The sequence below is a fragment of the Chenopodium quinoa genome, unplaced genomic scaffold (genome assembly GCF_001683475.1).
Source record: "Chenopodium quinoa cultivar QQ74 unplaced genomic scaffold, ASM168347v1, whole genome shotgun sequence".
Lineage (NCBI taxonomy): Eukaryota > Viridiplantae > Streptophyta > Magnoliopsida > Caryophyllales > Amaranthaceae > Chenopodium > Chenopodium quinoa.
The window spans coordinates 726,772-798,860 of NW_018742552.1; the positions used below are offsets into that span (position 1 = coordinate 726,772).

The 72,089-nt window shown below is 36.6% G+C and overlaps 2 long non-coding RNA genes across 2 annotated transcripts; both read left to right on the forward strand.

Annotated features, from left to right (window-relative positions):
• The first annotated feature begins 19,914 nt into the window (after positions 1-19,914).
• Positions 19,915-26,063, forward strand: LOC110720269. The gene is made up of 2 exons (XR_002511300.1): positions 19,915-20,231; positions 21,554-26,063. It is a non-coding gene; the product is annotated as an uncharacterized LOC110720269 (long non-coding RNA).
• Positions 26,064-30,450: 4,387 nt separating this feature from the next.
• Positions 30,451-39,423, forward strand: LOC110720270. The gene is made up of 2 exons (XR_002511301.1): positions 30,451-34,861; positions 34,959-39,423. It is a non-coding gene; the product is annotated as an uncharacterized LOC110720270 (long non-coding RNA).
• Positions 39,424-72,089: the final 32,666 nt, after the last annotated feature.

Sequence of the window (72,089 nt, forward strand, 5' to 3'; positions counted from 1 at the left end):
TACATTTTTTTTATTTAACTTGAATTTCATAAATTTATTTTTTTATTTTTTTTTTTGCAAAAAGGGGATGCAAGTGCTCTCCTTCATGGCCTTATAGATCCGCCCATGGCTTAGAAAATGATTTAATTGGACTAAATTAAATTATATTTATTGATAAAACTTATTTTTACTTATACATGTCTCTCAATTAAAATTAGTTCAATTTGATAAGGTTTTTAAAAGGAAGTGAATGAAGTAAGGTCTTAATGCATGCATGCCACGTGTGAAAACTGTAATTAATACAATATGTTGCCATAATTGTTTCTCATGTTTAAGTCTGAGACTACTATAGAATAAGTCAACTCATCCCACGTATTCTCAACTTCTTTACATTATTGCTCAAAGAAATCCATTACCAAAAACTACCAACAACAATGTTGAAACAATTAATAGCCATATTGGTAACTTTAGGAGCATAAATCAACCATTTGTGAAGTCTTACTATATTTTTCCATCAAAATTTTACGTGAAATTAGAAAATGCATTGAGCGAGGATATTCTTGATGTACAATGTCGTGGAGGTAGTCGAGATTTTGGGCTTCAACATATTCTGAAGAATGGTGATTTTAGCTTTTCATTAAAAACCGAGTTTATTAGACAAGTCGTATATCTTTGTAATGTCACAAGCTCTAGCCAGGGTCATATAACTAATTACATCGCATTTAATGATAACAAAATTTTTGTTGATAATTTATTTGTGTGTGTGTGTGTGGGGGGGGGGGGGGGGGGTTGGGAGCATCATTGTAATTGGAAAGCAACTGTTGATGGGTTATAGTTGTACAACCTTAAGACAGGGGAAGGTATAGTTCTTTGGCGGTGACAGTTACCATTCTAGTGGTTAAACCATCTTTGTCTACTCAATGAGTAATTTACAAGACATTAATTTTTTGATTTATGAGTCTTAAATTGTTAATTATCATAGCATCTTTTGGCATAGATATTAATCAAATCTTATCACATCGATCAATGTGGCTTATATATATACATAAATATATATACGTACATATATATATATATATATATATATATAAGGTTGAGAGTTTGACACCTTAACATTAGTATCTTATTATGTTAAGGACTTTGAACAAATTGTTTACAAAATTAATTAGTTTTAAAGCATTATTTTAAACGAATTTTGTGATATCAAAATGTCATAGTACAATTCTAGTAGATACTTATTGAAATATATAAATTAATCTAAGAGTTTGAAAGATAAGAATTACATCATATATAAACTCTAATGACATCTATATCCTAATAAATTTACCCGAATTAAGCTTAATAGGTATTATACGTGGGGTGTCTACGCTTAGTTGCCAATAAGCAAAACAACACTTAGCTAAAAATTAGAATATCAAGTGTTATTGTCCCATGGCCTGATTTCAATGCAATGTTGTAATTAAAATATCTCAATCTACGTATTGTATATTGAAAATAATTATAATCAATTGCAATATTGAAATAAATTTGAATTCATACTATTTAGAACTTGATTTATACACTAAATTTGCAATGTATTCAAACAAAGTTGATTTCCTACCATTCAGAACCTCGCTAGTATAGACCCCGTGCAATTGCACGGTTTTAAAAGTTCAAATACTACACTCGCGAGTAAATCTTATAAATTAAACTATATGTTAATTTAATCTGCAATAGTGAACCCCTATATTATTCATTATTTTGTAACAATCACTATCACAATAATGTGTATCAATTTATATTCATGTGTATGTTTGTCTTAATTATGCGGGTCAAACCCGACCCGTCGACCCGTTTTAATGGTTCATTGAGTTTATTGATTGAATTTGATCATTTTTCTACACTTATTTGAAAATTAATATTAAGGTTATTGATTGAGTTTGATCATTTATCTACTATCCGACATTATTTCCTTATCTCATTTATCCATCTCATATATATTTCTTACACAAATCCATAACAACAACCTCCTACACCAACTACCGATCCACACTAATTGCATGCATTCACATAACCCACATTATCATCATGCATGCCACGTTGGCATAGCCTAGCTTCCTCCTTTAATTTTGTAATGTTTACAAGTATTTTTTATTATCATTTTTGATTAGTTCGGAATTGAGGCGCTTTGTGGCGATTTAAAATATCTAGTAGGCATATAATGGCTAAAAATAATATTATTGTGAATATTCAATTAAAAAATTGAAAAAAAAAATAATAGCAAAGTAAACTTGAAAATCATAAATTTCTAAACATTAACAAAAAATAAATTATACAACAACATTGTTCTACACCGTTGGGTTGACCTAAAATTTTGTGTTAGAGTTGAACATATCTCGACCCGTTAAATGAAGTGACCCGACCTAAAATGACCCGTGTTCTGGAATGATCCGACCCGAACTTGACCTGATTGACAAGTTAACAAAATTGTTCTAAATCGTTGGATTGACCCAAAACTTTGGGTTAGAGTTGAACATTTCTTGACCCGTGAAATGAAATGACCCGACCTGAAAAGACCCGTGGTCCGGAATGACCCGACCCGACCCCGACCTGATTGACAGATCTATGTCCATCTTTTTATCAAACTTATTTAGGATATTATTTTATGTATATGTAAATTCTTATTTATAATTTTGCGTGAAATTTGACAATTGTAAAACAGTATAAGTTACATTTTTTTTTTTGCAACAATTTGACATGAAATCAATATTTTGACAAATTATCGAATACATTACAAAGTATATTTACAATGTATATTAACATGATATAATGCAATTTTGTAAAACATTATAAAGTTTAGGAATTTTTTCAATATGTATGAGTTGTTAATAATAGTACGTTTTAAACTTATTTAGTTGATATTTTGTTAAGTATGTGTAAATTAATACTATTTGATCAAATATTTTCGTTGATAAATTGTAACTTACTAAAAATCTAAAATTATAGGATGTCAAAAATATTTACTAAAAAGTATCCATATGTAAGATTTATAGAAGACATATATAAGGTTTAAAAAATATTTTGGTATTGAAAATTAAACTCTTTAATTTATTTAGAATAGCGGAAATGGACGGGATTGGAGAGTACCAAATTCTAATAATTCTAACTTTGATCTTCTAATTTTCTTTGAGAGAGGTGAAATTGTTAATCATGTCATATGCCATTTATAAATAAATTATAAAGCTGCAAATTTTAGTTATTGTGTCTTAGGGTGATAATATTATGTCACTATGTGTATGTAAATAGGTAATAAGATCAATTTTTTTTAACTGGCTTAGTCACTATTAATTGAATCACTATTATAGAAATATTATATCATAATTTAATTTATAAGAGATTTTGTGCAATCAATAATTGAAATTGTAATATATTTAGTGCAATCAATATATATTGTGATAATATATTTTGTTATACTAATTGATCTTATTAGTATAAGAATATTTTTTTAATTGTATGATTGTATGAATATACATATATATCGTGATTTACAATATCACAATAAGATTTAGTTAATATTTTTAAGGTAAGAAAAATAAGCAGGAAAATTTTTAACCACAGAGTGACATGTGTTTAGTTGTAGATTGAGCGTCCTCTGTTTTAGTACATATATAGATAGATTTGATACTATTTATTTGCGACTGATGTAGTTGGTGTTGTTTGGGTGTTCAGTAAAGTTGTTAGATGTTCGCAGGCTCCATTGTAGTAGTCGGTGGTGTCGTTGGAGTGGTCATTGGTTCTGTTGGGGTGGTCATCGGTGTTGTGGTGGAAGCCTTTGCTTATTTAATTATCCACACTCTATCTTAATCATATGTCGCTTTTTTATTAATCCCCACTTATATATTTTTGCCTGAAAGTCCGCAATTCCTCCTTTTTTGCACATAATGTGAAAACAAAGGTAGTATTTTGATAATAATTTCGTACCTTTTACTTGCAATAACAACTATTACTTGTATATAATAGAAGATATAGATGGTCAGAGTAATTTTAGAAATGTTGTAGCGTAAAAAGTCAAAATGGATGCATTTAATAAGAAACTTGTAAATATATGAATAGCGAAAATAGTCAAACGTGTCAATTATTCTATCTAATTAGTTTATTTTGCTTATGTGGCGATTAAATTTATAAAAAAATAAAAGAAATTGCAATTTTCTTTTTCATTTGGTAAAATATATCATTTTACTATGTTGCGCTCTAAATCATCTTTAAAAAGTCGCCTATATATAATATAGTATTAGATTTCCCTCAAAAAAAAACAAAAAAAAACAAACTAGTATTAGATTTTAGCTGATTGTGGTCGTGGCAAAGGAACTAAATCATCATCCAATGCAAGAGCGCAATAGCAATTCTTGCCTTTTTCTGCTGTGGTGTGCATGCAATATGCTAATCACAAACCTCAACCTTTTTTTTTTTTTTACAAAAATTTAACGTGAATAATTTAACCTTTTTGACATAATCACGCCTACTAATTTAAATTGACATTTATGTAGTTTCACAAAATGCAATAATAGTCAATATAATGAAACACTTCAAATATGCATTATTTCTTGTGACTTATGAGTCATAAACATATTGATCTTGCTCTTTTATTAGGTAAAAACCAAAAGTAAGCGTGTACGTCTAATGTATAGACGAGGAAGGAAGGAAAATATCTTTTCTTATATTGTTATACTAGCTAAAGTCCCGTTTAATGCACGGATTTTACTAAATTATATACGAACTACAACATTAATTTAGCAATTATTTACTAAAAAATAATCACATCTATAAACTAAACAAAATAAATTGATCGAATATTATTTCATTTACCTATATAGACATCAAGGTTATTTATTTATTTAATTATTTTTTTTATTTTTTTACTTTTGACAATGGTGTAAAGACTAGTGATGCATTTGACTTTATAAATATGAAAGAAATTTAGGGACTGTTAATTTTTTTAGAACCCATGCTATATACACTCTCCTATCTCTATTTTGTTGACACAATATGACAAACACATTGTTTAATGCAAAATTAATTATATAAAATCAAACTTTTAAATATGAGTGAGTAGAAGGTTTTTATTGTATTTTAGAAGGTTTTTATTATATTTTAGAAAGTTGTTGTTCGAGATACCCTGGTTGATATTTGCTACTGGATGGTATTTCAGCAAGGAAGGAGGTTGATATTGGATTGTCTAGGGGAACGACGGGGCCTTTAGACCTGCAATTGTGTTACTTTACTCTTGAGAGCGGGGTCGTGATGTGTGTGTTGACTTGATGGAGTGTTCTCCTTTGACTCAGTCTGGGTTGTCTGACTTTGCTCTTGGGCGGGTTGTGGCAGATACTAATACTCTTTGAAAGTGGGTTAAGTATGAAGCTAAATGTCGGGCGATTGGGTACGATTTTTCTCCTTCTCTTCGTTTGGGAATTAGAGAAGGAGGTTATTGCATTACTGAAGTGGGTTTAGAAGTTCTCGAAAACGTAAGACATTAGGGCAAGTGCTACAGCCCATATCTTCATTAGGATTGGATTTGCTATAGGTAGAGGAGTGGGATCCCATATTGTATGTCGGCTTCCCACTAATTTTTTGTAGGTTGTAATAATAATAATAATAATAATAATAATAATAATAATAATATAGCATTATAATACTATAGATATTTTGAATAGTAATAGTATCCTAATATACTACTTATCTATGCTTTTTTTTTACAACATTTATACTCATTTTTATAACAAATATTACTTAATATATATACACATAAAAATATTCCATTGAGTGTGTATGGAAAAAACATATATAATTGCCAAGATGGAAGGAAAATTTTATAGAATATATATACCTTTTCATAAATTATTGATAAACAAAAAAAAAAAAAAAAAAAAAGACAAATTGTAGGGAAAATTTTCAATTAGTGAATGTCATGTATCATCACTGGTCTCTCTTTTTATATTAAGTTATTGATTCATTAATGATAAACAAATTGTATTTTTTACAATCAAAATGCATGCATCTTCTATCTAAAAACTATATTTAGAAATTGAAAAATCTTTGTTCAATAATGTATTAATTCCCGTGACTTTCTTTTTGGGTCAGTTCTACATTTTTGGCAGCATTATTTATTATATTGATCCTTTGGTTTGCTCTCCTCAACTATGAGCATGGTGCTGATAACATTTACTATTGCCATGTTGTCCATCTCGAATTCTTTGCAGGGGATACTGTGTTATGCTTAGTTAGTACTATCTTCGGTATCCAATACTACCTAAGCCTTTTAGAAAGGGGACAATTAAAATATTTATTATGTATATGTTTTTCTCTTTTGCTATTTTGAATAAATGTGCACAATTAAAATAATGGATTGGATAGATAAGGTAAACAGTCAATTTAGAGCCTTATGGTTTCACGTTCTTTTTAACAGATAAGTAATATTTTTAATCTATAGATTAATGAGAATCTATGGTTATAGTTAGCACTTTGCCTCTTCGCAATCCAGTTTCACCTCAAGCCTCAATTATTGGATTTTATTTTTATTTTTTTTATTTTTTTGCAAGCTTTATGCTCTAAAAAAATTAAAAGTAATCTTATGTCATACTTAAGCTACTCATAATATTACGTGTTTCTTTATTTGTGGCTTTAGCTTGTTGGCAAATTGATTTATATCTACATGCATGTATATTGCCAAAGATAAATGTTGTTTAAAGATACACTTCATGCATTACATAAATAGAAAGTAGAATGATTGAAATCACAAACACAGTGCATTACATATATCATCTTTTTCAATTTGAGAATCTAATTAAGAGAGAGAGAGAGAGAGCTAGAAAAACACAAAAAAAAAAAAAAAAAAAAAAATGGAGTGTGAGATTATGGTATGCGTTAATGTCGGTCTACTAGGAGCTCTAGTAACCACTCTTGCCTTTGAGATATTAAAATAGAATAGGCGAAGTATTTGTAATTAAGATAGTAATGCAACAAATAATATCAATTATAGAATATTTTTGGAAATTGGAATGATAAAGGTCCATAATAAGTGCAATATATGTACAATAGTTTGATAATATAAATTATATATATATTATATATGAATAAAAGTTAAGATTTGTATGAGTTATGAAATAATCTTGTAGTGTTTGGATGAATTTTAATGATTGATAAAAAAAATTAAATTTAATTTGGACTAAATTTTAATTATTGTTTGTTGTTTTTCTCTAATTGATGATTATTTTATTTTTAATGATTGATTTTTTTAATTATCACAATTTTATATTTAAAGGAAGTAAGGTATCGTATTTTATTCTTCATATAGGGGACACCACAACCTAATGCCTATGACTTTTAAATAAAATAGAGATATTTTTTCTTCACTATTTAAGGTAAGGGCATGTTACCTCACCATACAAAGATAAGGATATGTTTTTTTTTTATCTTATTTTCAAATATTTCAAGTCTAATAATCATATAAGTTCAGTTCAAGAAAGATTAGTTTTGATAAGGGTTACCTAATTCCATATAACTGAAATGAGGGTTAATTAGTTCAAATCCACATATTAAATTTTAAAACTAAAATGAGTTAGATAATGAAAATGTACTACCTGTCTCTTACCAAAAAAATTGTTTTCTTTAATTACGAGTAACTTTTGGTAAAATAGTCAAATTGCTTATTTAATTTATAAATTTAAGCCATTGTATTTGTTTCCATTCATCTTAGCTTCCATTCATCTTCCCATCAAGGAAGAAAAATAAAAATAACTAAACTAAAACTACAAATGTACTACTTCCTCACTCCATATTTCCGTAAGTATGAAATTGCAAGCTAAAAATTTATAAACAAAAAAACCCCTTAATTTATCTAATTAATATCAACACAAGTGTTGATTGTATCACATTAATCTATCACATTGTTCTTTCTAAAGCAAAAATCTATCATATTGTCGAACACAAACCTTTTAAAATTAAGATTGGCAGCTTGTAGAACATAATTTATCAATTATTTTTTTAAAAAAAAAGAAGAATTAAGATTTAAAAATTCAAAATGAAAGGAAGATAGAAGATTTAACACAAACCTTGCCATATTAGACAACATCACAACGAGATCGATTTGGTGAAATAGTGAAGATTGAGAAAGTTTGGTCTAAAGTTCAAACTGTTGGACGAAATCACTCAAAAATCAAGTAATTAAGTAGATTATGTAAAAAAAAAAAAAAAAAAAAAAAAAAAAAAAAAAAAAAAAAAGATGAAACAAATTGTAATGGTGAGTTATGGACTCCCAATGATGTTAGATATAATTGATAATATGCCTGGCGTTGAAAATTGAAGCTAATTTTCACTAAACTTAAAATTTAAGAGTTATATCTGTATTTAAAATAATTTTCATCTTTAATTGATTTTATTAGGAAAATAGGATCTACAATTGATAAAATTTGGAAAGGTTGAAAAAGGTAATTGAATATTTAGAAATAAAAGGGCTTAATTTAGGAGAAAACTGAATATTAGAAGAGAAAATCAAGGGATTTAAACGTTTAAATTAATTTGCTTAGGAAACTGGTCGAATGAGCCTCTTAATTGGACTAGCACGCTCATCAGAAATGTACAGCTTATGAAGTAATTTTAAATTTTAATTTTTTATTTTTTGGTATTTTGAGGTCCTGTTTAAACAAAAATTAGGCTTTACATCATTGGACCTTGGGTGGTTTCCCCACCTGCCCCGCCCCAGCTACGGCCTACAAGTAGGAACCATAAAGTCTTGAGTAAAAATTATAACTAGAGTTATAATACAACTAGTTGACTAAAGAAAAATTTTATTTGCTCCGGATCAATGAATAGCAAAGGTTCTCTTAAGAGCTTGAAGATAAGGCATATCAAGCTGCATACAAGAGTGTATTAATATGTATATACTTCTACAATAATAAGCTAAATACATAGCTATTCTAAACAGCTTAAAAAAGCACTCTTACATACCTATATTACTCCACTTTAGATCTCTTTTTGGCACAAGTCCTAGAGTTGTGTCCTACACCTTTACACGTTGAACATTGATTTGGCACACCTTTATCTTTGATGTCCATCTCATTTTTGAGACAACTGGATTGGGGTCTACTAGCTTTGTTCCACTTTAAACTTGGAATCGGACTGAAATCATCACCCATATATGATTGCCTATAACGCTTAAATTACTGGTATATATAGGGTGAAATTTTGGATTATAAACCTTCTCCAATGTAGAAACTTTATACCATGACTTCACAAAAGGCTTTAAATCAATGTTACAAGATCCACATGCGGTAAAAGCATGTGAGCAAGAAATACCATAAAGTTGCCATTTTTTACATGAACAAGTTTTTTTTTAAGGGTTCACTACCTGAGTATGACCACCTTTACACACATCTAGGGCACGAACGATGTCCAGTTTGTACCAAAATTATACCCTTTGGGTGATCAAATGTCTCAACATGATGCATATTTGCACTATCGACATTGTGATTCAACTTTTGATTTGCAACATCATACCATTTTTGCTAATTACCAAGCATTCTCTCATAAGATCTTCTGTTAAGTCGATAGAAAGTGTGTTGCACAAGGACAGTGATTATTAAACTACGAGTCCCTTTTAAAATAGTGTTACAAGGGCAGTGACGATCCCTTATTGTTTTCCCTCATCATGGCATAGAGCCCGCCTTTCTAGTGGTATTGAATCCCACCATTGCCTAGCTCTTTGATTAACAATTCCAATGAAATCATATCCATATGCTCATTAGACTAACAAATTTGGTTTTGTAAAGCAGCATTGTGTAAAACACTTTCTAAGTGCTTATCATGGAACTTATAGCATGTATAACAATATCGGTGAAACACATTCGGTTCGGCTTAACCATCTGACTTCATAGCATATTGAGGACATATATGTCAATCAAATATAACACATTATTTTCCTCGAGGACAAACCTTTTGACGAAAGCATGCCATGAACTAAATGAAATTCACTGTAGCTTATGAACAGTCACAATTAAGTGATGCGTTTTGTTCTTTGTACTCTTTTCCGCTTTTTCTTCGGCTTTTGGCTTGCTTCTTTATCATCGTCATTTGCCTTTTCCTCCACGCCATACACTCTTCCTCTCTTCTCAAATCATCTAATTTCTACCCTTCATCAATCAAATTAGCTAATGAAGCAATTTTTATACTTAATTGCCGGAATTTAGGAAGTTGAAACAAGCTGATGAATTAAAGTTGCAATTAAAGCAATTATTGAAATTATAGTTTCAGATTTTGGATTCTTTGGGACCATCATCTCATAAACAACGGGCCAGAGGAGGAGGAGGGATTTGGTTTTGAGGTACTCTGAAAAGTACTTTAATGGTCTTATGAATTCAGATATGAATATATGTTTTAGAATTTAAATTAGGAAATTTTGACTTTTGGTACCACAAAAACACATCGTTTTCAATTTTGCTACCCCTCAAATTTTTTATTTAATTTTACTACCACTAAAAATCACATATTTTAAAATTTGATACCACTTGATAGAATCTGTTACATTTGCCGTTTGTGGTTAACTGTTCCCACGCAGTAAACTAACCAACCTCCCTTTCTTCTTCTCTCTCCTCGAAGCTTTTGCTCTGCCTAACTGTTCCTTGTCTCTCCATTGAATACTCTCAACCCCCACCCACATTGTACTCCATTGAAGGCAGACATTAAATTTTTCTTTCCTTCAATTCTTCTCTCTCCCCTGTCACCATTTCCATCTCTCTGTATCTCTAATTTCTGCAAATTGAAGCGCGTGGAAGGTCAAAGAAAATCTGCTGCGGGGAAGCGTCATCTCCATTGTTGGAAGCTGAAGATTCGCCTGACAACGACGTATTGGAAGGTACGAAAACCTATCTATTTATAGTGGTCCAACAATGGTGGTAATTTCGCAATAATGCATTGTAGTTGGGGTATTTTTGGGAGAATCTGCAGTGAACGCTAGGTTAGTGAGCTTTGATTATTTTAAGCGTTGTTTGACTAATTAAAAATTGATGCTTGCGCAGTCATGTGGTAGGGTATGGGGGTATATTGAGAATGCCTTTTTTTGTTAATCAATTGAATTGATTTAGTTACAGTTAAGAATAAAATAGTGTTTGATGTATTTGTTTATTGCTATTTAATTGTATAAAAACAAATGGCTGATGGTGATCATGAGGTTGATATTAAGCTAAGAATATATGGGGGTTTTGTGTTTAAGAGTCGTAGGGGAGTCCAGTACCAAGTGTATGAAGCTGGGTTCACTTATTGGAAAAGGAATGTATCTCTAACTTACTTAACAGTGGGATATTTAAGAAATTTATGTACTGAAGGGATTAGGGACATGGAATGGGATGTACCTAACATATTTGTTCTATGGTACAAAGAAAAGGGTAAGACTTAGATGACTGGTAAAAGGAAGATAGAAACTGATGAGGATGTGGCAGGGTTATTAGAAGCCAAGCACAGGGATGGGTATTTAGAGGTGTTTTGTACAGTTTCTGATGGCCCTACCCCCAGTGAGAACCCCTTAAGCATTGTAGCTGAAGATAATAACCCCAACTCAATCTCACAACAGTCCAACTTGAATGAAAGTGCATCCAACTAGACTGCCCATGTGTCTGGCCAGACTAATACTGGATCCAATCCAACCCAACCACAGCCAACCCAAACACAACAATGCTCTACCTCACCTCAAACCCATGTGTCTACCCATACTGTTACTGGATCCAACCCAACCCAAACACAGCCATCCCAAACACAACAAAGCTCACTTCCACCTCAAACCCAAAACACAGCACATGAACCTACTGAACTTGTCTTGAGAAAGAGCCCTAGACTTTCTAAAGTACCTGAAACAGAACCTGGTGTGAGCAAAGTGAGGAGAAGCCCTAGGTTTTCTAGATCTGTTGATGAGGGGAAGGGTAAGGTTGTAGAAAAAGTTGGTGATGGTGGTGTGAGCCTGCAAAAGGGTAAAGGGAAGGGAAGTGGGAAAATAAAAGCAAAGAGGGCTCTTAAATTGGGTGAAGAGGATGAATCAGGTTCTGGATCATTAAGCTCATATGCAACTGATCTAGAAATTGATTGGGAGCTTGGGGAAAAAGAGGCAAACAGTGATTATGATGATTGGCATAGGCAGACTAGAGAAGGCATCTTATCTGCAGTAGAAAATAGCTTGTAGGTTGTTAAATATAGGGGTGAAACTTCACAGGGTGTAGGTGTGGAAAGGGAGGAAGAACTGAAACAATTGATTAAGGACATTGGTTGGGAGGAAGTGGATGTCCATGATGAAGGTTCTGAATCAGAAGAGCTTAGAAGTTTACATGGGTCAGATGAGGAAGAAGATGATAGTCCCTGGTTTTATAAAGAAACTGATTTCAAAAAACCAGTTATGCTAGTGAAGAAGTTGTAGTTCTCCAACAGCACCATTCTAAGGAAAGCCTTAAGGATACATGCAATAGAGAACAGATATGAGTATTACTATTTGCACAATGTTGGTAAAAGGATAACCACATTCTGTAAGAGGAGGTGTAAGTGTGTGTGGAATTACAAGAGAAGCAAAGTGATGACAGGGAGCTACAACTGTAGTGCTAGGGTTAAGAAGTGCAAGTTTAAGGTGGCTGCTAGAAGATTGTACAACAGTAATGCTTGGCAAATCAAAGATTTTAGGCCTAAGCATATGTGTATGAGGAGTAAAATGAATTCAATGGTGAATACTGAGTATCTTGCTGAGAAGTATGTTGAGGAATGGAGGCACAACCCAAGTTGGGATCTAAAAAGTTTCAGAGCTAGGGTGTTGAGTGACTTGGGCATAACAGTAAAGTATTCCAAAGCATGGCTTGCTAGAGCTAGGGCAAAGCTGATGATTTATGCGTCAACTTCTGAGCTATATGCCAGGGTTTGGGATTATGGGAAAGCTTTAATTAAGTACAATCCTGGTTCTGGGGTGTGCATAGTGGTAGATGGAGAAGATAGCAGACCAGAACCACCACTTTTTATGAGGATGTACATCTGTCTTCAACCCTGAGAAGTGGTTTCATAAAAGGATGCAGACCTCTAATAGGTCTTGATGGTTGTCACCTAAAGGGAGCCTACCCAGGACAAGTACTTGTGGCTGTTGGAAAAGATGGAAACAATAACATATATCCACTTGCCTGGGCTATAGTTGAAGTGGAGAATAAGGAGACATGGTGCTGGTTCTTGGGGTGTTTGAAAAAGGACCTTCGTGATGTGTGTGAAGGTGGTGGTTGGACATTCATGTCTGACAGACAAAAGGTGAGCCATCATATACCTAATTAGACTATTTATAGTACCTAATATGATATGAGTAGTTATGCACTAATGTGTTGATTTTTAATATGCCAGGGTCTCCTTGAAGCCCTCGAATTGCAAGTCCCTTTTGCTGAGAAGAGGTTCTGTGTCAGGCATATCTGGGCTAATTTCAAGCATCAATTCAGTGGATCAACCTTCAAAGACCTCTTCTGGAATGCTGCTAGGGCTACAACATTGGTGAGTCACTGAACTTGAGTTGAATGTAGGAGATGCCAATCTGTTTAAACTAAGTTGGTTAATAGCTTGCAAATCTGTTGAATGTCAATCTTGTCACCTGAGTTCAATGTGCTTTGATTCATGTTGCTAACTTTTGCTGAATTAGGACACATTGGTCAGTTTTGGTACAGGAAACATTAATTTTTGTTCTGCTTTTTTGGTATGATGTGGTAGGCTGACTTTGAGGTGGCAATGGAATTTATACATTTCCTGTCTGAAGATGCATATGTGTATTTAGATAACATTCCTGCAAAGCACTAGTCTAGGCATGCATTTTCTTCTGATTGCAAATCAAATATGCTATTGAACAATGTCTGTGAGACATTCAATGCTGTTATAAGAGATGCAAGGGACAAGCCAATACTCACTCAGATGGAGTGGATGAGAAGGTATATGATGAAGAGGCATAATGAGAAATAGGAGGCAGCCAAGAAAATGGATGGGAAGCTGATGCCCTATGTGACTAAGCTTTTTGGGAGGATTGAGAGGGCTGCAAGGCACTGCATAGTGCATGTTTCAAGAGAAGACTCCTATGAGTTGAGCTCAATGGTGATACAGTGCTAGTTGACTTAGGTAACATGACTTGCACATGTTACCATTGGCAGTTAACTGGTATTCCATGTGTACATGGGTATGCATGCATAGTGGCCAAGAGGGTGGACCCAGAAGACTTTGTGGATGTGTATTACACAAGGCAGAAATATCTGTATGCATATGAGGAAGCTGTGAAGCCTATGCCTGGACCCAAGCATTGGGAGAAGCATCATCTCAGAGAGCCCCTGCCTCCAGCAGTAAGAGTTATGCCTGGGAGGCCAAAGTCAAAGAAAAGAAAGCTGGAGAGAGGAGAGGGAGCACCTGATAGCGTGGCAGACAACCAAAACAACAGAAAAGACAAAACAGGTGTGGAAAGTGTGGACAACTTGGTCATTATGCCAAGACTTGTGGGAATGCACCAATGCAAGCTCCTGCAGCTCCACCAGAGGCCAACAAAGCATGCAAACCAGTTTTGCAATATGCTTGGACGAAGGAACAAAGAAGGAAGAAGGAGGCAAGGGCTGCTATGAAGGTGTGTACATTATCTTGCCCAAATTATTACACATTTAAGGTTTTCTTTCTTATTTGTTTATTTGGTTGGACATTTATTGTATTTTTCCATTACAGACTGGTGGAACTCCTGGTCCATGGAGCATAGCTAACAAAACATTCCCTTAAGAGATACCATCCCAACAACCTGTGCCCTGCACCCAAGCATCCCAGGCATCAACAACAACAACAACAGCAGCAAAACAGACAACAACAAAGCAAGGGAGAGGGAAAAGGTAAGAAGAATTAGGGTGTACTTGTTTTTTTTAGTACCTAGACTTTTATCCTGTTGGTTAATGTACCCAGCAACAATGATACTCTGGTTTTTAAGACAACTTTAGTTTGGCAGTAATTGTCTGTAACAACTAAGTATCAGGAATTTAACTTTGATGTTTGCCATGCACTTTAGTGCTTAAACTGCTATGAAAAGGAAGACTATTTTATTGCTACAGAAAAACATTGCAACTTTCATTCATAATAATTCAAAGTCTTACATATGGAAGTTGTTGTCTTAAACCAACATCATCTAAATACACAGTCATTACCTCTGACCCACTTGCACTACTCTAATCTCATTTGAATACAACTAAAACAATTACAATCAGAAATACACAACAAATGGTAATTGCTAGGATAGTTGTGCATCCACCAACATAGATTTGTTGCCCTTGCTTGTATTTCTTCCTCTCAGAACTTAGAGCTTTGCAGTTCACTAGCAAGTTGTCATTCTCACTTAGCTAACACCTTCTTTGCCCACTTAAATCTTCAACTTCTCTCTGCAGTGATTTGATTTCTCCCTTCATCAATTTTTTGTCAAGTAAAAGTTGATTAATGACATCCCTTTGCCAGTCAATGCCTTCTTCCTCATCCACCCACTCAAAGCACTTGCAATCCCTACTTTCTGTTTTAGGATCATAGAATTTGCAGGCTTTGAACTTCCTTCCAGGGTTCTCTCTTGTCCATGATGTCAGTCTAGCCATAGGAATCCCACAGTCACACTTCCTCTGTTTGGAGGGAGAAAACCTAATCAACGACATTCTAGCCTGCAATTCAACCAAATTTAGCAACAACTACAATGACACATTCATTATTAAACAAACATCACCATCAATTTCATCCACGAATATCCCAACTAAAAACCCCTAATTTCAATTAGGATAAGAACCCTAACTCGATTGACTGAAATTAACTACCAATTAAACCATTTGAAAATCAAATTTAGATTCTGCATCATTCCTAAACAACCGCAAATACAATTAACCAGCAATAATTTGAATGAAATTTGCAATTTCATCTTCCAATTGGTTCGCATTAAAAAAAAAAAATTGCCTTCAACAACTGTGCTCTCCTTAGCCCAAATGTACGAACGCAAATTAACATTCACACCTAAAATTCTTCGCAATTGCTTGAATTTGTCAAAATCTCCAACAAATTTCGTCTTTCATCAACTTTGGAGAAGATGGGTTCTTGAAAGAAATTACTTATACACAAGAAACTGACAAAAGAATCGTTGCAGTGGGGCCCACAAACGACAAATGTAACAGATTCTGTCAAGTGGTATCAAATTTTAAAATATATGATTTTTAGTGGTAGTAAAATAAAATAAAAAATTTGAGGGGTAGCAAAATTGAAAACCATGTGTTTTTGTGGTACGTACCAAAAGTCAATATTTCCTTTAAATTAAATTCACTAAATTTGCTTATTATCAGTGTGTTTTTCTTTTTTTGACAAATATTATCAGTGTATTTAAGATCCAAAAGCTTCCGTTCTTTTGCATAATCTATCATCTTACTACTGTAAATCCGAATTTTGATCTTTTTGAAAATTTTCCTTTGCACCCTCTTGTTCTGATTCACGATTTCTCAACTGGATTTTGCTCAATTTCTTTTTAATTAATGGAATTTTTATGGGTTTTGCTTAAATTGTTAGGGTTGGAAGTGTGAATTATTTTGAAGGATTAAATTTAAATTGAGGGTGAAGTAATTATATGGCTGAATTGGCAGACCAAGAGTGTATAGCTGCTATAATTGTCGAAATCAAGATTTTCTTCATGATGATATCATCTCCAAGGCTTTCCAGGTAAATTATCCTCAAATTTCAAACATTAATTTTAATTATATATTGCCAATTCAGTGTTGCTTGTTTGGATTATCATGTTGTATGTTTTTAATTATTGTTACTAATTATTTTTTTTAATTGACAAATGGATTGGTTTGCTTTAGTTGTTGATAAACCTTATTTAATACAAAATCTTGTAGTAGACAATTAGTTAGTAAATAAGGGGCCAATTTGCCAACTAGGGTTTGGGTTTTTTTTTTTTTTTTAATTTATTATCATTGCTATTATTACTTTTTTATCTGAGGATTTTTGATATTTTGAGTTTTGATGAATGTATTGATTTTGAGATATAATGTGGTAGTGATTGTTGTGTAAAAGTTAGGATTCAATGGAATTTGAAGTGAGTTGCCAATGTTTTCTATAATTTGTTTAGGTGAAATTTCATTGTTTGTTATCAGCCGATTAAGCTACATGTTGTTTATATGGGATTTTTATTTGTGAATTGAGTTCCGAGATTTTTAAAATGAAAATTGGATTTCTTGGGACTAATGTTTACAGAAGGACCTTTTCTGTTTTCGTTTACTACGAGTAAATAGAGATCTAAGGTTATGTATTAAGTCATCTCTTACATCTCAATGGATTTTTAAAGAAAGAGATTAGGAGCATGTGACATCCTCTATAATATTTATAATCATTCTAATCTATGGAAATAACTGAGCTATTTCCTATGGTTTTATGTTCTACAATCATCAAATTTCAATCATGAAGAAGCAATTGTTGGGGGCAAAGTTGGACTTATTAGAGACTCAATTATAGCTAGGATTATCAAGAAGTGATCTAATGTAGTAATCGACGAATCATTCTTATTAGTTTTTTCTGTTTTTTATTAAATTTTTTTAAGTGTGCTGTATGTAGTAGTTTATTGATTCTTTGAATTTCCCCTGTATACCATTTAATTATTTGTGTATAAGGCCCAATGTAGATGAATTTTAGATGTCTTTGTATTGAAAAATTATAATTTGTATATGATAATCTTCTTTTACATTGGCTATTTAAAGTAATTTTATTTCAAATGAGCCCAATGTAAAATAAGCTTAATCTTAATTTTAATATTTGAAAATTTTATTTCATCCATACTTCAAAATTCATCTACATTAGGTTTTATACTTTTTTTTAATTGTCTTCAAATCTCATATTTTAGATGGAAAATTACTTTAAGATGGCTATTCAAAATAAAATTAAGATGAAAAAAATAATTAAAAGAGCTTACTAAATAAGATAAATCAGGGGTACGGATAATTAAGATTACTAAATTATTCAAATCAAGGAAGGAAGAGGGAACAGTAAGGTGGGAGTAAGAATGATACGAATGAGGATAAGATAGGAAATAGGAGAGAGAGAGAGAAAGAGAGAGAGAGAGAGAGCGCACTCATGAAGATCTGACGTCATAGCATGATAAGCACTTAGAACTCAATATCGATGAAAACCATTTGGTTCAGCCCAACCATCTGACTTCATAGCGTGTTGAGGACATATATGTCAATCAAATATAACACATTATTTTCCTCGAGGACAAATCTTTTCATGAAAGCATGGCATAAACCAAGTCCAGCCATCTGCGCTCTAATTCTCAACAACAACAAAAGCAATTGGACATATTTTATTATCTCCATCAACATCAACAGCTATCAGTAATACTCCTTTATAGTTTCCATAAAAGTGTGTTCCATCAACACTAATTATTGGCCTACAATGCTTAAATGCATGAATTAATGGAGCAAAGTCCCAAAAAACACTTTTACACATTTTTTTTCTTAACCAGTTGCTGCCTCTTTTCTCCAAAGTATGTACTATTGTTTCAGGATTTTCTCTAACAACCTCATTCATCCATTGACGGAGAATCTTGTATGATTCATCCCAATCACCAAACACGTTACTTATAACCTTTTGTTTTGATAATCCCCTATTTTTTTCTTATTTTTGGGGGTTACTAAACGCAGCCTATATTTTCTTGACGTAACCCTTTTTTTCTTATTTTTTCAACCCTAAAAGAACTCTAAAGTATAAATTCCCTCCCCTTTCACTTCAATATAAAATTTTAATAAAATTTTAATTTTTTGTCATAACAGTACCAAATCATTTTAAAATAAATATGGTGATTGCAATTGATGATAATTTTGACTTGGAAGACTGTAAAATGGATGTAAGTGTTCTTTTGTTTCATGTAATACGAGTGAAGCAGACTAGTCTTTTTTGGCTGTAATGAACAATATTTATGTGTCAATTTCCTGCAAGTTGAACAAAATAGTATACTTCATTCCTCACTCACAAATGGAACAAAATTATATACTTTGTTTCGCACAAATTGAACAAAATCCTACATTATATTTCCCCGAACAAAACAATGTACTATATTTCACACAAATTGAACAAAATATTCTTGTTGGTTTCATATAGCAATTCCAAAATAATAGTCCATCACTACTTTTGAATAAAAAAATATTTAAAATTATTTATTGTGAAAATCAATTATTGTGCTTGTTGAATTTGTGTTTGATCTCAGTCATGGCTATGAAATATGAATATTCTCAAACTTTTGCACAACATCTATTACATGATTAAAATGATGATATTGATCCTCCAAGCTTATTTAAGATTGCTTATTAGGTTATATCACCCGCAGATTGTGAGTAATCAAAAGAAGTTGCTATGAAATTAACAGAAAAAAATTATATTAAAATCTAATTAACATAAATATGTCAAAAACTTTACCATGAAAGTTAAATCTATAGAGAAAAGAGCCCTAAGAGGAAAATGAAACCCCATGACTTGAAGAACCCTAAAACATCTCGCCCGCCATCACTTGTCTCTCTTAGCCACCATGAATTATTCAACTAGCCACTAGTACATAATTGAGTTTATGTAACACGCTTTGGTAACACTTTTTGAAATACAAAATTAATAGATTCATAAGTAATACTTTGTTAACATTTTTTTTTATAATGTAACACTTAATGTAACACTTTTAATATAATTAACATTATAAAGTAACACTTTTAAAATAGGTAACATTTTATGACAAGAGGTGTTAACTTATTTCTATACATCCCTAACTTCTAAAAGACCCAACATGGCATTACTCTATCTTACCGTGTTTGGACTATTTTACCCCTAAAAATTACATCTTTGCCCATGCTTTTTATCTTCTAGGTCCGCAAATTGATTAACTAATCTTTTTTCCTCTACTTCCTTTCACATCAATCCCTTATTTTCTCTCTCCTATTTTCGGAGGCATGTCAGGAACCTTCTCGGTTCTTTATCTCTATTACAGTTACTCGTTCGCCTCCATTTCTTCTCTCTTTCTCGGCTCTCTACTTCCAGATTAGGGGAAAATGTATTCTTGCTTCACCTATCTTAATTCATTCGCCATCCCGACAAATTTCCCCCGGCACACCTCAGGAGCAACCTGCGCCTGTACCACGAACAACTTTAGGGGGAATTTCAAAGGCAGAAAATACGCCATTTTTTAACAATCGAAAGCTGTAAGTTTTTTTTATATTTGATTTCGCCAGTTTTAAAAGTCAATATTTTCAATCTAGGGTTTATTTTTGGTGCTGATCCAAGGCAAGGGGTAACAATTTTGGGTTTCTAAAGATTAATCAAGTAATGTTTATTGTTTATCGATTAGAATTTGTTATTCATTCTGATTTCCGTAGTCGAATTTCACCCTTTTTCTTTGATTTTTCTTGTTTTTTTTACAATTCCGTATATTGTTGTTATATTCTTGGGTATATGATGGTTTTGATGAAAGTAGTTGCTGTAAATAGACGTTTATTTGAGTTGATTTATATTCTAGCTTCAATTATGTTAATATTTGATGATGTTTGTTGATGTATTTGATATGTCACTACAACATTTTTTTGTTGAATTTCAACTTTGATTTACTGAATTTTTATTCTAAAAATTAGAGAAGAATTGCTCAGATTTATATGATTATTGTTTTATATTATACAATATATTAAGAATATATGATGCTCTATATCATCATAAAGGTTTTGTTCATTGGGCCTTGTATCTTATTGAAACTGCATGCTGGTAGAATCCCTCAAGGATAAGAGTATTATTAACTGTGGCCGACATGATCAAAGGCAAGCTCCTAAGGAAGACCTTTAACCATCAACAGCCAGTAGGGCTTTGAATAAACTTCATGGATGGGGGAGTCTATTGACATCAAGATTCGCCCTTTTGTTTTGGTAAAAAACTATCTAGAAACTAATTTTAAACCTGGTCGTCCATTCAACTCATTAGCAATACTTTTATTTGTGCTATTTACAATGGAAGTAAAGCATAACTACTGAATTACTAATTTAAGTTTTTCCTATCGTTATCCTAAACATTTGTAGCGTAAGCACAAATCTCAGATGGTATGAAATTAATCTGTTGATACTGGACATCATTATTTATTATGTGCCAGAAAATGTACAACATCTATGTTGACAAATTAAGGTTCTTGTTCTGTTGACGTGCTTCCATTGTTGATAAAACATAGTAGAACGAGATGTTTAACCCTTAAAAATGTTCAGGTCCCACTCGCATATCATGAAATTCTATTTTAAAATGAATTATTCATCTGATAAAGAACCCATTTCTTTGACATTGTTTTCCTCTTTATTACATCAATTTATGACTTTTTTCTTTATTAATTTCTCTAACATTGTATTTTTTTTCTTTTCATTTTTTGTCGATTAAATTGCTTTGCATTTCACAATAGTGGTACTATCCTCATTCTTCTCTCTACATCTAAACTTGTATTACACCTGATTTATAAAGTTACTTAAGTGAATTATGTCTATTTCATTTCTAGGAAAATGGGATTCATATCAGAATGTGAAGTACTTGTGTGGACACCGTTTCCTCAAAGGTAAACTACGGGATATTGATCATGTTCTTGCTGGTTTGCCTTTTGCTCTTGGTAATTTACTTGCCATTGTTGATATTATAATTTAAAATTTAATTGTTATATATATGAATGGTTGTGCACTGTGATTGTTTGCTTTTAAACAAAATACCATTTGTTTATTATAAAACATGATTGGAGATGTGTAGATGTTTCTTAAGCTAATGATAGTCAAGTCTGGTATCTATACACACTTCATAGCAAGCACATTTTTAGGATAAATGGTTATACCAACTCATTTTTACATGTATGCCTAATAATCATTTTGAGGATCTGGTGACTTTCTTCTTTTGGACTAGAATATTCAATTATATCATCTATGAATATGGCCTTGAACACATTATTATAATTGACATTGACTATGTGTGATCAGGTGTGGGTAGTTTAGTAGACTTATGTCTTGAGTTAAATTAGGGTTTGATATGAATAAGGTCCTTTTATGCTCTCTTGCCTACCATTTTAGTATGTTTCTAAATGTTGAATTTGTCTAGTAACTGAAGAACAAGGATAACTCCTATTTGCATAGCGCACCAACTAATATTCAGGGTTCCCTTGGTTCTGTTAGCCAACTTTTTATATGCATCCGGATTCTTGTTGACTATAGCATCCAAACAGGTACAATTGTTGATGATTTTCAAATGTTTTTTAGTCGATTTATTTCCTTGGTTTGTTTTATTGGTAATTTATTTATTGGGTTTTATGATATTTGTTATTATAGACAATAGCTTCAGTCTTACCTAATTTGCAAACCCAATTAAAGAGAGAAATAGGCAATTTAAGAACCCCACCACTACAAAAACAGGCAAAGAAACCCGTCCAAATCTACGTTAGAGACCACTATTGGAAGGGTCTTTATCGTTGGAGTTTGTTTGATAATGAGACTCGTCCAAATGAAGTGGTATGTTTGAAAAAAGAAGATACTCGTTAATTCAGAGACGGGGTATGTTATGTTGATAAAATGAATTAAAACTAAATATTGAAAAAGACCCATGTTTGTTAAATGAAAAAGACCCGTCATTAGAGAAATTTGGTCTGTATGTAAAATATAAGAGACACCTAATCAAAGAAAGGGAGTCTCTACGTACGTATTTGGATTTTAAAAAACAAAATTGGTTTGGAGCGTATTTTTTTGTTATTTCGAATTTAAGTTTTAAATTTTATGCTCGATTAAAATTGGCAGAATTATAAATAAATTAAACTCAACCGATGTGAGAATTTCATAAAAAAAATAAAAATTATACGAATCATTAACGAATTAAAACTTCAATTACAAACTAATTGAAATTTACAAGTATAAACTAACTCATATCAAAATTAAAAAGTAAAGCATGGACTAATAATTTTTTTGTGGAGTTTAATATGTCGGTTTGTAATCCTCATTCCTCAAAGCTCGATAAATCCAAACTTATCATTGTAATCTATAATGTAAGTTTATTTAAATGTCTGTACATGCATACAGTGAAAAAAATGCAACCGGATTCTACAGTACATGCATACCAAATTCATCTTACAGAACATTTTTATTTCCAAGGTGTGTACATCATAAAATAAAAAGAATCACTCAATTATGAAAATAACTAAGCAAAAAAATGTAAATTAAAATGCATAATCACTTCACGCTATCAAATTGAGCCCCATTCTCACTTTTTCCCATCTTAATTAATCTTGATGTATCAATAATTCAACCAAAGAAATTCAATTAAAAAAAATTCCTAAATTCCTAAAAGGGCAAGAGAGAAAAATTAAATCATAGAATAGGGTTATTAGTGAAACAAATCACACAAATCTGGTGAAAAAACGATTTAAACTAATAATTTATTAAAGAAAATTAAAATCAAACTCTAGATTTCCTATAACCAAATTCCTCTTCACCATTAAAAGCTTAATCTAAAATTTTACTTTAACAAAAAAATTGTAATTAACCAAAAAAAAGTATGAATTTCAGTGAATGAACTAGCAATTAAATTAAAAAAAAATAATAAAATTAAAGAGTAGTTGTGCAGTCTACTGGTCGTCTGTTAAATCGGTGTTGACATAATCGATTTAGATCTAAGTCAACTCAAATTTTCTAGACTAGATGCTGCTATTGCCGGGATGACAGCAACAACCAAACCGCGTTTTCCCTTTCTTAAATGTTCGGACCTTTTCTCAAAAAATTCCGGATCTCGATTCATTTCGGGAGTTGAGGGGAAACACTCTCCAGCAAAAGTAGGTTACAATGATAAAGAAATTGAAATGTTTTTAGTTGAAATTGGTAATGTGATCGAATAATGAAGATGATTAATATATGGACTTTAAAGAAGAGGGGTGTTGATAACTAGGAAATCATCTAGAAAATGGAAGATACAAATGGCTAAGGGAGTTGAGGAAATAAAGTCTCGAAATAAAGCTATGATATACATGAATTAAAGATGGTATGTAAGAGACTTGTTTAGTCTGGAAACGAGTCTCTTATCTGTCTATTGTTTTTTCTTAAAGAAAGTACTAGACCCTTGTGCATTTTAGAGACCCATTAGGTTTAGTAACAGGTCTCTTATATCTCCTCTAATTAGGTCTTATTGCACATAAGAGACCCGTTATCTCTAATATTTAATCTCGTACATCTAACAGACCTATTGTTAAGATAATGGGTCTTTTATTAGGGGTTCTTTTTCCAGATTTTGTAGTATTGTCCATTAGTGTACGTGTTTGAACTTTTTGTGGAATTGAAAGCGGATTTAATGGCAGAAAGTTTTATGCGACTACCATGGTTGAAAATCTTCATCGTTGGCTCCACTCAGGCCTCAAGATGCAGCGAGATGTTGAAGATATGTGTGAGGGTGATTGGGTTTTTCACCAATTAATTGTAAGGATACCCAATCCTTGGTATAAACCTTCATTGAGTTTGACGAATATTATGAAGCAGTCCAGGTAAGTTCTTTATCCTCCTTTTCAATGAATTCATGGCTTCCTTTAAAATTTGTACTTGTAGTTTCACCTATTACTCACGACATAAATAAATCCTATTATAGTCTGCGGTTGATTTTTATCAATTACTCTTCTATTATAAGATTATGGTTTAATATAAAGTTTCATCCTTTCTTTAGATTTTCTTTCATGGCTTCAACTTGTGCTTCCCATATGTTTAATTATATGGGTCATTTTTCCAGGGGGTTATCCTTGGCTCCGTTTTTCATATTAAATGTCTCTTTTTGTTGGGAAAAGACTTTGTGCTCTGCATTTATATGGCTTAACTTGAGATTTGTTCATGCTGTCATTTTGTGGATGTACTATTGTTTTTGTTATTTATTGAGAAAAAGTGGTTTCACTGATAATCTCAATTTCTTGATGGACTATATTTGGTGTTCGTTCTATGGGTTATTTTTGTTTCTAATCTTGTGTTACATGAAAAGCTATTGTCTCCTTATTCATAGTAGTTACACTATGTCCATGAAGTTTTGTATCCTTGTTTATTGGGATATGTTTACTCTTGGTTTTTGCTACTACCTTACGCATCTTTTAGCTAGTTATAGTCCATTGCATAGTTTATGTGAAATTCCTACTGAAAATCCTTTTATCTATTGTTGTATTAGAGAATTATATTACACATGTGGGTGGATTTGTCTTTGTTCTCGTACCTCCTTAATTTTAAGTCAGTGCTTTTGTTTGTACTTGGTGTTGATTCACAACTTGTGGATATGCTTATTATTAATCTCCTAGAGTCTTTATAGTTTAGCCAATATTGGACTCTTTCTTCATTGTTACCTTGTTAGCTATTCTAATGTTTTTCAATGTTTGTGACTATACTTAATCCTTTATTTTAGACATTTACACATTCTAAAGTTAGTTTGGTGTACTGTGTGTTTTTCATTTTTTCTTATTAATCTATTTGTTTTGCTTATTTTTCTTCTTTTGAGCCGGATGGTTTGTCATCCGCGATGGAATCCGGATGTTTGATATCCTCTATGAAAATATTTTTATGATCTTAGTAGCTCGATTTTTTTACTGGCTACCTAGATTTTGAGTCTTATTTAGTCTATAAAATGGATTTCGAATATAATTCTTTGGTTTATATTTTCATTTGCTCAATTGGCTCTTGCTCTTGGATTGGGGTTTTTAGTTACTCTATTGAACACCACTCTTTTAAAGACTTTGCACCAGATACTTATAGCTATACAAATTGGGAGAATTCATGTCCTTTGTTGCTTTCAAAGAAACTTTGGTGGATAATGCTCATTATTGTAAAATCATTCCATCTAATCTCGAGCTCAATAGTAGAAACTATTTTCAACCTACAAATTTCTACTTTCTCATTTATGTATATTTCTTCATGTATTGACATTTATATGTTGTATATTTGTATCAACTCTCTAAAAGATATTAACAGGGTCCTTAGACCTTGCTTGAACCGGGTGCTTGACACTCGCTATGACCATCATATGACATTGTCACATCATATGGATACAACATAAGATGAGGATTCTATGCTAGAATATCCAAGGGGAAAAAAGGCTCGAGGTTGTAGCTTAGTTGATTCACTTATAAAATAAGCATAATCATGATTAATTTTGTTTTGGAAACTATGACTAATACATCTAATATATAGCAAAAAATTCTCAAGGCCTTACACTTTGAGAATAAATACAAAAGAACTTATGAATCACTCGGGTGGATTATGGGTTTGTTGGAATAACCATATTAACATAGACCTCAAAGATATGTATGCTCATCTATTACTGAACTTTAAACCTTTAAACAAAGAAATGGTCATTACCGGTGTACATTGTCCAGCATAAGAGATAGATAAAGACGTGTTTTGAGATTATTTAATCTCGTTTAGCAAAAATATTCAATTATCATGGATCATTATAGGGGACTTTAATGAAATGTTATTCTAATAAAATTAGAGGAAGACCAATTTCTAATAACCAACTATATCGTCTTCCAAAACTCCTTGCGGAAATAGATTCCATAAATGTTCCTTGTGTGCAAAATGCTATCTCTTGAAAACTATGTCATAACAATAGTGTAACTTATGAAAGATTATATAGAGCCATAAGTAGTCAATCGTTCAATCAAATATTTCCTCAAAACTTTTCATCCTATGGTACTTTACAATTTTGGATCATGCACCTCTTTTATTTGATTCTCGCTATAAGAACACTATATTTGTACCACAACCATTTCGATTTCAAAAATTACTGGGATTTAGAGGAAGATTCCTACTCAATAGTTAGAAAATTATGGCCTCATCCTATTCAAGGTTCATGCTTTTATCGTATTCAACAAAAGCTTTCTTGAATAAAGACCACGCTAAATACTTGGTGCTAGAAACAAGTATGGTAACAACAATAATAAATTGTGGGCAAACGAAGGAAAAATTAAACAACTAAAACATGTTCTTCGATCACAACCTTATAATCAGATCCTCATCAGTCATATTAATAGAATGATTCATCAACGTGAGAAACTCCTATTTGGGCAACGACATTGGGGCTCGTTGAGCCGCAAAAACTGGCTAACTCAAGGTGATAGAAATTAAACTCTATTTTCTTCCATCATAGGTTGAGGGAAAAATAGCCTCCATGACCATTCATAGAAGAAAGAATAATTGGATTGATGACCATGATAAGGTTAAAAGCCTTCTTTTGGATTCTCTTAGCTCGCGTTTTAATAAGACTCACAATGTTTCAAGGTTGCAGTACTCTTCTAGCTCCCATAACTACAATTGAAGATTGCAATACTCTTCTAGCTCCGGTTTCTCAAAAAGAAATTAAAGATGCTTTCTTAAATATGCACACAAAGTTTTAGGCTCCGATGGTTTTGGGGCTAATTTTTTTTCAATCAAAAAGATATTACGTTGGCAATCCAAAGTTTCTTTTCTCATGGATGTTTCCCTCTGTCGCTCAACCCACGCTTGAACACAATTAGGGATTGTGTTATGCTAGAGAACCCTAACCACTTTTGACCAATTAGCCTCGTTAACACAGTTTACAAGCATTTCTAGAATATTGGTTAATTGTCTTTGCCCAATTCTCTAAAAATCAACTAGTCCAATTTAAAATGCATTTACACCGGACCATTCTATCCACGATAACATCTTTATTGTCTAGGAAATCCTAAATACCTTCAAGAAATCTAAAAACAAAACAGGTTGGTGTGCTATAAAGCTTGAAATGGAAAAGGCATACATTAGAGTAGTGATGAGTGTCATTTATGGCACTCATTTAATGACTTTTTAGTTTGTTTTTTGTTTCTTTTTATAGCTTTCTTTCTTAATAATTGCTTGGTTTTGTTCATTTGTTCATTACTTTCTTCATTCTTGCTTATTTTGTGTTTTCGTCCACTTTTGTGGATTTTCTAGTGTTTTTCCCTTTGATTTGTTCTTTTCCTTTGTTTGTAGGTTCACTAGTAGTAAAAATGAAATAGGCACCGCACAATCCGCACCGATTTTTGAAAACCGGTGCAAAAAGAATAGGCGGGATTAGGAAATAGAGTTTTTGCACCGGTTCCAACCAAACCGGTGTGAAATTATAGTTTCCGCACCGGTTTGAACTAGTGCGAATTAAAAACGAAAAAAAACCAAAAAAAAAAGGAATTGGCACTGGTTAACTGATGCCCTTTTAATCTTATAAATCCCTAACCTACCCCCCTTTCTCTCTCATCCGCCTTTATTTCTTTCATGCTCTCCTTCTCTCTCTGTTCTTCTCTTCTCTCTTATCTCTGTTCTTCTTCTGTGATCTTTTAATCTTCTCTATCATCTCTTTTCTGATCTCTCTCTTCTATTCCTTCTGATCTCTCGTTTTTCTCTTCCTTCTGATCTCTTGTTCATCTCTCGTTTTTTTTTATTTCTCTTGTTTTTCTTACTCTTGCCAACAACCAACGGCACCAAGCATAACAACCGTTGTCGCCGCCATAGATAATCAAGATTTGAGGTTAGGGTTTCTGGGTTCTTTGAGGTTAAGCTTTCGATTTCTGGGTTTTTTCTGGGTTTCTGGGTCATGGGTTTTTGTTGGTTTTTTCTCCCATTTTTTTGGGTTTATTGGTATTTGGATTTTTGTTGTTTTTTTTTTTCATAGTTTCTGGGTTTTGGGTTTGAAATTTATAGGTTTTTTTGGGTTTTTTTGTGTTCGAAATTCCTGGGTTTTTTTTTTTGGGTTTTTTCTCTGTTTTTTCAGGGTTTATCGGTTTCTGGGTTTTGGTTGGTTTTTCTTGGTTTTTTTTATTGGTTTTATTTTCTTTCAAAATTTCTGGGTTCTACATTTCTAGTTTTTTTTGGGTTTTTCTGGGTTTGAAATTTTTGGTTTTTTCTGGTTTTGAAATTTCTAGGTTTTTGTGGGTTCGATTTTTCAAGGTTTTTCTAAGTTTGAAGTTTTTGGGTTGTGATTTTTGGTGTTTTAATTGATGCAGGTAGTATTCGTACAAAAAAAAAAAAAATAATTACAACTGCAGCGATTTTACATAGAAGAAGGATTGAAGATTCAAGGGATTTTGGTGTTTTTTTTTTTTTTTTTTTTTTTTATTATTTTTTTATAAATTGTAAAATAACAATATATTTGATGAATATATATATATATATATATTCATGTATGTTACGATTTTGTTGTTCATTGGTGATTAATGTATATTACGATTCTGATGATTTTTTTTTTGTGAGAAACGTGTTTTGTTTCAGTGTGTTGATTTTGAAGTGAAAAAATTGGATTTTTTTTTATTTTTTGAAGGCATAATTGGCACCGGTTAACCGGTGAACCGGTGCCAATTGTAATGAAAACCATTTTTTGAAGGCATAATTAACCGGTGCCAATTGTAATGAAAACCAAAAAAAAAAAAAAAAAAAAAAAAATTGGCACTCACTTTTATTACCACTTAACCGGTGAGAAATATCTTGGTTTTTGGCATCCCTCAAATCAGAATCGGTTCAAAACCGGTGCTAAATGGGGGTTTTGAACCGGTGTTGATTACCATTTTTCGCCTAGTGGTTTAAGGTGAAGCTCGAGACCCGTCACGATTATTTTTCGGGTTGGAAGAGGCTCAAGATGCAAAGTAGAAGCTTACTTATGGCTCATAAAGCAAGATATGACTTACTCCAAGACTTGATGCTTGCGTTCTCATGCTGTGCTCTCATTAATTCATGGGTTCGAACCCATCGTAAACTTCATTTCAAATCTGGCATGCCTATTGACGATTATGAGGAGCGCACCATGTACATCACACACGCATCGAAGGAAAGTCCTCTCCTGCAACTGCAAGGGCGCGGACGATAGTTGCGCAGGCGCATAGGAATTGGATTACTGCGCCACGGGACATGCCGCATCAATTAATGCCACGCCACGATAAGGATGACACGCCGCGTCCACTACGGCCGCGACACGACAGTCTTGGTTTGCGTGGGCGCGTAGGTTTTCTTCGCGGGCGCGCCACCTGAGTTCTCTGCTTCCGTACCCTGATTGTCACGGGCGCGCAAGCTCCTGTGAGATGGCGCTTCCGGTTGGGTCTATTTCGGGATATTTTCCTTATTTCCTTTGTAGTTAGTTATACTATAAATAGCTTTTCTCTTTTATTTCTTAATTACGCAATTAAGCAATTCATAATGCAATTTTAGATTTCATTTTAGCTTAGTTGAGAGTTTCTCTCTCTAGTTTAGGGTTAGTTTTAGTAAGAGAGAGAAAGTGACGGATTTCAATGATGATTTGAGAGATTGAAGATGCAAGGGTGACAATTGTATTGAAGATCTTTTCAATTATCAATGAGCATTTCTTACTCTATCTCATCTTATTGTTTTCTTTAACTTCATGTTTGTTTGATTTAGTTTGTTGCTTGATTCTTGATTAGATTAGTTTGTTCTTCATATTTGGTTGATTCTTGATTGCAATTACTTGTTTGATTTGATCATGATTTTTAGTGAGTAGTTGTTTTGCTAGGGTTTGGGTAAAACTTATATGATTGATTGTGATTAATTTGGGAATTATGCTAATCATCCCCTTTGCTCATACGCTCTCTATTTTTTTGAATTTCTGGGTGGGATGCTTTTTCGGGTGAGTGTTGGGTTTTCGAGGGTGAATGGAGTGAGTTTCGGTGGTTATGGTTTTATTTCGGGGTAGATACGGTGATGTTTTGGTGGTTACAGTGGGGAATCGAGGTGGGTACGGTGGTTTTCAGGTTGGTTTTGGTATGGGTTTGTGGTTTTGGATAGCTCTCATCTGACGAATGCCGACATGATAGGAAGTGAAAAGGATTCTGTTTCGGGGTTTTTGGGAATCCCTCGGGATACAGGTCTTGAACACGACCGGATGGACGCGGACACCTGTAAAATAACGAATATTCCGTTTGACAGAATATTTGCCTCCAATGATCAAGTTAGTGACCGAGAACAAAATATATGTAGAGAGACAAAGTAGAGAGAAGTTGGTGCTTTTAGTCCTCTTAGAATGATATGTTTTAATCCAACCCTCCCATCATAAATAATTGGGGTATTTATAGGGGTGGGAAAGTGTGCCGTCTAGGGTTTGATAACCTAGGATGGCGTGCTCTGATTGGCGGCATAATCAAGTGAAGGCACGTGTCCATATGGGGCGTCATTTTGCGGCTTTCTCGGGATTTGGGCCTCCTGATGTAAGGAGGCCCTTTTCTCTCATTTCAGATTCTCTTTATGCTTGACATGTATCATCTTCCTATAGGGACACGTGTTGCCCGTTAATTAGACCACGTGTCACTATGGGATTAGACAACGTGTTGGGGTATTTTTACCCTAACATTTGCCCCTCAGAAGGGGTGACTCGTACCATACAGGCCGCCTCCTCTGATCTTTTACTCGTCCGGTGTCGTCTGAGTGTTGGGCGGATGAAGCATTATCATTAATGGTAGACTGACATTGCCGTCCGTCCATCAGAGGGATTTCTTCTTTGGGCTGTCTGCCTTGTTTAGTCCGCCTGATTTTACTTAATGGACTTTGAGTCTTAAAAATCGGGCGGACGGATTGTGCCGACTGCTTGAGGGGGACACCTGTCATCCGTTATTGGTGGAATGACGATTCGAATTCTGCTAACCTGGCCGTCTAATTTGACACCCGTTAGTGTGTCTGTACCTTTTCCCGTCTTATATAAAGGAGCGGTTTTTTAACCGTTTAGCTTCTAGGTTAACTTTTCGAAAGTTATCGTTCGAACTTCTGGGCGGGAAAGATGGTTTTACCATTTTGCCCTCATAAATTTGGTCTATAAATAGAAGTTGTTTGACTTCATTTGGATATTTTGGAAACTTGAGTATTCTAGATAGAAGTTAGAGCTTTTAGAGAGAGAAAGTGGTTTTCCTCCCAAATCTTCAAGAGCTTCGCCGTGTTCCTTGAGTTTGCCGGTCAGGTTTTTAAGCTTTCCGGTCAACCTTCATGATCTTCAAAGACTTTAAAAGTTTTCTACACGTACATAGGTAACCACTTGCTCTTCTTTACTTCTTCCATTTTTTCCTTTTACTTGTTTTATTTTTATAAACACGAATTGGCACAACACTCGGCTTCTTCCGTTTCTCCTCATGAGGCCGGTCGTTCACTTGGGACTGAGGAGTCTAGAGTGGACGGGGACGAGTCCTCCTCTCTATGGAGTGGGTCCATTTCTAGTGCGTACCAACTCACCCTCACCTATTCTTCTCTATCCCTGAAGTCGAGCATGGCACGTATGAGACAGACGTACGAAAAAGAGGCCGCCAGAAACCCAGACGACAATATGGTAGACCCTTTAGTCCCCTACGATCTGAGTACATGGACATGTAGGACACAAATACAACTACTGTTAGCGGTCGTGAATGTTCCGTGGTCGAAGTGACCTCTTTTGAAGAGTGCCAAAATCAGCAAGGCACTTCTTCCACCATGGAAGCGTCCGGGCGAAATTCGGAACCACACTTCTCACAATTCACCAGCTCGATCTTGATGCCGTCCGAGCTGCCAACTTCTAAAAGGCATCCTTCCTCTTCTCAGGCGGACGCTGGGGCGTCCGTCCAAAATCTTCAACAACCTCCAATCCAAACTATTAGGTCGGCCAGGCCTAGAACTAGCATCCATATTGTTGAACCGTCCGACCTGCCCCCTCGTAGCGCTCCTCCTTCTGGAAACCAGGCGGACGTTGGGGGAAGAAAAGATAAGGGCAAAAGGCCCTTGGTTCCTGAAGGCACCATTATTTAGGTGGCCAAGGATCTAGGGGAGGGAGCTCGGCCAAAGCTGCTGAGCTGGACACGGTGTTGTCCTCTAAATTTGGGGCCGCTCCTCAAGCTGCTGAAGGAGAGGCAGAGAATCCGGACGTCGATCACGAGGCCGAGGAACTAAACACTGATAATTTCAAGGACCCGTACGCCTGTACGGTTGGCGACACTGCCTTGACCTTCCTGCACTTAAAGTTTAAGGAGTTTAAAAAGTTCCTCCACTTGGGAGAAGGCTACGAAATCGTAGCGCCCACTCACTCTTACTCAGTGGCCGCCTGGGAAGCGGAAGAAATGCTTCAGCGTCTACCGCGCTGCTTTGGAATTGGGCCTTCGCTTCCCTCTTCATCCATTCGTTCAGGAGCTACTGGACGAATACAACATTGCTATCTTCAAGCTGGTGTCGAACAGCTGGTTAAACATTTTTGGCTATCTGATGACGTGCCTTCGGCAAGGCTTCAAGCCGGACGTCCCAGTTTTTTGTGATATGCATTCCATGTCCGCCTAGATGTTGGCACGGACGGGTGGTTTATTCTGAGCACTTAGAAAGATTATATAGTGGTGATGGATAGGCTGTCCAAGTGGCGAGACTAGAAGCACCGATTCTACAGCAATAAGACAAAGGATGAAGAGTTTAACTTGCGGATGAATCGGTTCAATGCCGATCAAATTCAGCTCGGCCGTGGGCAGCATAGGCCTAGCAAGCCACCCGTCCACCCTGACTACATGCACCAGCTAGACTACTTCGGAGTCAGAAAGGTAGTCAGGGATGGGAAGACAGTGACCACGCCGCTTAATTGGATTCCTCTGGCCGTGTGGCTTAGGAACCCAGTTTTAATGTCGGCCTGTAGCCTGTACTAGAACTACCCTCAAGGTGGAACTTTGTGACTTAGTTGTTCAAATGTTATTTGTAACATAAAACTATTCTTACATTTTTTCCTCTTTTTCTCCCCTAGACATAGCTCTTGGAATGCTGGATTCGGAGCAGACGGGGTAGGTTGACAAGTCCAAGCAGGACTTAGTGCAGTACAAACTCCGCCAACAGTAGCACGACCAGGCTAAGGAGGTACTGACAATCCGTTCTTCTCTCCCTCGCTCTTTTTTTTTTTTTTTTTTTTTTTTTTTTTTTTTTTTTTTTTTGTGCCGAGCTGGTGTTGGAGGAAGAGTCCTCCCCCATTTGACTCGGATACAATTCAACTTGTATTGAGTCCGAGTTGATATGTTAGGAAAAATATGCTATCTGATTTCACTCGGATGCTGTCTTTTGTCTATGATTGCCAAGTTGATTGGTTGGGAAGGTGTTCCTTCTCAACTTTACTCAAACACTTGTTCATTTCATCTGACTTTATCCTGTTTCTTTCAGGGGCCACTTTTACTCCTTGGTCGAAGAGAAAGTAGCCTTCTAAGGACAGCTAGTTGTCCAAAGCCAGAAAGACAATAGTGTCAAGGGCTAAGTCTTTCACTAAAGCGGCCAAGGTCACGCCGCAGACTGCTTTCAAGCAATCTAAAGAAGAGCCATCCCTGTTATCACCTCGTGGGGTCTCCAAGCCCGCGGATCCGCAAATTGAGGCGGTTCACGATGAGTCCGTCTATGCGAACGATGGGGGTAAGTCGTCCCCAGCAAAAACGACCGGAAACTCGGCCTTGACTCCGCATGTCGAGGTAGTAGACAAATCTGAGTGGTAGAAAGCTGCTTCTCAGTCGGTCGAAGGGCAACGCGGCCGCACACAAGATGAATGGGATGAGCCAATGCCCCCTTCTTCATTCAACCTTCCATCTCCTCCATCTTTCTCGGACAGTAAGCTGAATCTTCGTACGACTGTTGACTTTTGTTTTTAAGAACTTGCTTGTTCACTCTAACACTTTTCTTGGTTTTTTGTAGACATTGCCGAGGAGATGCACATGAAGTTACCCGGCCAGTCGCTCACAGGCACTGACTGGAAAGCTTTTAGGGAGGCCATGCAACAGGCCGTCCCTAAGGAGTAGCGGGACAAATTCCACGGAATAAATGAGGGCTTCCTTAGCCTAATGATCAACTGCAGTACCGAGGTAGCATTTCCTAACTTCCCATGGCTTATTTTTGCTTTCATACTTAGATTATTTTCCTAGTTTGCTTTTGCTGACATGTTTCCGTCTGAAAATGCAGATCTTCCTCAGGCTCAGTGCCTTCCTATATTGGAAGGATAAGGAGAATCAGAAGATTAAGGCGGCCTAGGCCACCATCAACCAGCTATAAGACGAGAACACCGGCAACCTGGCCCTACAAAAGATCCATTACAAAACGACCCTTAAGGCTCTCTCCGAGAAGTCAGCTCGGCAAAATGAGGACATCGTCAAGATTGGCGATGCACTACAACGAGAGCAACTAGCCAAGCAGGCGCTTCAGCTAGAGCGGGACGAGGCAGTTGCAAATGCCTCTCAGTGGAAGGAGGGCTTTGAAGCCTCCGAGAAACTGAAGAATGAGTTGACCTCGTCCCAAGAAGCTCTTCAGACGACCCTGGATCAAGTAGACTCCCTCAAACTTGAGGTTTTGCGCTAGAACAAGTATATTATGGACTTGTCCGAGCAGTTGAAGGCCCCTTGGCCGATAGATCCATGGAGGTCATCCGTGTAGAGCATAGGGCCGAGGAAAAGCTAAAGAGCCGCTTCTACAAGGCCTTCTCCGTGATGGTCGAGGAGGGCACGACAACCTACTATGAGGAGCGCTTCACTAAGCGTCTCAACTACGTCTGCCTTAAGGAGGAGGCGGAGGCTGTCAGGCAATCCCCTCCTATTCTTGATGAGACTTCCTCTGACTCTGAAGTCGAAGAAGATGATGATGAGGAGGAGTAAGAGTCGACTGGTGAGGAGGAGCCGGCCGAAGAGAAGCCCGCTGACGCTGCATCCGGCGATGGGAAGCCGGTCGAGGAGGAGCTTGCCAATGATGATAAGCCGGCTGAGTGAAGAGCTCAGGTCTTCTAGCAACTATTTTGAAGCTTTCTGAAATTCAATTTTATTTTCTTGTTTTTGAATAATCTTATTTCTAGCCGCCTGTTTTGAGCGGTCTTGTAATATACTCTCTTTTTATTTTTGCCGTCTGTTTTGAACGGCTTTAATTTATGAAATTTTCTTCTTTCATTCATACTTTGCATTTTTTGAGCAATTTTTCATGCCTTATATTTCTGCTTTTGCGTACGAATGCTTTTACTGGGGGTATGCCCTTTTATTTGGCTTTTGCCTATTCCATACTCAAGAAGGTTTGATTAACTTAGTAGATTTTATACCTTAAAGTGTATGACGACTAGTAAGTTAATCTAATCATAATAATGATTGCGTTGGGACTAGTTGAATGTCGAATCAATTTCAGTTAGTAGGCCGCTTTATTAGCTTGTACCGAGCTCCCCTTTGATACTATCCCTCGGATGCACTCATGAAATTTCAAGTATTATCTCAACTTGATTATTTCTAAGTATTTATTGGGCTCGGACGCCTAGGTGTGCCCTGGCCTTTTGGGTAAAAATACCTTAGGCAATTTTCGGGTTACCGTATGTTTCATCCGTTCAACCGTTTTAGGACCGGACGGAGTGATTAGCCATTTTGACTTTTATGGCCGAGTTGCCTAACTGCGGGATGCCCTTGCTAGGCATTTTACTCGGCCATCTGATCATGCCCCTTTAGTGGCCGGGCTACTGTATTGCAAGCAGCTTCGATTCTCTTTTTGGGCGGCATTACTTATTCAGCTCTGCCTTTCTCAGGGGCTGAGCTGCTAAGTTGCAAGCCACCTTTGTAATTATTTTTAGCCGGCATTTCTGCTTAACAATAAGTAAACGTACAAAGTAAATGGCAAAAATAACAATGTTTAACTTTTTCATTAATATTGTCAAAATTACATTGTTTTTGGCCGTATGACGCTAATTACATTACTCGGCCATTTAGGCCTAGTTGTATATACAACTTTTGGCTAAGTACAAAAATTTATACATAATATTTTTTCAGATTGTCCATATTCCACGTACGAGGAATAGGATGGCCATCCAAGGCTTCGAGACGGTATGTACCATCTAGGACTTCTTCTTTGATCCGGTATGGCCCTTCCCAGTTCGGTGTTTATTTGCCATCCTCATTTGCCCAGCCTATCGCTTCTATCTTTCTTAAGACCAAGTCTCCAATCTTAAGTGGCCGCTTAAACACTTTACGATTGTTGGGTTTCGAACAAGATGCATATTAATTAATTAACAATTAATTGAAAGGAATGGTGTCCTTCGAACAAGATTATTATTCCGATAGAAGGATCAGAATTATTAGAAAGCTAATTATTCAATGAGGTGAAGTGATCGCAATGCCTAGCTGGAGGCCGCTTCCGATCAGTGATATTAATGCCTAATTAATATTACAACTTAATCTTGACTGAACCCTTCGGGTCGCACCCAATCAAGTAACCGAACCGAAACTACAAATTAATCCGAAGTATTAAATGAGTCATTTGAGTATTATGAACATAAACGTCGGATTCTGAGCATAGAGCGTCAGAAACCGAGCATCGTAAGTCGAGTTGAATTCAGGAATCGACGAGAAGAGAAATCAAGCAAAATACAAGTCATCGCACGAGAAAATCCTGGCCTCGAAGTGGACTAGCCAATCGAGGGCTAGGATGGCTAGCATGGCTAGTCAGAACCATTGCCACAAGCTCAGCATGCCTAGCATGGCCGAGCCAGCCATGCGTGCAAGGAAAGGCCTGCCAAGGGCCAACCGCACATGCTAGGCATGGTAGCAGCCAGCCCGAACCATTGCAAGCAAGGCTAGCAGCACATGCTAGCTGAGCCTTGTGTGCGAGGTGGTAGCATGCTGGGTTGCGCCTAGCACAAGCATCGCATCAGCAGCAGCAGCACGCTATACGTGCGTGTGCTGGGGCTGTGCGTGCTTGCGTGCTGGGCTGCACCTAACACTAGCATTACAAGAAAAGTGACTTTTACCCACATAAATTTACCAACAAATAATATATATGTTGGTAATAATTAGAATTACCAATAGATATATTGTCAATTGGTTTTAATCAGTGAGTCCTCGTACCATACAATCATAAGCCAACAAAAAAAATTTAGTCTTTGGTTAAATAATTTAATACCAATAAAATTTTCACCATCTCTTATTTCTATTGGACTAAGTTTACGGTACCCGCTCTTTTTTTCACTTTTCCCTTTTCAGCGAAATTTCCAAAAGACCAAAACAAAATTTGTACTATTATGCAAGTACTAAAGTTTGAATTTAATATTGTTATCAAAAGTAAAAAAGCAATCTAGAACTATCTATCATCTTATTCATCTATATGCAACTCTAGCAATTTTTTTTAATCATCTTCTATTTCTAAGATAACCTCTTCCATGTAAATAATCCCTTTGAGGAATGTGAAGCACCACCATTTTTATATGGAGAAATTGATGAAATTTTTTTGAACCCTCAGCAATTGCAATATGTAATCGAAGCTCACAACCGCAAATTTCCCATTTCAATTTGTTACTTCCCAACGATAAATCTATTGTAAGTTTTGTTAAGTAATAATATTCATTGTACATGAAATTATTGTCTATTTTGAAAAGCCATTTTTGTAGGGAAATTCTTATTAGTTATGAGACGTATATGTGGTTTATTTTCAAGGAAAAATGATTTGGGGTATTATATTTTAGAGTATAAGGGTTAGAAAAGTGTATTTAATAGACTAATTATTCACTGAAATCAAGTCTAGTAGTATGTTTTCTCCATTTTCTTTCGGAAATTATAATAATTTAGTTTAGTATCCTGGAATTTCTTCATTTGTATAGAAAAATTTATTTGCAAAAAAATCAAAAATTAACATTATGAAAGGGTGTTGGGTTGTATATCACAAATTGCTTTTAGATATTTCGCTAATTATTTGTATGTGCTTTTTATTGCCTGATTATTTTATAGATAATTTTGTTGTTGATGTTATTTGTATATATGTGTGATTGAATTGTGTGACCTAGGGTTGAGATATGGGTGGTTGGTTATGGGTTAAGAAGTAAGGGGATGTACAAGGGGGTTTAGGTGATGTGACTATGGCTATCAGAGAGGGAATGAGAGGTGTGTGTTTGGTGGGAAGCTAGTGAGGTGGGGTTGTGTGGTGAGATGAGAGGCTTGCACTTTGATGCTTCGGTAAAAGGTAAGACCGAATCCCATAAGTAGAGCAAGAGGTGTGTTGTGTTTAGACCTGTTTGGGGTCTTACTGGTGAGGAGTCTGTTAGAATCCTTGTGTGTAAGTGAAGGGGCTGTAGTTGTGAGGGCATTAAAGTTGTGTGGAATGCTGGGCATAAGGAGAGGAGTTGACTATTTCTCTAGATTCACTTTATCGTGACTCAACAGTGAAGGTGAGGGAGTGTGTTGATGAGTGGGAGTTGGAGGAGTGTAGTAGCTTTGCTATGTGCCAATTCATTTTCTGTGTATCATAGTCTAGCTTTTTAGTTATCAAAAAGACTTTGATATTTACATATTTCTTTTTATACAACTTTGAACATACTTATATAAAAAGAGCTAGAAAGAAAACAGGTACCAATTTATAAAAAAAATCTGAACGTATGTAATAAGAAAAGACTAATAATTTACCAAAAAAAAAAAAACAACAGAAAAGACTAATAAAGCAAAAGTTATGGATAAATGAACAAGTATTGACATACCTTCAATACTTCATTAAATAAAATAAAAAAAATAATGTGACATCGATATACATGTAAATATATAACATTTATTGATATATGAATAGTTATCTTAAGTGACTAAGTGAGTGTTATATGTGAGTGCATTGGAACCTAATTATTTTTTCCAAGGCTAATCTTATAGATATAATCACGTATAGTTAATAATTAATATTCCGTTTAATCTTCAATTGTTACATTGTCTATAATGACTATTTTCTTAAGAATTACTTTACCTTTTGTTTGGGTTATTACTAATGTTATATCTATTTCCACTCACATTAGTTATAACTAAGGTTATTACTAACTATTTTCACTCACAAATTTTTAACTCTAATATCTCTTAATTACAATTTTAATACTTCAACCACTTCACTTACATATTAATACATTAAAGTCAAGTAAACTATCTAAATTATAGGCCAATCGAAGTTTAACAACTAAAAAAATGGATGGAGTATTAAAAAGAAACAATGTAGCCACATGTGAGAGGGTAAAGATAAAAGAGACTAATTAACTGTAATTTCTAAAGTGTTGTAAATTATATGCAAAACTGCGTATAAAACTAAATTGTTCTCCCTCCTTGTAACTTATATTGGTTTCATGTTTTTGAATTACTCTCAAGTTATCATCATCTCTTACAGTTGATCATCAAAAAGTTGAACTCATTCTGCAAAAATATTGTCCTCTTGGAATTCATTGAAAGAAGTTGAGTAAAATTACTCTCGGGACCATTGACCCTGAATAAAAGGTATGTCTTTAAAACTGAATGAAATTTGTAACTTGACATTATATAAAATTTTATGTCACTTATCATAAAATTTAAAATATCCTCTATTTTTGCATGCTTAGTATTCTAGCTTTTCTTGTTTAGATAAACTATGTGCTTCATGTGTTAGTGAGTTTAATTACTTAAAACTTAATAAAATTGCAGGATTGTCAACATGGATGTGTTTGCTGATAAAAGTTGGGTAAAATTAAACAGAGCACATGGTCAGTACAGAGTGGCATTAACTTCATTTTTAGATCATGCATTTGCAACAAATGTAATTGAAAACAAGATTGCTTGTCCATGTAGAATTTGTGCAAATCGTTTGTATCATGAAAGGCACATAGTGATGAAACACATGATTATGAAAGGAATGGATGTTGATTATTAAAAATGTATTTGGGTATTTCAAGGAGAATTAGGGTTTATTATTGACGATGATTTCTTAGAGGGTAATTTGAACAATGCTAGTGGTAATGTAAGTGACGATGGTATTTTTAAAATGGTAGAAGATGCATTTGACTTTCATGAAACAACAACTAATTCATCTAGCATAAATGCTGAAGCTGAAGCCTTTTTTAAGTTACTCGAAGATGGTGGACAACCATTATATGATGGTTGTGAAGAGTTTAGCAAGATTTCTTTTATTGTTAAGATGTATCATATAAAATGTCTATATGGTGTGACAGATGTAGCATTTGATGCACTAGTCAAACTTTTTAAAAAAGCTCTTCCTGAAGATTCTGTATTGCCAAACTCTTTTTAACAAATGGAAAATATCATTAAAAAGTTGGTTTGGATTATAAAAATATCGATGTATTCCCAAATGATTGTGTGCTTTTCTGGAAAGATAAAATTGGATTAATAAATGCCCAACTTGTGATGCATTGCGGTGGAAAACATCAGATGATGGAACAATCATAGAATTGGCTAATGGTAAAAAGGTTCCAGTAAAGGTATTGCGTCACTTTCCCTTGATCCCTAGGCTGAAAAGGCTCTTTATGTCGTCCTAAACATCTCATCTCATGCGTTGGCATGCTGAACGGGAAAAGGATGGCAAGATGAGGCATCCCGCTGATTCATGTGCATGGAAAGAATTTGATGAGAGGTATTATGATTTTTCTAAGGATCCTCGAAATATAAGTCTTCGCTTAAGTAGTGATGGTTGTAATCCTTTTGGTGTGATGATTAACCAATATAGTATATGGCCGGTAGTTTTGATGACTTATAATTTACCTCCCTGGCTATGTATGAGACAACCATATTTCATTCTTTCATTACTTATACCAGGCCCCAAGGGTCCAGGAAATGATATTGATGTGTTCTTAGAACCCCTAATTGATGAGTTAGAAATACTATGGAAGGTCGGTGTAGAAACTTATGATGCCTCAAAATGAGAAACATTCATATTACATGCAGTTTTAATTTATACCATCAACGACTTCCCTGCCTATGGTAACCTCTCTGGTTGGCCAACCAAAGGTAAACATGCAGGTCTGATGAGTGACATTTATGTCACTCTTAGGGGTAGTATTTAGGTCTTTTTCCTCTTATTTTTCTTAGGTTTTCACCTCATTGTCCTCTTATGGCTTCTTTTTGTGTTGATGAAAAGTAATGCTTATTTTGATAATCTTTATGCATTATTTTATCATCCCCATGCTCTCGTGAACTTTGGTATCTTCTGCAGGTTCCGTGACGGTCCTATGCACGGTGGGAGGCCCCTTGGCCAAGCATGGAAGCCATGGACAAAGGCAAGAGGAGCAAAAGGGAAGGAGAGGAAGCAAGAAAAGGAAGTGCAAGAGGAGGTGTGGCCGAACCTCTGGAAGGTCCGGTCGAACCTTGGTGTGGTCAAACTTTTCAAAAGTTCGACCGAACCTCCAGGGTGCAGTGAAGGCAGTGTCAAACCTGTTTTCAGCAATTTTGCAGGAGAGGTCGAACCTCAAAAGTTCGACCAAACAAGGATCAGGGAGGTTCGACCGAACCTACACAGGGTTCGACCGAACCTACCCTGAGTCCGACCGAACTTACCCAGAGTTCGGTCGGACCTTTTCCCGATCTCAGCCAATTTTGTACGGACTATTTAAGGTCCTTTTGTGATCGTTTAAAAGCAGGGGAGAAGCAGGACAGTAGCCTAGTTTTCAGAAACCTCCCTTAGTTTGAAACATTCCTTAGGATTAATTTAGCTTAGTTTTCATCAAATCAAATCATTGTATTAGTGAAATTCAAGAATTATTCTCAAAGTTTGGCAATTTGTATTCAACATTTGAAGCTTCAATTAGTAATTTCTCCAACCTTCTTCCTTTTAATTTCAGATTTTATTTGGTATTTGCATGTTATTTAAATCTTCCTAGTTCTTGGTAATTTGTTATTGGATGATAGTTATTTCAATTGTTAACCACTTTTCCCCAATTATTGAAGTATTTAGAACCCTAATTCTTGATTGCATGTTGATAAATATGAGTTGTGAGTAGTCTTCTTGCTAGGGGTTGGGTGAAGCTCGACCTTTTGGGTTAACTATGCAAATGTGGGAGAAGCATTGATGTTTGAATTGCAATTAAATTGATTATATGAGATTGCTTGTTAGTTCCTCATGATAGGTTTAGCTACCCTTGACTAAGGAGCTTGATAGTATGATATGCCTAATTTGACATGGAAGTGTAAATTGAGTACGTCATTACTTATTGTAATTTGATTATGTATCGTCTATTGCTAAACTAATGAGGAATCTAAGTTTAGTAGTGAGAGTTGTTTTCTAATTGCATGAGGTTGATTTTACATATAGTCCTTGCTATATCTTGTCTATTTTACTCCCCGTTTACCTATTTGCCTTGGTTGAGTGGATCTCATTCCCTAGTATCTTTAATTCATTGATTTAGAACCATAGTTTGTTTGTCTTCTTGACGAACCCCAATTCATCAATTGACTTCGAGTTAGCTTAAGTGTAAAGATCTTTGGCAATCATATCCCGTTCCTTGTGGACCGAACTCTTACTTGTCATTATGCTTGGTTTGTAAGGTGTTTGTTAATAAATGTGTTTGATTGAGTGTGGAATGTACGACCATTCCAACGCCCATCAAAATGGCGCCGTTGCCGGGGAACGGTGTTGTTGATAGCTAATTGATTACTTGAGTCTAGTTCACCATAAAAAAAAAATTTTCAAAAAAAAAGATTGTTTCTTTTTGGCTACACTTGTAGCCTTGGTACTAATTGCGTTTGTTGAGAGTGTATGCGCAGAACTCATAACAGGATCTTGGTACCTTACGATCCCGAGATTGAGCAAACTTATAGAAGGAGAAAAAGAGCCGGTTCTAGGCCGTTTACTACTCCCCCAGCTAGAGGGACCAATTTCGAGGAGGATCGAGATCAAATGGGTGACGCGGAACCACCACCTCAAAGACCTTTAAAGGAGTTGGGAACTCCGGGAGCTTATAGAGCTTCAAGCGGCATTGCTCCACCCGTTACTCAAGCCAATGACTTCGAGATTCGGCCCGCAATGATTAATTTGATTGAAAGGAGGCAATATAGTGGAGCAAAACATGAGAGCCCTCTTGCACACTTGAACGAGTTCGAAAAATATTGCAACACGATCAAGGTAAATGGGGTAACTCAAGAGTTTGTGAGACTAAAGTTGTTTCCTTTTTCTTTGATAGGAAGGGCTCTTGAATGGCTTGAGAAGGAGGTGAGGCCTAACTCCTTGAGAACTTGGGACGAGGTCACCACGGCTTTCTTAGGAAGATTCTATTCCCAAAAGAAGACGGCCGAGGCAAGAGCTTTGATCCAAGGTTTCCGTCAAAAAGCTAGTGAAACCATTTATGAAGCATGGGAACGATACAAGGAATATCAAAGGGAGTGCCCTCATCATGGCATTCCGTCATATCAAGTGCTTCAAATTTTCTATGGGGGTTTGAGCCCACAAGGAAAGACTAGCTTGGATGCAGGAGCGGGTGGCCCGATTATGAACAAGACGGAGGAGCAAGTCATAGAGATAATTGAGGATGTGGTGAGGCACCACATGGATTGGCAAGAAGGAGAGAGAGATTCTCTAAACAAGGGAGGAAATGCGGTTTACTCCGTTGATCACCTTAATGCCATCAACAATTTGACCTCCCAAATCGCCAACCTTGGAAAGGAGATGACGTCCATTAAGGCAAAACTAGAGACCTCTAGTTCAACACAAGAGCAACCCTCCCAATCTAAGGGGAGAGGTATGAATTCTAACTCTTCTCCCTCTACTTCTAATAACATGCCTCATGGATGTTTGTTTTGTGAAAATTGTGGGTCTTATGACCATGATACCTCTTCTTGTAATTATGATTTCCAACCCCAACCCCAATACGAAGATGGTAATGAAAATGAAAATGAACAAGTCAATGCCTTGTCTTATGATAATAGACATAGGAATGATAATCAAAGATACTTACCACCAAATAGAAGAGAACAAGGGGGGAATGCCTATAACCAAAGAGGAAATGATTACGATTACCATAATCAAAATCAATGGGGAAATAGGAACCAAAGGGACCAAAATCCCCAAGGTAACTACAACCAACAAGGTGGTTATGGTAACCATAATCATAATAATCAAGGAAACTATGGGAATCAAGGGCAATTTCACCAAGGAGGAAACTCTAATAATCGGAACAATTGGAACAACAATAATAATAGAGGTTCTTCAAATCAAAATGCGTCCAATTCGAATGTTAGAGGTAATAGGGCTTCCCAAGACAACCACTATGCACAAGCACCACATAGTAGGTCTAGCTTAGAGGAAATGTTGGAAAATCAAACTAAAATGTTCAATTCTTTCATGGCCTCAAGTGAAAAGAAATTTAGTGAAGTGATGACCCATAATAAAATGCTAGAGACACAAATTTCACAATTGGCCAATGCTTTGAAGGAAGGGACTAGCACTTCTAAACTACCACCCCAAGGACTAGATCCTAAGAGGCCTGTAAATGTTATATCAACAAGGAGTGGTAAAGTTTTGGAAGAAAGTGTTCCTAAAAAAAGCAACGAGAGAATGAACATGAGTGAGCCTCCCTTTAAAAGTGATTTTAAACAAGAGAGAGAGCAAAACCATGAGAATGAAAAGGAGAAAGAATGTGAGAAAGAAAAAGATTTTGAAAAAGAGAGTGAAGAGAGAAGAGAAAAAGAGAGTGAAAAAGAAACCAAACAATTGCAAAGACTTCCATATCCCCATAAATTTGTGAGACACAAATTAGATGTGCAATTCGGAAAATTCCTTGAAACACTGAAGCAAATTCACCTTTCAATCCCTTTTACCGATGCTATCAAGCAAATGCCTAACTATGCTAGGTTTTTAAAAGACATTTTGAGTGGAAGGAGAAAGTGTGATGTGGTGGAAACGGTGAGTCTCACCGAGAATTGTAGTGCAATTACCATGAACAAGATGCCACCCAAATTAAAAGACCCCGGTAACTTTTCTATCCCATGTGCAATATACAGGATGCAAATTGATAATGCTTTGTGTGACCTAGGGGCTAGTGTTAGCCTAATGCCATACTCGGTATACCAAAGACTTGGGATAGGGGAACTTCTACCCACCAACATCACCCTACAATTGGCCGATCGCTCTATTAAATTCCCAAAGGGTAAGGTAGAGGATGTTCCTCTAAGGGTGGGGAAGTTTGTAATCCCGGTGGATTTTGTTGTGTTAGAGATGGATGAAGATGTTAACATTCCAATAATTCTAGGAAGACCTTTTCTTGCTACTTCGGGAGCTTTAATAGATGTTCAAAGTGCTAAAATTTCACTAAAAGTAGGAGATGAGGTGATAGAATTTGATTTGAATGAGAGCATGAAATATCCAAGCTCTAGTCTTGATAATTGCATGATGATTGATACTATTGATTCTATTGTAACTTCTATGCATGGGCACTTGCTCACTACTAACGATGCCCTTGAGAATGTCCTTTTGAACAAGGAAAAGATAGGTGACAAAAGCAAAGAGATGGCATTGTATGAAGAGATGCTTGAAGGAAGTACGGAACCAAGCAATGAGCAAGTGTGCATGGGAATCACAACACATGATGCATTAGAAGTAGCTACCTCAAGAGAAGGTAAGGGTGTTCCAATGGTAGAGTTGAAACCTCTACCATCACACCTAAGGTATGAGTTTTTGGGCCCCAATTCAACTTTTCCGGTTATTGTGAATTCTTCTTCGAACGAGTGCCAAACTCAAATGTTATGTGGTGTTTTGAGAGATCACCAAGGTGCTTTAGGCTATACCATAGATAACCTCAAAGGTATTAGCCCCGCTTTATGTATGCACCACATAACACTTGAGGAGGGTGCTAAGCCTTCCATTGAGAGGCAAAGGAAACTCAATCCTCAAATGGGGGAGGTGGTGAAGAAAGAAATCACCAAACTCCTTGATGCCGGCATCATCTTCCCCATTTCGAGTTCTAGATGGGTTTCCCCCGTTCATGTGGTCCCTAAAAAGGGAGGAATGACCGTAGTTGAAAATGAGAATGGTAATCTCATTTCAACTAGAACGGTGACTGGTTGGAGGATGTGCATAGACTATAGACGTCTAAATGCATCCACCAACAAGGATCATTTTCCTCTCCCTTTTATCGACCAAATGCTTGAAAGACTAACCAAGCACAAGTATTATTGCTTTCTTGATGGCTATTCGGGTTTCTTTCAAATCCCTATAAACCCGGATGACCAAGAGAAAACAACTTTTACTTGTCCCTATGGAACCTTTGCATACAGGAGGATGCCCTTCGGGCTTTGCAACGCACCGGCAACCTTCCAAAGATGCATGATGAGTATTTTTGGGGACATGCTTGAAGCTGAAATGGAAGTTTTCATGGATGATTTCTCGGTAGGGGGCTTTTCGTTCGAGGATTGTTTGTCCAACTTGGGCAAGTGCTTGACAAGATGTGAGAAGGTCAATTTGGTTTTGAATTGGGAGAAATGCCACTTTATGGTGGAAGAGGGAATTGTCCTTGGTCACAAGATTTCAAACAAAGGGATTGAGGTTGACAAGGCCAAAGTTGAAGTGATAGAGAAGCTTCCCCCACCAATCAATGTGAGAGGAGTAAGGTCATTTTTGGGGCATGCCGGGTTCTATAGGAGATTCATCAAGGATTTCTCACAAATTGCTAGACCCCTAAATGCTCTTCTTCAAAAAGATGCCATCTTTATTTTTGATGAAGAGTGTCTCCAAGCTTTCAACAAATTAAAGGAGGCTTTAATCTCAACTCCAATTGTGCAAGGGCCGAGATGGGATTTGCCATTTGAACTTATGTGCGATGCAAGTGATGTTGCGATTGGAGGAGTATTGGGGCAAAGGATAGAGAAGAGGCTTCACGTGATTTACTACATGTCTAAGACTTTGAATGAAGCTCAACGGAACTACACCACAACGGAGAAAGAGTTTCTTGCCGTGGTTCATGCTTTTGAGAAGTTTTGGAACTACCTCATTGGTTCCAAAACTATTGTTTATACCGATCACGCAGCCATTAGGTACCTTATTGCAAAGAAAGAATCCAAGCCACGTCTTCTTCGGTGGGTCCTATCTCTCCAACAATTTGATGTTGAAATCCGTGATAAAAAGGGGGCCGAGAATGTGGTTGCGGACCATCTTTCCCGACTAGAGAATGTGCAAGCTAGTGATGATGAAATCCCTATATGTGATGAATTGAGAGATGATATGCTTTACATCTTGAATGAAAAGGAGCTTCCTTGGTTCGCCGACTTGGTAAACTACTTGGCTTGTGGAGAATGCCCACCCAATTTCTCCAAGAATCAAAGGAAGAAGCTAAAAAGGGAAGCAAGACATTATGTATGGGATGATCCCATTCTCTACAAACGAGGAGTAGACGGTTTGCTCCGTAGGTGTGTCCCGGATGAACAAGTGCAAGGAGTGCTCAAGATGTGCCATTCCGATCCATGTGGAGGGCATATGGGAGCCAACAAAACTGCATTGAAAATCTTGCATAGCGGTTTGTGGTGGCCTCACATCTTCAAGGACGCTTGGGGATTTGTGAAGACTTGTGACCGGTGTCAACGAACCGGCAACATATCCAAGCGCAATGAGATGCCCCAACAACCGATTCTTGAGCTTGAGGTATTTGATGTATGGGGTATGGATTTCATGGGGCCATTCCCAAATTCTCATGGGAATCAATACATCCTTGTGGCGGTCGACTATGTATCAAAATGGGTGGAAGCCATTGCCTCCCCAACTAATGACCACAAGGTTGTCATGAAGATGTTCAAAAAAGTCATATTTCCAAGATTCGGTATTCCAAGGGCGGTGGTGAGTGACAATGGTTCACATTTTGTTCATAGTGCTTTTCAAAAGATGCTAAGAAAGCACGGGGTCCACCAAAGATTCGGCCTTACCTATCATCCACAAACAAGTGGACAAGCGGAAGTGTCTAACCGTCAAATAAAGCTAATCCTCGAGAAGACGGTTGCTAAGAACAGGAAGGATTGGTCAGAAAAGCTTGATGACGCTCTATGGGCATATAGAACGGCGTACAAGACCCCAATAGGCACAACTCCATATCGTCTAGTGTATGGAAAATCTTGTCATCTACCGGTGGAGCTTGAGCACCGGACCCAATGGGCGATCAAGAAGATTAATTTCGACTTGGCTAGCGCGGGAGAGCAAAGATGGCTTGATTTGCATGAGCTTGAAGAGCTAAGGTTGGAAGCCTATGAGTGTGCTAGCAACTATAAGAATCGCACTAAGGATTGCCACGACCGGAACATTGAAAAGAAAGCATTTCTAAAAGGCGATAAGGTACTCCTCTACAATTCTAGGATGAAATTGTTTCCCGGGAAACTTTTATCAAGGTGGAGTGGACCTTTTGTTGTCAAGGAAGTGTTTCCTCATGGAGCCGTGGAAGTTTGGGATATGGACGGCAAGAGATCTTTCAAGGTCAATGGGCATCGCCTCAAGCTTTATTATGAGGATGCTCATGTTGGTTTGATTGAGTCAATGCAATGCAATCTCATCTCTTGAATGTGTGAAGTACGTCAAGCTAGTGACGTTAAAGAAGCGCTTCCGGGAGGCAACCCGAGTTTCTAACCCTCCTCTATTCTATTTGCTTGATGTTTTCTTTTCTTCTTTCACAACTTTGGATTGATGGTTTTGCGTGTATTTGGTTTGTGTTGGTATTCTTGTTTGTCTTGCCTTAAGAAGGAATGCATTTTCCATATACCTTAGGCATGATTGTGTTGTATTTTAGTGTGTCTTGAAGGGAAGTTTTGTGCAAATTTTCAGATAGAGGGATTTAGGGGTGTTCGACCAAACTGCAACAAGGTTCGGCCGAACTTTGCAAAAGTTTGACCGAACCACCCAAGAGTTCGGCCGCTCCTCCCCTAGAACTCATAATGGGCTAAAAACTGTCGAATTCTGGAAAATCAAAGAGTTCGACCGAACTTTTCATAAGTTTGGTCGAACTCATGCTGGTCCGACCGAACCTTCAGAAAGTTCGGCCGCTCCTCTTCTGGAAATCAAATTAGGCTGAATTCTGGCAGTTTCTGGAAAATCCAAAAAGTTCGACCGAACTTTTAAAAAGTTTGGTCGAACTTATTATGGTCCGACCGAACCTCGTAAGGTCCGACCGAACCTTTTTCGATTTTGCCCAGATTTAATAGATTTGAGCCGCTGCTTTCTCACTCTTACTTCTTACATTCGGCTCTCCCTCTCCCTTTTCTTCTCCTTCTCACCCTAATACTCCATAGTCACCCCTCCTTCAACCTCAAATCTCCATAAAAATCACTCCTATCTTTTTTTTTCCCTCCTCACTTCATTTACATCCACTACTCAAATCCTAAAATCTCCCATAAAAATCACTCCTTGAATTTTCCCCAATTTCTAGGGTTTGAGTGACTTGAAACTTCTTGATTTCTACTTACTTCCAATCAATTGTGGTATGGTTATTCTAACTCTTGCAAGCTCATTTCTTCAATTTCTCTTTGTTTTACCATGTTTTACATGTTCGAGTATGATATGTGGTACAATTGATATTGTTAGTCATGGCTTGTTTGATTTAAATGGTTATTGGGATTTCCTTGTTGTAATTGGTTGGTTGTTGTTAGTAGAACTTGTTTCATGATGAATATGCATGTATGACTTGGGTTTTCATGATTTCAATTTGTTTGCTTGAATGTGTTAATCTTTCACTAGGTTGTTCATGCTACATTTTGATTGAGAAATTCTTGAGTTGGATGGAATTTTGTGACTATTACTCATTGTTCTCGGTTTGATTTCGATGAGTTTTGAGTGGATTTCATGAATTTTAGGGGACGTCATGCCCATTTTCGCCTAGGTTTTCTTAGGATTTGCATTCGATTGCCATAGGATTTTTAGCTCATGCCTTGGTTTATAAGTGTCGATTAATGCCTTGAATTGTATTGTTACTACCGCCTACATCTATTTCACAACTCATGGCTTTTACTCTTATTGCACACACTTTTAATCTCGACGAGCTTCTTGTGCCCCCTTTTGGCTTGAATCTTCCTAATGTTAATTCTTGGCGATTTTTGTAGATTCACAATGCATCTTTTTGGCAAAAGCAAGTCCAAGAGGAAGAGGACAGGTGAATCTTCATCGTCAAATTTTCCTCCTCCACCCGGCATCTATGATCATGGCATCATCGCTCCAAACAAACACTTTTGGGATGTCTATAAAACCCTCATAGACCGTCCCATTCGATCTACAAGGTTCTTCTGCGGGAACACCTTAAGAAAGCTTGGCATCATGGATGAAGTAGTCCGGCTCGCACAAAACTTTGGTTGGGGCGAGTTCATTGACCTCCACGCTCACACCTATGAGCGCATCACATTGGAGTTCCTTGCTTCCCTCCGCAAGGAAGTCATTGAAGAAGATGATGAAGGGAATGAATCTCAAATTATTCTTCACTTTCGTATGTTCAACGAAGACCATTCCCTATCCGAGAGTGAGCTCAATGAGATCTTCCATTGGCAAGCAACCGGGATGCATCGGCCTTCCGATATGACCTCAATGTGTCGCATTCCCTATAATGAACAAGAATGGTGGCAGAGCATCTCCACCAAGCCCATCTTTCGCACTAACACCGCAAAGGTCAACAACATCATCCATATTGCTTTGAGATACTTCGCCCGGCTCCTTCAGTATGCCGTATTCTTCAAGGCAAACCTCGGCTCTATGGTGAAAGATGAGGTAGCTTGCCTTTTCTTGGCCGACAATCCTCAGCGTTTAAGGTTCAAATGCTCCACCACTTTTATCTCGAGATTGTTGGACACTCGAGATGGGCGGCTTGGTGATGAGATACACATGGGGGGCATGATCACCCTCATTGCCCCTTCTTTGAATGGTGGAGCTTACAAGGACCAAATTGATTTGCTCCCCCATGTGCTCCAAAACAAAGAAGAAGAGGCCGTCGGCTACCCTCCTTATGCTCTTTCTATTGTTGCTCTCCGCAACCAACGCTTCATCAACTACTCCACCCAGAATCGCAAATTTATCCTCTTGGTAGATAATGGAGAAGAATGGTGTGTCCTCCCGGATCCTCCTCACACTTCGGTAGACCCTTCCAACCCGCTAAGGTGGAAGATTGCGCGAAAATTCATCCCCGATGAATTAAGGAAAAAACAAGCCCGCGGTGCAATCCCTCACCCTCAACCAGTCTACCAAGTGGAGCATAATTTTCCCCCCCCCTAGTGGGGGAGGTGAGACATCTTCTTCTTCCTCCTCTTCTCCTTTTGATATGAGTGCCCTGCGTAGTACCCTCGATGGTATTCGTTTTGATAATCAGGCTTCTATTGAACAATGGGGGTACTACGCAAGGATGAACTATGATAGTCTTGTGCAAGCGGGCGTTCAAACGCCCTAGATTAACTATCCCTACCACCCGCCTCAAGAGGGCCCAGTTCCACATTGGGACACCTATGACCCTAACAACCCCTCCCCCAACACCTATGCTTATTGGGAAGGTCCTATCGACCCATCCCAACGTGTTGGTACCCCACCATACAACCCTTATCGGCCGGGTGGGTGCGACTACGCCTATGATCCGGCAAGTCCATCAACCCCGAATCCTTTTGATGGTGGTTGGGGTACCCAAGGGTGGCCCTATGAGCACTTTAACCAACCTTTCCATCCATCCATGGATCGCCCGGGGTTTGATTTCATGAACCCCCCTCAGGAACGGGAGGATAGAAACCCCCAATGAGGGTTCTCTCCCTCCATTTCCCCCCCCGGACTTTCATGCCTATTCCTTTTGCTCGAGACGTGCAAAAGACTAGCGTGGGGGAGGATGTTCCTTTTGGTTGAAGTGTACATAGGAGGGTAGTGTGGTAGGATGGTAGCTTGTGCATATGGAGAACCATCACGGATAATGAATTTATTGTAGTTAGAGATGATTTTTGGTTGGTAATATTCTTATGATGATGATGTTAAAAAAAAAAAAAAAAAAAAAAAAAAAAAAAAAAAAAAAAAATTTGTTTTTCCCTCTTCTCTCTTGATCCCAAAATCCAAATCCCAAAATCCAAATCCCAAAATCCAAATTTTGTAGATAGCTTTTTGTCAATCTTTTTCTTTTGTTTATAATTCTAGTCTTTTCCTTTTGTTCACTAGCTTTTCTTTGTATAGTTGTAGTGTTTCTTTTCTTTTGGCTCACTTTCCTTGTAGCTTGAAAACGGAAGCACAAAATGATGGGATAAGGAGCAACTCAAGCTCCGGAAACCTTAGTGAGATCGCAATTTTGCCTTGTGTTCTATTTCAAGCAGCATTTGGTGAGATCTTTCCCTACTTTCCTTTATTTTTCTTTGTGTGCATAGTTAGTTTAGACTATTTTCTTTGTGTGCATAGTTAGTTTAGACTAGAATGGAGTTGATTGTTCGAGGTTGTTTGCATTTGATTCCACGGAATCTGGTGATCGTTGGTATTGATGCCGAACGATCTTTGTTTGTCGATTGAGAATTATATGTTTACTAGCCTCTTATCTCTCTTGTACTCCTTGCTTTAAAAAAAAAAAAAAAAAAAAAAAATGAAAAAGATTTTCCTTTTTATTCATGGCAAACCACGAAAAGCTTAGTTGTTTCATTTTCATTTCGAGCATAATAATGTTGACTCGTGTGTTTGAATGCTTTGCTTCTTGAGTGTTATAAGTTTGCATGCTTCGGGATTGCCATTGGTTGACTCTGGGACATGTTCATGCTAAGGTAGTTGTTTTAGAACTCGTTAGGCCCATCGAACCCAAATTCACTTGTTTGTGGTAAGAAGGTGTTGCTCTCATTAGGGGATTTGAAGCCCTAGAGATGGTTTTTGTAACCCGATGTGAGCTTTATTGTTCAAGCCTCCAACATTACTTGTATGAGCGGCGTAGGATCCTCACCAAGGCATGCTTAGATCTAGAACTTGGCGTCTGGCTCCCGAGATCGAGACCGAACTAACCTACAAATGACAAAGGCATTCTTCCTTCGACTATTTTGGGTTGCATTTGCCCTTACCATGTTGAATCTTCCCCTCCTTGATTATAGCACATTGCAAGCCCATGGCCCTTTTGTTTTACTTTCACCCTTAGAATCGTGAAGCTCAAGCCATGAGGGCTTATTGTAGTTTTGATTTGAAATTTGGAAGGGAATGGTTCTACTTGGAAAGTGAAGCAGTGTTTTTGTGAATATATGTTCAAGAAAAGCAAATGTAAATCCTAGAAAAAGCCTTTGAAGCTAAAAAAAAAAAAAAAAAAAAAAAAAAAATTGTGACAAACGAAGGGTTGATGAATGATGATGTAAGAGGAAAGCGAAAGCTCAAAAGTGTTTGGCATTATAGTTCAAGATTGTGGCAACGTAGTTTGAAAATTGGTTGATGATTGATTTTGAAAAAGAGGCTTGATCACCCTTTGCTTCACGGTTAGGCTAAGCACCAATTTCCAAATTCCTCCACACCCTTACCCCCTAGCCATCGTTATAACCCTTCCAATGCCCTGTTGACCTAGGTTGGTTGAGTCACTAATCGGTGGAGGGAGCTGGAACTCAAGCATATAGAGAAGGCATGACTTGGTGAGATGTCGGGGTCCCCTATTTTGCAGTGTTTTATCTTTGTTCCGGTTCCTTCGAGGAGTCACTTGATGCTATCTCCAAGGGCGGATTTGAATCTAGATGAGGGAACGCGGTAAGATTGTATGGAATGCGGGGGGAGTGGTGCATGTTTGAGTTCTCTATGCTTAGCATAACTTATCCTTCAATCAACTTTCGGCATCCCCTTGCATGCTCACTTCTACTACTCAGAAAGTTTGACACTCATTCATGTTTGTTATCTCCAAAAGCTTGATTTGGCTATGATTTGTGTTGGATTTGTTGTTTCTCTTTCCCTTGTTTTTGGTTTGTCTTGAACGCAATTTTGTAAGAGTTGTGGGGTATGCTCTCTGGAAACCCTCACGAGATCACAACTCGTCCTCATCGGCGACCTTGGGGTTTAAATGGCTTGTTGCTTTTGCTAAAAGCAATTTCGGTTTTTCTTTTGTTCCTTGCATGTTTGAATAACTAATTCTTTCTCCCTTGTTCTTTTTCCTTTGCTTTGCTCGAGGGCGAGCAAAGGCTTAGCGTGGGGGAGTTTGATGAGTGACATTTATGTCACTCTTAAGGGTAGTATTTAGGTCTTTTTCCTCTTATTTTTCTTAGGTTTTCACCTCATTGTCCTCTTATGGCTTCTTTTTGTGTTGATGAAAAGTAATGCTTATTTTGATAATCTTTATGCATTATTTTATCATCCCCATGCTCTCGTGAACTTTGGTATCTTCTGCAGGTTCCGTGACGGTCCTATGCACGGTGGGAGGCCCCTTGGCCAAGCATGGAAGCCATGGACAAAGGCAAGAGGAGCAAAAGGGAAGGAGAGGAAGCAAGAAAAGGAAGTGCAAGAGGAGGTGTGGCCGAACCTCTGGAAGGTCCGGTCGAACCTTGGTGTGGTCAAACTTTTCAAAAGTTCGACCGAACCTCCAGGGTGCAGTGAAGGCAGTGTCAAACCTGTTTTCAGCAATTTTGCAGGAGAGGTCGAACCTCAAAAGTTCGACCAAACAAGGATCAGGGAGGTTCGACCGAACCTACACAGGGTTCGACCGAACCTACCCTGAGTCCGACCGAACTTACCCAGAGTTCGGTCGGACCTTTTCCCGATCTCAGCCAATTTTGTACGGACTATTTAAGGTCCTTTTGTGATCGTTTAAAAGCAGGGGAGAAGCAGGACAGTAGCCTAGTTTTCAGAAACCTCCCTTAGTTTGAAACATTCCTTAGGATTAATTTAGCTTAGTTTTCATCAAATCAAATCATTGTATTAGTGAAATTCAAGAATTATTCTCAAAGTTTGGCAATTTGTATTCAACATTTGAAGCTTCAATTAGTAATTTCTCCAACCTTCTTCCTTTTAATTTCAGATTTTATTTGGTATTTGCATGTTATTTAAATCTTCCTAGTTCTTGGTAATTTGTTATTGGATGATAGTTATTTCAATTGTTAACCACTTTTCCCCAATTATTGAAGTATTTAGAACCCTAATTCTTGATTGCATGTTGATAAATATGAGTTGTGAGTAGTCTTCTTGCTAGGGGTTGGGTGAAGCTCGACCTTTTGGGTTAACTATGCAAATGTGGGAGAAGCATTGATGTTTGAATTGCAATTAAATTGATTATATGAGATTGCTTGTTAGTTCCTCATGATAGGTTTAGCTACCCTTGACTAAGGAGCTTGATAGTATGATATGCCTAATTTGACATGGAAGTGTAAATTGAGTACGTCATTACTTATTGTAATTTGATTATGTATCGTCTATTGCTAAACTAATGAGGAATCTAAGTTTAGTAGTGAGAGTTGTTTTCTAATTGCATGAGGTTGATTTTACATATAGTCCTTGCTATATCTTGTCTATTTTACTCCCCGTTTACCTATTTGCCTTGGTTGAGTGGATCTCATTCCCTAGTATCTTTAATTCATTGATTTAGAACCATAGTTTGTTTGTCTTCTTGACGAACCCCAATTCATCAATTGACTTCGAGTTAGCTTAAGTGTAAAGATCTTTGGCAATCATATCCCGTTCCTTGTGGACCGAACTCTTACTTGTCATTATGCTTGGTTTGTAAGGTGTTTGTTAATAAATGTGTTTGATTGAGTGTGGAATGTACGACCATTCCAACGCCCATCAAGGTCCTTATTGCAATGTTGATACATGCTCCATGTATCTTAAAGGAAGCAAGAAACAATGATACCTAAGGTTTCGGCACTTCTTAGAAGAAATTGATGCTTTACGCTACAATGGAAAAGCATATGATGGGAGAGTAGAGTTAGCACCTCCTCCTAGATCCTGGACAGAATCAGAACTAATAGAGAAAATGAAAGATGTCGATGAGGTATTTGGAAAACACCCTGATACCAAAAAAATTGAATAAACAAAACAAGCGAAAAAGGAGGGTAGAAAATGTCCCATGGAAGAAGAAAAACTCCTTTTTTAGATTAGAATACTGGGAACATCTACTTATCCATCATAATCTAGATTTCATGCATGTGGAGAAGAATGTTTTAGAGAGCATCATTGGTACACTTTTTGGCATTGAAGGAAAATCAGAAGATACTACCCTTTCACGTCTTGATTTAGTACATTTAAACATAAGGAATAATCTCCACCCAAAAGAAGTTAGTGGGAAGACATATCTACCTCCTGCGAGTTTTACACTGAGTAAGAAAGAAAAGGAAGAGATGTTAGCTGTATTAGCTTATGTTAGAGTTCCAGATGGTTATGCAGCAAATATTAAAAGGAGGTTTGTTGATGGTAAACTTTCTGGTTTGAAAAACCATGATCATCATATACTTATGCAACAATTGTTACCATTGGCTCTAAGGAAAATGCAAAATAAGGAAGTTAGTCGCGTGTTGATTGACTTTTGCAACTTTTTCAAGGACTTATGCTCTAAGGCTCTAACACCAGAAGACTTAGAGAGGTTAGAAAAGCACATTATTGTTGTTATACTTTTCCATATGGAGCGTATCTTTTTACAAGCTTTCTTTGATATAATGGTACACTTAGTTATACATTTACCATATGAAGCAAAGATTCTCGGTCTAGTTTTCCATCACTTGATGTATCCTATAGAAAGGTATTTTTTTTATGCAACTCTTATTCATCATAACAATCTATAAAATATGTTAATTACGAATTTTATTGTAAGTGCTAGATATCGGCAAACGTTACAATCATATGTGAGAAATAAAAGTTGTCCAGAAGCATCTATTGGAAATGGAACCCTTGCTGTAGAATGTCTTGGTTTTTGTGCTCGATATATGCAAGATGTGGAAACAAAAGAGAATAGACCATCAAGGAACGATGAAGGGAATGGCAATGACGTACATAAAAGAAATTCAATTTTTTCCTTAAAATGTCGTGCAATGTCAAAAAAGAGAAACTACAAGCCTGATTATTATGTAATTGAAAAACCCATAACTACGTTTTAGCTAACTGTGAGGAGGTTTAGGTTTATGCAAGGTATGTAAATTTTAAATTATTAACTTGTGTTTTATTTTCATAATATTAAATTACTTTCGTTTGATTATATGTGTTGTATTTTAGGGAGTATTATAAGGCTCTCTGTGAGCAACAAAACAATAACTATGAGATTATTGATGATATGTACAAAAGAAATTTTTCAAAGTGGTTTGCTGACAATGTAAGTTTGGTACCATAGCCAAATTATTATCTATTTGTTTATTTGTTAAGTCACTTTTTAACTTAATTAATTTCATAAAATTTTTAGGTTTTAATGCATGTACCTAGTGACACTTGTGTAGCTGATGATCGGAAATATCTTAGTTTTATTCCTAGCATGTGGGTGAATACAATGACAAAAGTCACTTGCAATGGTTATCGATGGCGTGTAAAAATTGATAAAGGATGCGTAACTCAATATTCTGGGGAGGTTGTTAATGCAAACACAAATGCTGGAAATGTAGCATACTTTGGAGTCTTGACTAAAGGTTTGGAATTGACTTATCCTCATGGAAGGAGTGTGTTGTTGTTTCGTTGTGATTAGGTAGTGATGAGTGGCATTTACGCCACTATTTCACCCTCTTTCACTTATTAATTTCCCTCATTTGTCACTTGTTTGTGCCTTCTCTTATTGTTTTTACCTTTGTTCTAGTTACTTTTGTTATTTCTCGTATTTTTCCTTTCCTTTTATCTATTCTTTTGCTTTTTATCCTTTGTTTGTTTGTTTTCATTGCTCTTGGCACTCGTACGCGGAATTAAAGATGCTAAATGGAGTTAAAGTTGCTATTGTGGCTAGGTTCAAGAGGAGGAGATGCCTAAGGGTGAGGGCGCGTAGAGCACAACAAGGCCGCGGGCGTGGGAACCAACGCCGTGGGCGCGAGTCAAGTTATGAGCTAAACATCTCAGTTTCTGGAGATGGCGGGGAGAAGGCTGGGAGAGGCTTCTATCAGGTGGCCACGGGCGCGACATTTGATGGAGAGGGCGCAGCGAGCTAGGTCTTCCCAAGATCGTACCCACGACGGAGAGAGGGTGGCAGCTCCCGGAGAGGCCTCTTCCCCACTTGCTGCCCTTTTTTTTATCAAGAGACTATAAATAGTCCATGGATTGAAATTTCATGACATTCTCTATTCCAATATCATCTAGAACATTTGTAGTGAGAGAAACATCAGCATTTTAGAGAGAAAAAATAGGTTAATCTTCAAGTTTTCATTATTGTAATCAAGATCTTTTCAACCTTTCTTCAAGTTTTCATCTTTTTAATGAAACTAGTTCATGTTTGCTTAATCCATCAAGCTTCATAGTAGTAATATCTTTACACGTTATCTTTTTTATTTTTTTGGGTTTTATTGCTCTTGATAGTGTTTATTTCCATCAATTTCTTTGCTTTTACTTATTTCATTGCTTTTTCTTTGGTTTTAAATCATGTTTAGTTTTGTTAGGATTGAATCCATGTTTAGTGTAGTTGTCATGTCTACCTTCTCTTCTCTAGCTTAGATTTCTAGCTAGGGAAGGGATGAAAATCATGATTGGTTGAGTTTATATATTGATGATTGATTGGGTTTTGCCTTGAGTTGATGATTTTGTGCTTAAAATTCTTGGAGCTATTGTTGTGCACCTTTAGTTCCAATATTTGAGTTCTAGATTAGATGAATGAGAATGATCTAGTTTAGGTTTGACCTATTTCATCAACTTGCTTGAGTGATTGCATGAGAATGAATTTATTTGAGTAGAGTTTGTACTCCTTGGCATGAATCCATGATAATTATCATAGTTGTCTTAGTTGATCATGATTGGAACCTCTTCTCCCTAGTGTTTTTGATCATATTTCCCTTAAAATCTTGTTTTCATCTTTATTTCGGTGTTTCTAGTTCAACTTCTTTATTTTTCTTGTTTTAATCTTTTTTTTGGTAGATAGTTTAATCTTAGATATTCACAAAAACAAACCAAAATACCCCTTGTTACTTGCAATAGATTCTTAATTCCACTTTGATTGTGCAATACCCCATTTCCTTGTGGTTCGACCCTAGCTTGCCGCTATCTAGTATAAACTTGATAGATTTAGGTTAGGAATATAAATTGTAGATCTAGGATAGTAGACACGACCTATTATCCCCCGATTAAATTTTAGCAATTTTACCGTTCAAGCTTCTCTTCGGGTTGTTCTTTTCGCGGGCTCTCACGGATTCTCCATTGCAAGATTCTCGAAATTTGCTTGGATTTATTCTTCACAAGGCTAGTTGGGGTGGATTTTGGGTCACTCATTGTTGGTATATTCACTCCTTCTCTAGTTTTAACTGAAGTTTGAGCAATATCTTTGGTGAGAAAAATTGTTGTATTTGTGAATTCATTTGGGAATTTTGATGTATGTATGTTAATTTGTGTTGAAGTATCTTGTTAGTCTTGGTTGATTGTTGTTTATTTGTTGATATTTTTGATTGTTGGTGGGTTATATTGGTTGATTGGTGTTGTTGGGTGAATTTTGAAGTATGTGAATTGTGAAAGCTTGTTGGAGTAGTGGGATTGTTCTTGTGATTGGAGTTGTGATTGATTGAATTTTGGTGATTGTCAAAATGGTGTTTGGTTCTAAGAAGAGAAAGAGTGGGAAAGAACCCCAAAGTTCTACCTTTCAAACCCCTCAAACTGTTGAGCAACCACCACCACCTTTTCCACCACTTAAATTTCACAATAAAAACCACAAACCCATTTATGACAACTTACTAAGCCGGAAATTCCGACCCACCAAAAACTACCACCAACCCACAACAAATAAAATCGGCATTGATGATGATTGTTGGTTCTTATTCAACAATTTGAGGTTAGGTTCTTTTGTGGCCAATGCATACCGAACCTACAAAGAGCCCACACTTGAATTCTTAGCTTCTTTCGAATGCCATGCCACCAGAGGAAAAGACCTCTCCATCTAATTCCAACTCTTCAACAAAAAAGAAACAATGAACCTTCGCAAATTCAACCAACTCCTAGACCTCAACCCCGACGCTGACATGTTCTTTCCCGAGCATGAAGTTTTTCGTGATTATAACCCCCTCGAATGGTGGAAATGCATCTCAAGAATGGACTCCTTCAATTCCAAGTACTCATTGGCTAGTCAAATCATGCACCCCGCTATTAGAGTTCTGCATAGAATCCTAGGGTACTTGGTTTTTAATAAGCATGATTTGGGGAAGATAACCGCGGAAGAAATCCGGATTTTGTGGCTTGCTACAAGGGCGGATTTGGGGCATAAAGTGAATTTTGGTTATCTTTTCACCAAATGCATTGAGGACATTCTTTCGGGAGAGAAAAAGGGGGAGATTCATTGTGGCGGGATGGTCACAAGGTTGGCAGAAAAGTTAGGTCATATGGATAAGTTGAGTTCTTGCACCCCCGTTGGGAAAAGTGATGGTAGTGACATTTGGTTTGACATTGACCAATTGAAAACTATGAAATTTATTGCGGATACGGAGGTTACGGGAAGGACATGGAGCTTACTTGTCGCTCTTCAACATTATTGTCTCCTCCCCAAGCCGGAGTTCACTTCCTTCACTAAGGAAGAAGTTAATCACCCATGGTGGATGAAAATAGACTCAGGTGTCTTCTCGGGTGCAAGAATGGATATTAACGAAGGTGATGATGATGGTGATAATAATGAGGAAGATGAAGATGAGGCGGAGGTGGTCCCTCCGATTCAACAACAACAACAACAACAACAACAACAAAGAGGAATAATACAACAACAACAACCACAAAACGAACAACAACTTGGCCACCAACAAGAGATGGCGGCGATGCGGGATCAAATGGAGAGCATGCAACTTAGCATGCAAGGTATGATCGCCTCCCAACAACACCATTTCTTTCAAACTAATGCCCTTTATGATTCTTGTGTGTGTAGAGGGGATGTCACTCCTCCGGTTAACTACCCATATATGGGGGCTCAACAAGGGACCGTGCCATCTTGGTCGGATGACAACCAACCTACGTACCCTTATTGGCAGGGTCCCCCGAACTCAATATGCAAAGCCGAGTGTTTCCCAATGAGTCTGGTCATTAAGACTACTGGGTTTCGGGTGGGAGTGATTATTGGAGCGACCCTAACTACCCTTACGTTGATCCCTCTCACCCTTTGCCTCTAGTCCAAGATGACTGATTTAACCAATTATTTGAATCCCAATTAGACCTTTTTAAGGGTCATTATGGGTGGCCTCGCGGTTACACCAGAGGTTAGGAACCCCATGGCCCCCCTTCGGGTTTTGATTATGTTAATTGGAATGCGGATGATGGTAGTGCTGGCCCTAGTGGCCAATAGTCCCCCCTTGGTTTGTTGGTTTCCCCCCCCTTTTTGGTCCCTCCCTTTCATTTTATTTGCATGTGATGCATCGGGGACAATGCTCTAATCTAGTGTGGGGGGGTGTTTGAATCAAAAGGGTGTATTTTGGGTAAGTGTGGGGTAATTGACCAAGGACTCATGGGAACAATAAAGGGATTTTTTTGATTTGGTCTTATTGCATGGTGTTGTTGATAAGCATTTGGTAGCCTTGTTCTTGTTTGTTGTTGGTGATGTCTAGATTTATGATGAGGATTTGAGAATGATTTGAGTTTGGGTTAGTAGATTTTTCTTTCTATTTCTTTATAACCTTTTTCTTTGTGTAGTGTTTGTTTTTTCTTTTATCTCTCTCTTTTGTAGCTTTGAAGAAAATTGGAAGCAACATATGGAGCCATGGTAAATCGTAAGGTTGCTTTATTTATCTTCAAGAGACATATGGGTGATATCTTTTCTTTACTTTTTTTTCTTTCTTTTGGTATGCTTAGTTTACGTTAGAATAGGAAGAAGTTGAATGGTTCGAGGTTGTTTGCATTTGGTTCTAAGGAACCTGGGACCGTTGATGTTGATATCGAACGATCATTGTATGGCGATTGGGATTTAATTGGATTTATATGCCTCGTTTGCGAACCTTTTTTTATTTCTTCTTCCTTCTTTTGTTTTGTCTTTCTTTTTGTGTGTCAAGCAGGACTATGGCAAGATGAAATGAATGTGTTTTGGAATTTGCTCGTATATTTGGACTTGATTTCTTTGATGATGCACCTTAAAATGCTTGTTTCTTCTTTACTTGATGATGGGATGCACGGTTTGAGAATGCCCTTGGTTGAATTAGACGAATTTTAGCTAAGGAGCAAGGTTAAGAACTTTTGAGGACATTTGAACCCTTAGTTCATGGAAAAATGGTAAGATGGAGTTGCTCCCTATAGTGGATTCGAAGCCCTTTAGTTGGCATTTTCTTACTTTCATCCCTTGTGAGGTTTATATTGTTCTAGCCTTCATCACTTTGTTGTGCGACATTTTAGGATCCTTGACTATGCATGTTTTAATCCTTGTGTTGATTCTAGCTCTCAAGATCGCGACCTAGCACCTTTAGAGGAGGAAGAGGGCACCTTTTTCTTATTTTCAATTATATTTCTTTTTGTTTAGTTACAAATTTGATTTTCTATTTTGCATCAACCTACTTGCTAACCAATTTGAACCTAATGTTTCCCTTTCTTGTCTTAACCACATTACAAACCTAATGACCTATGTTTTACCAACCCTCTTAGTTAGTGAAGCATTTGGCATGTGATGTTAATGTTTTGAGCGTATTGAATATGAACAAGAAATTTTTTGAGAATTGGTTTAAGCAAAGAATTGAAAGTTAAGCTTGAATATGAATATGCAAGAAAAGTTTGAAAAGAAAGATGCAATACAAGAAGATCAAATGAAGTTTCATGAAAAAAAGTCGTCCATAGTTAAGAAAGGCAAGGACACCAAATAAGAGTTAAAAAAAAAGGGCTTTAATGTTCTTTTCCCTTGAATAAGGGTGGTAATGTAATGAAATTGAAGTGATGGTTGTTTATTTGAGATTTGGTCGATTTTTTAAGTTTTGTTTTTAAGAGTTGGCCACTCTCTTGCTTCACTTAGGATTTGCCACCAATTTTCTAAATGATTTTCCTACCTTTACCTTTAGCCAAGTCATTACAACCCTAGCAAAGACCCTTAGACTTTAGAGGGTTGTGGTCAAAGACCAGTGGAGGGAGATAGAATTTCAGCCCTACGGAGAGAGCATGCATAGTTGAGATGTCAGGATAAACTTATATTTCCTCTAAATGAATCTTTTTCTAGTTCCTTCCTGGAATCATGAGGAGCCAACTAGGGGGATGATTTGAAGCTAGTGGGGAGAACGCGGACCATTTTGGAAGGGACTAGGGCGGAGAATGAATCACTAGATCTCTATGCTTAGCTTAGGCTTGACTCTTGCAACCATAAGCATCTTGGAGCGTGTTTTCATCATTTAATTGAGAAAGGCTAGTACTCTTTGACGCTTGTCTATCCTTTTGAGTCCGAATAGAGCATATGTCAACACTAAATTTTGATTTTCTTTTCTAAGCCTTGCCATGTTGTGTTAGTCTTTGTAGTGTTAGCCTTTTCTTTTCTTTTGTAGTTTTGCTAGAGGACAAGCAAGAGGCAAGTGTGGGGGATTTTGATTACGCCACTATTTTACCCTCTTTCACTAATGAATTTCCCTCATTTGTCACTTGTTTGTGACTTCTCTTACCGTTTTTACCTTTGTTTTAGTTAGTTTTGTTCTTTCTCGTGTTTTTCCTTTTCTTTTTTCTTTTCTTTTATCTTTTCTTTTGCTTTTTATCCTTTGTTTGTTTGTTTGTTTTAATAGCTCTTGGCACTCGTAGGCAGAATTAAAGATGCTAAATGGAGTTAAAGTTGCTATTATGGCTAGGTCCAAGAGGAGGAGATGCCTAAGGGTGAGGGCGCGCAACAAACAGCAAAGCCGCGGGCGAGGGAACCAAGGCCGTGGGCGCGGGTCAAGTTCTGAGATGAACATCTCATTTTCTGGAGATAGCTAGTAGAAGGCTGGGAAAGGCTTCTCCCAGGTGGCCGCGGGCAAGGCAGTTATTGGCCGCGGGCGCGACAGTTAATGGAGAGGGCGCGGCTGGCTAGATCTTCCCAAGATCGTACCCACGGCGGAGTGCACGCGACTGCTCTTAGAGAGGCCTCTACCTCACTCACTGCCCTTGTTTATCAAGAGACTATAAATAATCCTTGGATTGAAATTTCATGACATTCTCTATTCCAATATCATCTAGAACATTTGTTGTGAAAGAAAATCAGCATTTTAGAGAGAAAAAATAGCTAAATCTTCAAGTTTTCATTATTGTAATCATGATCTTTTCAAGCTTTCTACAAGTTTGCATCTTTTCAATGCAACTAGTTCATGTTTGCTTAATCCATCAAGCTTCATAATAGTAATCTCTTTACCGTTATCTTTTGTTTTATTTTACTGCTCTTGATAGTGTTTATTTCCATCAATTTCTTTGCTTTTACTTGTTTCATTGCTTTTTCTTTGGTTTTGAATCATGTTTAGTTTTGTTAGGATTGAATCCATGTTTAGTATAGTTGTTATGGCTACCTCATCTTCTCTAGCTTAGATTTCTAGCTAGGGAAGGGGGTGAAAATAATGATTGGTTGAGTTTATATTGATGATTGATTGGGTTTTGCCTTGAGTTGATGATTTTGTGCTTAAAATGCTTGGAGCTATTGTTGTGCACCTTTAGTTCTAATATTTGAGTTCTAGATTAGATGCATGAGAATGATCTAGTTTAGGTTTGATGTATTTCATCAACTTCCTTAAGTGATTGCATGAGAATGAATTATTTTAAGTAGAGTTTGTATTCCTTGGCATGAATCCAAGATAATTATCATAGTTGTCTTAGTTGATCATGATTGGGACCCCCTCTCCTAAGTGTTTTTGATCATATTTCCCTTAAAATCTTGTTTTTTATCTTTATTTTAGTGTTTCTAGTTCAACTCCTTTATTTTTCTTGTCTTAATTTTTTTTTTGGTAGATAGTTTAATCTTAGATATTCACGAAAACAAACCAAAATGCGCCTTGTTACTTGCAATCGATTCTTAATTATACTTTGATTGTGCACTACCCTATTTCCTTGTGGTTCGACCCTAGCTTGCTGCTATCTAGTATAAACTTGATAGATTTAGGTTAGGAATATATATTGTAGATTTAATGTAGGATAGTAGACACGACCTATTATCCCCCGATCAGGTAGATCCAATTAGTGGGGTTAAAAAAGACGATAAATTTACACTAATCAACTTGAAAAAAATTTGGAAAATAGATGAGCCTTTTGTTCGTGCATCCCAAGCAATGCAAGTATTCTATGTCCCAGAGTCGTCGAAGGAAAGAAAATTGGCATGTTGTTATCATAACAAAACCTAGAGATCTATATGAAATGGAGGAAGATGTGATACCTGAAGTGGATCATATGAAAGCACCTCATGATTCATCTAATGACATAAATGTTGACACGTTTAACAGAGTATGACAAAATGTTGCTGGTGTCACAGTTTATGAAATGTTAAGCAAGCTGATTCAAAATAACGTTCATGATGGAATAGAGGAGGATCATAGTAGTAGTGAAAGTGATGAAGAAGATGATACTTTATATGATTATTAACAACTTATGATAATTTTTTTTTTATTACATCTAACGTTTTTTAGAGCCTTTTTTACCACAAAAAAAAAAAAAAAAATCTAAGCTAACATGTGTTAGAGCTTTTTTTTTTTTTTTTTTTTTTTTTTTTTTTTCTTTTTTTGTTTTTGTTGCATGGTGTATGTGTATGTGTATGTCTTCGTTATTTTTATATTAGTCAAATTTTAGCTCTTAATATCTATACTATTGCACATAGTTTATAGGATACTTGGTAATCATGCAACAAACTACCATGGCCTCTTTGAAGAGAAAAGCGATAACTCGGGATCAATTGGTGGTATATTTCTCATACTCTATTGTATTTCACTATCTTTTCTTGAATTTAATTATTTTATAAGTTCTCTGTTTTTTTTGTTTATGCAGCAAATGAGTACAAAAAATTCAAATGGTAAATTATTAAGGCGTAGTCCAAGGGGTAATAGTTCTGGCACTCCCAACACAATATCGCATCCAAATACTCGACGATCTCTTTCTCAACAAATGGGGTGACCACTGTGCATTCAAAAGCAGGAAGTTCTACAGAAAATTCATGTGCCGGTAATTAATTATGTATTGCTTTTATTTTATTCATGAACCATAATATATTATATTACATTAATATATAATGTTCTCTAATAAGAGTTACAACATTTGCCTTTTTGCTTAGCTATTTGAATGAAGTATACTAAAGTATGATAATAACATAATTTCAGCGAAACTAGCAATCAAGAGGTGGTCCATGCTGCTTAAAACATGGGTAAGTAACAATTTATAATAGAATGCGCATGCGTATTGGATTATTATTTGGTCACTTGTTTTTTGAATGTTAATTTTTTTTTTATTTCTTTTTTTTTTGTATCTTTATAGCTCAACGTAAAGAACTCCAAATTTCACAATGTTGTGATCCTAGAAATCCACAAAAGGAGAATATTTCAAAACAAAATGGTAGCCGAGATCAAAATGTTCCTTCAAGTAGCATGCATCTCGGTATGGATATTATATTTTTATATTTTCTTATATAGTTATATATATACATTTTTTTCAATGTTTTCTTTTAATGATCAGCATCTTTTCCATGAAATTTTCTTCTCACAAACCATTATACATGTGTTTGCTATTTGGACTAGGACATTGTCCAAAACATCTTAATAAAATTGGTAACTTAGAATCTAATATCTCAACAAACTTCAATGAGAAAATAAGGCAAGAATATGAAGCAGATTATACTAATCATGATAAGATACCCTCGCAATGTGGTTATAATACCACAAATAGGAGGATAATTCAAGCAGCTCGGCCAAGGAATGAGAAGGGTCGTGGTGCTAATAAAACTAAGGTTTCGAAGCATCGTATATTTGTTGAGGTCAATGAATATGGACAACCTGTTGGTGACACAGGGAGGAAATTATCTTCTTTAATTGGTTGTCTAGCACGAGATCCTAGAAGATTGCCATTAGATTGTTGGGATTGGAGGTTGCTAAGTCAAATAAAAAAAAGGATTGTGTGTGGGAGGAAGCAAAGGTAATTACTAGATAATAATTAATATCTAATCTGCACAAAAACTTTGTATATTTACTATGTATTTTTTGGTACAACAATCATTTGAATTTCCCATAGGACGAGAGCCTTATGATTGGGCAATAAAGACTATAAATGCAACATGGAGACTCCAAAAATTTGAGTTAAAGATAAGATATTTTGATGGAAGAACCCATGAAGAAGCAATTGCTAAAAGGGCATTACAAGTACCATATATACCTGAAAACATGTGGAAGAATCTGGTGGAGTTTTGGGATCTCCTAAAGGCCAGGTAAAACCTTAAATCTTGTACTGCATAAGTAGAAAAAAAAATCTTGTACTGCATAAGTAGAAAATATAACATTTACAATTACTTTTTTTTTTGCTAAAAAATCATAAAATCAAGTTCGTTTAAATAAACTTTAGGAAAGAAGCAAAAGAAATATTGAAAATAGGAGCAAGTCGATGATGTGTCATTATGCTGTCTCTAAGAGTTTTGCACGTATACAAGCAGAAAAAAAAGGTATTTTAGCAATATCTATTTTTTCATTTTATTTCAGGGAATGGATTGTGGTCTGATCATCTCATTGTACATTTTTTTACTGTATCAGGAAAAAGAAGGAGAAGAGCCTGATCCTCTTGACGTATGGCTAGAAACCTATGAACCAAAGTAGGGTTCTCGACTTAATAATGCATCAGTTACTGTGGAAGTATGGTTTTGTCTTTATTATTTTGGTTGATTATGGAAACTTAGAGCAAGCTACTGTCAAATTATAAATTATTTTATATTTTCTTTTGTCTTTTAAAATATGTAGAAAGCAATTAAAAAAGATTTGGCTCGACTCCCTCAAAATTCTAGGTCATGTGCTAATGAAGAACAATGCTTAGCCATTTTCAGAAAATATGTGGAGAAGATAAAAATGGTTATGCTAAGACTTTTGGCTTGGGGGTTAAGGTTCCTCAATCTCGTACAAAAAGATGCGCTTTGGTGGAAGAGCGTGCCAAGAGAATTGAAGGTGAGATGAAAGTTCAAAAAGTGGAGAGGAAGCATGATAAAATGACCAATTTGATGACAAAATTCTTACAGCATCAGGTAATAAATTTTGGGATATTAATTCCATTGTCTTTATGCTTTTATTTTCGTTTAATTTATAATCTCTCTAAAATTCCACCCTTTCTGATATAATTTCAATATTCCCCTTTCATTTAGTTATTAGTTAGTTTCAGATTACGAGAAAATGTTACAATAACACAAAGTAAAGTACTGTAGTTGTCTTCTAACTTAGCTTGTTATTGTTTCTACGATTTATCTTATTCATTTAATAAATGATTTATTTTATTTTTAGGGTATGTCAAAGAAGAAATTCTTATTCTTCTAGAAGATGAAGAAGATGGGGAAAATGCTGAAGATGAGGAAAATGCTGGTAGTGAATGCAATGATCAAAATGAGAAAGATAATGAAAATTTTAATGACTATGGAGGTGAGGAACATGACTATCATGCACAAAATGATGAAGACATGGAATTTTATGATTGTGATTAGTGATGAAGACCATGCACAAATATATTTTTTGGGTGGAATGAATTTTTCTTATGCCTAGCTATATATGATGTACATTTGACAAATAGTTGATGGTGTTTTGCAGACCATAAGCTCTCTTTTGAAACTAACTTGTAATGAAGAATTTTATGGCTCACATTGTTTTGGATTGTTATATTCATGTAAATTAAACAAGTGTCATGATTTATGAATGAAATTTGCTTTCTTATAATGGCGAGTGATAGTAGTTATGAGAAATTTTATAATATAGAGAAAAAAATAGCAATTATAAGCTTAGCTTGATAGTATTACCAACAACTTTAGTTCAATAAAACAGTTAAAAAAGACATTGGAAAAAGTTTTTACCAATAGACTATATGTATTGGTAAAATCTATACCATCATTACTATGTATGTTGGTAAAAACATTTCCAATATTAAGTAACTGTTGGCAAAAGCATTACCAACAAAGGATATCTGTTGTAACAAATAATAATACCAACGGAACATAATTATCTATTGGCAATACTTTTACCAATGGAATTTTTGCCAACAAATGACCAACAGAAAATTATGCATTGGCAAAGACTACAACAACAGATAAATAGCATTTCCTAACAAAAACTATTCTGTTGTGAAAATCTATTTTTCTTGTGATGTAGCATCGAAGCAGCAGCTCGCAAGCAGTGCATGCGGTATGTGCGCTCAACATGCTTGGCAGCACAACCAAGCACCAGGCCACCAGCTGGGTGTGCCTAGGTGCGCAAGGCCTTGCGCCAGCTGGCTTGCGTAAGTTGACTTGTGCGTGTGAGGGGAGGTTTGTGTGGGTTGCTTGGGGAACAAGGGGAGGGTGGTCCCCCCTTGTGGTCCTCACCTAACCCCTTGCTCTCCAGTTGACACTTATTGTTTGTTGATTCATTCGCATTTTAATTTGTTTTTTGAATTAAATTAAATTAAATAAATGCAATTTTACCAACTCTCCCACATTGATGGGAGATTGGAATTCAAGGGCTCATTTCCCTATAAATACCAATCACTTGGCATTGGGAAAGGGCACTTGAGTTGTGAACTTGAAAGGTTCTCCACAAGCGAGAACACTTTGGTTCTAATACTCTAAGTACTTTTAATCTAGCCCCGACTAAGCTTCGAGGTAGGGGCCGTTCGGGTCAGGTCTCGAGGGTGAGAGCCTCGGAGGCTTGCGCATTTGCAAAGCTCTACACTTCCAAGGACGAGCTCTTAGAAAGAGCGAAGCACGCATCAAGGGTAAGACCGTCTTTTCTTATTTCTCTCTCCTTGTTAATTAACTAATATGCATGTTTAGTTACTTTAGCTTGTGTGCGGATTTTTTGTTGGGTTTCGTAGCGTCCAATGCTACGTGGAAGATAAACCCGCCCAAGACCCGCTCACTAATTAAAGCAACTCAATATTTAATCACATAATTAACAACATAAAAGAGAGAAAGGGAAATGACATTCTTACCCTCGACGCGTGCTTCGCTCCTATAGAGCTCGGACTTCAAAGCTTTAGCTCCGCAAGCGCGAGAGCCTCAGACGGAGTCCACAATCGAGACCCGACCCGAACGGCCTCTACCTTGAAGGTTAGTCGGAGCTAGACCAAGAAAAGACTAGAGTATTACGAACTTAAAGGTTTTCTCACCTATGGGGAGATGTCTTATTGAGTTCAACTCAAGTGTTCTTCCCAAAACCCAAAATATGGGTATTTATAGGGAATGGATACTTGATCTCCATTCTCCCATCAATGTGGGAGATTTGCATTTTCCTCTTTTTGATTTTAATCAAAAACAAAATAAAATGCAATTCAATCAACACGCTACAAGTGGCACAAGGAGGGAGAGAGTAAGTGAGGACCACCCAAAGGGGGGACCAAATAACCTTGCTCCCCTAGCCAAGGCCACCAAGCATCGGTCCCCACCAAAACTCAAGAGTAGCCCATGCATATCTAGCAGCCAGCCTGCCTAGGCTACCAAGACTGCCTAGCTGGCGCCTGGCACCTTGGCTAGGCTAGCTAGCTAGCCCGCATACACATGCACGCAGCCAGCAAGCCACGCTGCAATGCGGGCTGCTGGTGCTGTGTAGCGTATGTTAGGCGCTGCCTGGCACACAATCATGCTAAGCCTCAGCACATAACATGTTGCGATGCCCAGAACGCAAGTATGTACAACCATAACACATAGCACAATGCGATGCTAGGCGATGCTGCGATGTGTGGCTGTGTGCGAGAGGTTGCGATGCGAGAGGCTGCTATGCTGGCACACATCGCCATAGCACAACACGCATAACGCGCTTCCGCTGTGCTTGAGCTAGCGATGATGCAGTTGGGTGCGTGGCCCAGCACACTAGCACACTAACATGCGATAGCTGCTAGTATGCTTGCACCCTAGTGCACAAGCCTTGCTAGCATGCTTGCGATATGCCTAGTGATGCGCATGGCATCTTAGGATAGCCTAGCACTCACATTGCTAGGCAAATGCGAGGCTACGGTTAGCTCATCGAATTCTAAATTCAACTCGACTTGTGACGCTCGGTCTCGATGCTCTAAGCTCGATATCCGACGTCTTTGTTCGTAATACTCTGACGACTCATTTAATCCTTCGGATTAATTCATTATCTCGGATCGGTTACTCGATTGGGTGTGACTTGAAGGGTTCAGTCAAGATTAAGCTGTAATATTAATTACACATTAATATTACTGAGCGGAAGCGGCCTTCACCTA